The sequence below is a fragment of the Mizuhopecten yessoensis genome, unplaced genomic scaffold (assembly GCF_002113885.1).
Source record: "Mizuhopecten yessoensis strain PY_sf001 unplaced genomic scaffold, ASM211388v2 scaffold11027, whole genome shotgun sequence".
Classification (NCBI taxonomy): domain Eukaryota; kingdom Metazoa; phylum Mollusca; class Bivalvia; order Pectinida; family Pectinidae; genus Mizuhopecten; species Mizuhopecten yessoensis.
The window spans coordinates 179,428-251,516 of record NW_018408842.1 but is presented as its reverse complement, the minus strand read 5'-3'; the positions used below and the strand labels follow the sequence as shown (position 1 = coordinate 251,516).

The following is a 72,089-nucleotide window of genomic DNA, read 5'->3' as shown; positions in this document are numbered from 1 at the left end:
ATACATGAACTCTGTACAAGTTTTGCTGATAAAATTGAGCTTGCTAGAGGATAGATTTTAGATACATGGGCTCTATACAAGAAGGTCTGATACAAGTGAGCTGGCTAGAGGACAGATTAAAGATACATGAACTCTGTACAAGTTTTGCTGATAAAATTGAGCTTGCTAGAGGATAGATTTTAGATACATGGGCTCTATACAAGAAGGTCTGATACAAGTGAGCTGGCTAGGGGACAGATTAAAGATACATGAACTCTGTACAAGTTTTGCTGATAAAATTGAGCTGGCTAGGGGACAGATTTAAGATACATGAGCTCTGTACAAGTTTTGCTGATACAAGTGAGAAAACTAGTGGACAGATTTAAGATACATGAGCTCTGTACAAGTTTTGCTGATACAAGTGAGAAGACTAGGGGACAGATTTAAGGTACATAGGGTCTGTACAAGTTTTGCTGATAAAATTGAGCTGGCTAGGGGACAGATTTAAGATACACGATTTCTGTTCAAGTATTAATGATACAATTGAGCTGGCTACGGGACAGATTTAAGATACATGATTTCTGTTCAAGTATTAATGATACAATTGAGCTGGCTAGGGGACAGATATAAGATACATGAGCTCCGTACAAGTTTTGCTGATAAAAGTGAGTTTGATATGGAACATATTTAAGATACAAGAGCTCTGTACAAGTACTACTGATATAAGTGAGCTGGCTAGGGGACAGATTTCAGAAACATGAGCTCTGTACAATTACTACTGATAAAAGTGAGCTGGCTAGGGGACATATTTCAGAAACATAGGTGATTACATGTAGTACAAGAAATGTTGTTGTAAACCAATAAGCATGGTTAAAGAAGCCATCAAGACATCAATCTGAACTTAACATGCTTAGTAAAATGTCCGATAAATATATATTTGCCTACAGTCTGATATATCGCTTCAATTGATCATATTGAGTCAAAAATGTTAGAGAATTTGCATGCAGTACACGCTTTGCTTAAAGGGGAACAACTCGTATTTAATTAAAAAATGTGTATCAAGTCGACAAAAGCAGGTTTTTTTGTGTAAATTTGTCTTGAAAAATACATACTTGAAATAAATATGTAATTCAGATAAAATTAAAAAGAAAAGAAAAAAACACGTAAGTTTCAAGTCAATCTTTCCACGGAAATTGACTGTAGTAGTGTTATACATTGCTATATTTTTGTGACTAAGTGCCATGTTTATAATTGTTCAGAAACCTTATTTGTAAAAGAGTTGATATATTCAGTGCCCTGTCACGGTGGATGCGCTACCAATGTTCAGCGCCACGTGGACGACGAGACCTGCGACTGTAACCCAGGATGCGTCGGGAATCCAAAATATAGCACCCGGACGTTATCGTAAGTCAATGAAAAGTAGTATATAAATAGTATGAGTGACATCAAGTATCCGATCTATAATCGTAACATATATTGACTATAAAGAAATGGTGTGAGCTTAAACAGTTATGTTCACTTTTCTTCAATATGACCAACAAAGTGCATTTTTTCATTCCCTTCAATATCAAATAATTCTTAACCTTAAACTACAGTTTGCATTGTTTCTTTACTTTCAAGTCAAACAGTATTGTTGTCACGAAACGCATGTTGTATTTTCATTTTGAACAGTATTACCGTTGACGAGAATTAAGCTTTATGCTGACGGATTGCAATCTTCAACGAATAGACCTCAGGGAAAATAACAAATTTCTTTGGATTTTATCGCATTATTCATGTATACTGTGTAGAATGAATACATGCATGCTTCACTAAATCTACATGTATTTCAAATTAATTATTTGGGTCAACCGTGCTTCCAGATAATACTACATACTTACATTGACTTATGGTTCATGGTTCATGGTGGTCGACGTCTTCGTAAGCATAGTATTGCTTCTGTTGACTCTTCTTCATAGATGTTCACATATTTACAGGTTGTGCAGAGGACGCGTATATACTTTTATGCCTACTCCACATAAAACTCAACACATATATAGAATTGAATAAGGCCATCATAAGATGACAATTTATTATAATGACATCATGACACAAACTATGAAAATGATGTTTACTGTCAATTTACATCCTTAGGTGGGGATTCGATAGAATTACGCCAACACATATATATATAAATCACAAAACAAACAATATTAAAAAGGTAGCATGTAAGGGTGGGTTTTTCAATAAGGCAAATTTGGTATAAATCTATAAAAATATGCTGCCACAAAATGGCGCAGTTGAAAATTTCTTAAAGATGAAGAAAGAGGCCTACAGCCAATCAGATTGTAGCGTGGGATGTTAGCCAATCAAAAACCTCAAAACGATGGAGGCACCAAGAAGGGGGGAGCGGCACCCTAAGGGGGGCGATGTTCGTAGCAACCTTTTAACAATACTTGTCAAACAGTCTAATGGAGGGTTTATGTGTCGCGACATAATATCAGCTACGTATATAACTTGCATTTATGCCTACTCCACATAAAACTCAACACATATATAGAATTGAATAAGGCCATCATAAGATGACAATTTATTATAATGACATCATGACACAAACTATGAAAATGATGTTTACTGTCAATTTACATCCTTACATATTAGTAGCGCGATGGTAAAAACTTGATTGGATGGTTGACCCAATGTTTATTGAGTCTAGATTTAAAAACATTTAAGGTTGGGGAATCTACCACAATTGTAGGGAGTTGATTCCAATTATTTACAATTCTATTTTTAAAAGCATGTCCCCTAATGTTGGTCTTGCACCGATTTTTTTTTCATTTTTTTTTAGTTTCCCCTCGTATTGAAGTTGTCGAAGGCAGGGATGATTTGTTTGTTGGTGATATCTGTGGTGTTTATCAGCTTATAGATTTCTACCATGTCAGATCTTAGTCTTCTATATTCAATTGATGGTAGGCCTAGCCGACGGATACGCTCAGGGTAAGAGAGATCTTTAAGGGATGGAACTAGTTTGGTTGAACAATCTCTAAGGAGAGTTGGTCTTTTTTTTTAGTATAGGTGACCATGTGGTGACATTCATTTCAAGGTATGGACGTACCAAGGATTTATAGAGGTTGAGAAACATTTCTTTGTTTTTAAACAGCAGTGTGTGATAGTAGGTGCGGGTCAAATTCCTTCTGTAGCCAAAAGTGGTTTTGTTGGAGACCCACATTTGGTTGTACATGTAAGTCTATGTTAAGTTCTACAGAAAACGAGTGCCACAATCCGCCGTGATAAGGATCCCTATCCTACTGCATTGCGTGTTTACCTAAAGTAACATACCCTTAACTTCTGCTTGGATATAACTGTTATACAGTTGGACCAAGGCACTTCTGATGAACAAGTAGCCCAATCGGTTAGAGCGATATGGCATATTATTCTGTAATCCAGAGTTCGAATCTTGGTCTAACCCCGCTGTTGTTGTTATTTTTACATTCTTAACACTATTTTTATTTGTTGCTCATTTCATCTTTATGATCTTAATATGAAGTAATGGATTGTTATCAAAAAGAATGTATTTGTAAATGAAAGCTTAATTTGAGGAGAGTAGGACGTGAAGAAATGGGTCTCATCCTTAGAAACAGCAGAATACATCTGTATTACTACAGAAATGCAATACAATGTACACATCATAGAAGTTATCTATTGTGAACAAAAAAGAAATGAAAAATAGCAATCAAATGATAATCAAGGACAGTAGAATAAAACAAATAATTATAATCATTAAACTAGAGCATACATGTATTTTCAAACCTTTAGCAAGGAGGTTAAGCAATATAGTGATGATCTACGCGTTTATTTGTTTAATGCTTTTGTACATTGAAAAGAACGAAAGATAGACATTAGAGCAGTGTGTTCTATTATCAGCTACATGATTATGTAAAACAAAGAAAATCGATCTGTCCGATTCTATTGTTTAAAAAAAGTACTTTGAATTATTGCATGACTAATACATATATGTATTTGTGAAACAGAACCATGTGACGGGAAGTGTTCTGTCACGGCCTATCGTGATTACCATGACAACCCGTGTACATGTAAGCCTGGTTTAGTGGGCGATCCTCTGTCGGGAAGTGTTCTTTCACGGCCTCTTGTGATTACCATGATATCACGTGTACATGTAAGCCTGGTTTAGTGGGCAATCCTTTGTCAGGAAGTGTTCTGTCGCGGCCTATCGTGATTACCATGACAACACGTGTACATGTAAGCTTGGTTTAGTGGGCGATCCTCTGTCGGGAAGTGTTCTGCCACGGCCTATCGTGATTACCATGACAACACCTGTACATGTAAGCCTGGTTTAGTGGGCGATCCTCTGTCGGGAAGTGTTCTGCCACGGCCTATCGTGATTACCATGACAACACCAGTACATGTAAGCCTGGTTTAGTGGGCGATCCTCTGTCGGGAAGTGTTCTTTCACGGCCTATCGTGATTACCATGACAACACATTTACATGTAAGCCTGGTTTTGTGGGCGATCCTCTGTCGGGAAGTGTTCTGTCGCGGCCTATCGTGATTACCATGACAACACGTGTACATGTAAACCTGGTTTAGTGGCGATCCTCTGTCGGGATTTGAGCGTAAGTTGATATAACAAGGTCATCCGTTTTTTATTCACAGATATAACACCCGTTTCCAAATACATACTGTAAACTATTTTGTACAACTACATATGTAATACATGTATGAAATTGTCGAAAAACCTTTGTAGTTTTCTGAAATGAGTTATTGACTTTTTGCAGTATCCAGGCTAACGACATAATACAGTTCTGTCTATTACTTATTGTTTGTTGTTCATGTATTATCTATATCGTGCTGAGTGTTCAATAAAGTTCTGTTCTGTATACCACATCAACAAATAATGGGTGATCGAGTAAGGTCACAATCAGCCCCCGGTAATTAACGAAAATATACACTTGAAATGTAATTATATTACTGTGTTCACAACAGTGTACATTCCTAAACTTAACAACATTATTCTATATAATTTTACTCTGATATGTATTTTCCTAAGATGAAAATATATCTGTGAAAGTCACACGACTCGTTTTACCATTATGACCGATGTTGAACATTGCGAAACATAAAAATAGGACATCCGTACAAAAGTAAATATACAATGTATGATTGATAACTATTTACTTAAAGTCTATTATTTGTGACTTTTAATAGCCACGTCTCTCTTTGTTTGTGTGTTTATAGAATGATGTGATGTTTATCTGGAAAAAAATGACACTGACGTTGTTTTATGGCAAGCTCAAAGAGAAATTAGAAAAAGAACATTATTGAACTAAATATAAATAAAAATATCTTAGAAAGTATTTTAACTGCATGGTGTGAATACCATTTTCCTGCCATTTTTCATTGCAGGTATTGGATTGTTTGACTAATAAAAAAAAAACACGCTCAACAATAAAATATTTCGTTTGATGTTGAAAAATACATGTAGCAAAGCATAATATTATCATTTAAAGCTATTATCAAAACAACTATTTCCCTCGCGGCAAAGATTAGGGGATTTCCTTACAGGCCATACTTCTCTACAACAACTTAAAACAAATCATCAATTCTTATAGTGTTAATAATACAAAATAAATAACCAGCATATGTAGATACTATGGGGCAAGACAATTTAATATAATAATTTGTCAGCTACGAAATCATGCTAGCAACCGAAATAGTGAATTGTATATGGATCTTCTAAATGACACACCAGCAAGTAGATGTGGACATGAAAATAAAAATGTATTTCATTTTATATTTAAATGCCCACTTATTACATTAGGGTGCAATTAGTACAAATATTTCTCAATATTTGGTATAACTGATACCATGCTCATTATCTAAAAACTATGAAAAATTCTGAATGTTAACAAAATGTGTATTTTATTGGAAACTTATCCTATAAATCCAGTGGGTGGATGGCCAATGTGTTATTCCCTGGTCTGTTAGGCCTATGCCCCTTGGATTTCATGTAGGAGGGGTTTCAACAAATATACTTGATTTATTCATTTGTTAATACCCAAATAGAAAATGATTGAATATTGAATAGTCAAAAAAACACATTTCACATGCTTAATTGGAGCTTTCTCCCCTACACTGTTTATTTGGATTGTAATGACAGGGTGCATGTCTTGTTTGTAAACAAGTTTGAAAATTACTTAAATAAGCCTAGCCTGATATTCAATCCAATTGACATTCATTGAGAAACTGGTCTAAATGAGTTTTTGAGGAAGTGATCATGTATATATGGGGTATGGCGTATTGGATTGTGAATCTCTATAACATATACAAATATGTAGGGTTTCTGATGTTCAGCAATCACAGACTTTTATAAATAACGTCACAATTTACAACTTTTTCGCAAAAAAATAACAAAAAATAGAAATTGAATCAAAACAGTACGGTATTTCTACCTATAAATAAACACTGGTATATTACAATCAACACAGTATGATCGAACTACTATAGTATCAATACAATTATCAACACGGTACGAGTACGTTACATATAAATATACACTGGCATACCATACATGTACATGCACCATCTTACTTTCTTCTTCTAACACCACTGTTCTGACTTCAAGCCATGAACCAGCAGAATGTATGACTTCTGCTGTATCGAAGAACTGGTATGTGGAAAAAAATCACATTCTAAATTTTATATAAACGTGATTCTTTTCAAATAAGATCTTATTATATACAAAAAACCGCAAGAGAATACCGAAATGTTAACAAAACCATACTTCAAACTCCAAATCAAACAAAGGTACGTATTGAAACTTGGTGTGTAAGACTGAGACCGTTGCAATTCGGCTGTGCTGGGCCGTCAGGTCAATCAGGGTTAGAAGATAACACCCAGAGGTCGCCTGTTAACCCGTACGTGGGTTTTTTAATTAATATGACCAGACCTTCCGAAGATCATATTTCCTCAGACTTCTTGAACCATTTTTCATTCACTGTAGATGAACCTCTTGTTATATTATATAATTTGCAGAAAAAAAAATATCTAGTTCTTCATCTTCATCTGTGTAACTGTTTGATAGCATGTTTTAGGTCTCTGTGTATTAAATTGTTTAGGCTGACACAGTTTTAAAGTTCCTTATTCTATATTTAGCACACGATCGCAATACATGTGCGCATGTGCACTTTGTATTAGCTGTTTAGCCCGTCTTGAACTGTACATGTGTTTGAGTACGGATGCATGCAAATTAACCTGAACTAGTCTGGTAAGTGCATGACGTTCTTTGTTGATAATGTCTAAAGGTAAATAGCAATACTATATTGGTTTAATTTTATTCGTTAAACTTTGATCTTATCGACATTGGTCTGTCATCCGGTGTGAATGGAAATGACATCTAAAATTGACCAAAACATATATTTATCTGTTCTATCTTTCCTGGTCTACACAATATCTCACAAGTATGAATTATTCATCATATTCTCCTCAATGAACGGATGTTTCGATACGATATTATAGGTATACTCAAAAATTCACAAATTCATTATATAATCATTGTTAAACCGAAAGTAGAAGTACCTATAGGGTTTTACACTTGTAACACGACTGGTACCCGTGCCACTGTGAAGTGACCCTGATTTATACAAAGGCCAAAATTCTCGACTAAAATATATTTACAGTGTTAATTAAGCTTTTCTTTATTATATTTTGTTCAATCTGATATCAAATTGGCTCTGTAAATGTCAACAAACCCCCTAAAAGATGCTGCATAGTCACACTAAATGTCGGACCCCTGATAAGTCATATTCAAATACCTAAATTAAAACTCGGTACTTATATATACTTTGGCTATTACAAAAGTATTAAAGATATGGAAAAGGCAGAAAAGCATTAAGGCCGACGTCAAATAGTTAACCGGGCTTTTGACATGTCAATCTCCTATGCGATCCAGCTGAGTGCTAAGAAATGACCCTTAATTTAAAGTTTGTTTATTTCTCTTCTATTAGCTGTTGAGCGGAACTTAACCTCAAATCAAGATAGTTGTTGCCATGCGAAACCACTTTAATCACAGTAGAATCCCCCTAGTAATATGTTTTTTTGCAGATCATAAATAAGAAAACAAAGGCTAAGTAACCTTGATCGAAACATGAACTTAAGAAGATGTGCCATTTAATAGCATTCTGTGATGTAATGAATGCGCTAGACAGGTTATAAACATTTAAACTCGTATATTTTTTTTTTATATCAACGCTATTTTTAAGAAAGGACACTTTATATAAAGTTTATGTAGTTTTTGTGGTCATAGATCTCTGGGTTTACATATGATTACCAGTAAAATGTGTTATCCGGAACCTTTACTATTGTTTGTACATTCTCATAGACACAATCATCTACTTTTGTTACCGGTATGCCTCTCCACACATAGTTAAAGACAACCTAAGCTCCGCATGACCTAGGCATATACATGGACTTTAAATGATATATCATTTTGTAGCATTACGTTGGGTCTCAAAAGAGATATTGACATGTTGTAAGTCCGGTCAGCTATTTTTATGAAGACATCAGCCTTAATGCTTTATTATTTAACCTGGTTGTGTGTCCTTTTAATAGCTAATGTACAAGTTCAGTATATTCAATTGACATATATATATATATATATATATATGGGCAAAGAAGTAATTCCAACAGTGTGGACAAGTTTAGGTTGCTACCGGTATATATATACATTTCAATTTTTGATAAGGGTATTTGAAAATGACTTACCAGGGGGTGAAATTGTGGGTGTCTTTAACATCTTGTAGAGGGCTTTTTGAACCTTTAACATAGATTGTAGCATTTCGCCATCGTGACGCAACTTATCTGAGAATATGAATAGGTCAGCATGTGTTGCTAAACCTAGAAAAGTGTTTCTTTTTTTAGGGGGAGGGGGGCTTGTGTAATACTTTTTTTTCCAGATTTTACTCGATGTAGTACATGTATGCTTCAGGGAAAATTAATATGAACCCGAATGATGGGACTCCGATTCAAATTTGCATTTTTTGTCATTTAGCCCGCTAAACCTCTGTCGTTTCAATGCAATATATTCACGATATAAAAAGCTCCCATTTACTCTGTAGGTTGGTATCAGTGAATAGGCCTTTAGGGGTAGTTTCATTGTTTCAGACGATTATTTTGATATAATTGTGGCAAAGAAATCAATTTTAATAAATTACTGATATTCCGGTCGTAAACAACTCAAACTTGTTCATATTATGTCTGTAAATATATATATGAAAACTGCTGATGCGTGCTTCACATAAACAGTTTACCGACTATTTAGTGTCGGTATAATACCTTAACATAGGGTAGAAGGCTTGGATTATATGTCGTTAGTATCTACACATGGGTCAGCTGTAAGACAAGGATCTTTTATTCTACTCCAATACTCTATGTTAAATGGAACGTACAGTACCAGAGTGGAATAAACAAAAATCTGCGTTTAAATTAGATTGTCAAGTTATAATTATCGTCTAAGTATGAGTTATCTCTTTACAGTTTATACCTAAACAGCTATATGGCTTACACTGCCGAGGAAGCCGAGCTCAGGGTCCGCCAACTTCATTCTGAAATGTGTAAAGCCTTACATGGATACATTCATCCCTCACTGCAAGATAGCTGGGAAGTTTTCAAATTTCAGTTATCAATATATCTTACACCAAGGTTTGTGCAGCAGGCTAGCAGGAGCATCTTAACGGCAATGCAGGTAAATTATACTTGTTTTGATAAACCGCTGGATTGAATTACTGTGTTGCACAAAATGTATTTCTGGTTAGTATTGTTGTGACGCCATCAATTAACACTATACCTAGAAAGAGCTAATTCGGGTCAATATTTGTATTATCATCATTAGTATGTTTTGCTGTTTGTCGTTATTTACTCGATTTCTCGTTCTATTTTTTGTTGAACAATATTAGGTTCTGGAAGAAAAACATATAATCAGGGTTGGGGAATACAGCGCATTGCGAGACATGGTCAAAGACATTCACATCGAGGCTGCACGCATCATTGACAATTTCACCAGGCAGATTTCTGAAGTGAGAGCCAACGTAACAGTTCCCCCTCCCCACGAGATACACACTTCCCATCCTATACAGGAGCAAGGAGTGCCAGGTTTGTTGAGGTTTAAGTAGATTAACAGAGGTTTATTGTGTCTCTATAGAACATCAGTAGAGGTTTATTGTGTATCTATAGATCATCAGTAGAGGTATATTGTGTCTCTATAGATCATCAGTAGAGGTTAATTGTGTCTCTATAATCATCAGTACAGGTTAATTGTGTATCTATAGATCATCAGTAGAGGTTAATTGTGTATCTATAGATTATCAGTAGAGGTTTATTGTGTCTCTATAGATCATCAGTAGAGGTTAATTGTGTATCTATAGATTATCAGTAGAGGTTTATTGTGTCTCTATAGATCATCAGTAGAGGTTTATTGTGTCTCTATAGATCATCAGTAGAGGTTAATTGTGTATCTATAGATTATCAGTAGAGGTTTATTGTGTCTCTATAGATCATCAGTAGAGGTTTATTGTGTCTCTATAGATCATCAGTAGAGGTTAATTGTGTATCTATAGATTATCAGTAGAGGTTTATTGTGTCTCTATAGATCATCAGTAGAGGTTTATTGTGTCTCTATAGATTATCAGTAGAGGTTTATTGTGTATCTATAGATCATCAGTAGAGGTTAATTGTGTATCTATAGATTATCAGTAGAGGTTTATTGTGTCTCTATAGATCATCAGTAGAGGTTTATTGTGTCTCTATAGATTATCAGTAGAGGTTTATTGTGTATCTATAGATCATCAGTAGAGGTTAATTGTGTATCTATAGATTATCAGTAGAGGTTTATTGTGTCTCTATAGATCATCAGTAGAGGTTTATTGTGTCTCTATAGATTATCAGTAGAGGTTTATTGTGTATCTATAGATCATCAGTAGAGGTTAATTGTGTATCTATAGATTATCAGTAGAGGTTTATTGTGTCTCTATAGATCATCAGTAGAGGTTTATTGTGTCTCTATAGATTATCAGTAGAGGTTTATTGTGTATCTATAGATCATCAGTAGAGGTTAATTGTGTATCTATAGATTATCAGTAGAGGTTTATTGTGTATCTATAGATCATCAGTAGAGGTTTATTGTGTCTCTATAGATTATCAGTAGAGGTTTATTGTGTATCTATAGATCATCAGTAGAGGTTAATTGTGTATCTATAGATTATCAGTAGAGGTTTATTGTGTATCTATAGATCATCAGTAGAGGTTTATTGTGTCTCTATAGATTATCAGTAGAGGTTTATTGTGTATCTATAGATCATCAGTAGAGGTTAATTGTGTATCTATAGATTATCAGTAGAGGTTTATTGTGTATCTATAGATCATCAGTAGAGGTTAATTGTGTATCTATAGATTATCAGTAGAGGTTTATTGTGTCTCTATAGATCATCAGTAGAGGTTAATTGTGTATCTATAGATTATCAGTAGATGTTTACTGTGTCTCTTTAGATCATCAGTAGAGGTTTACTGTGTATCTATAGATCATCAGTAGAGGTTTACTGTGTATCTATAGATCATCAGTAGAGGTTTACTGTGTCTCTTTAGATCATCAGTAGAGGTTTACTGTGTATCTATAGATCATCAGTAGAGGTTTATTGTATCTCTATAGATTATCAGTAGACGTTTACTGTGTAATCATATTTAATTAATAGTTTTTTTAGTGAAGATAAAATTGAAAATGACTAGCTTGCTGCACATCTACAGTGAATGAATTGACATAAAATGAATATAGGGATGATTGTAATGTATTAGTCATTTTGGGTTATCATTTAATTATCAATTTAGTTTATCAGTTGGTCAGAAGAACGGAGAATAGTTATCAGTACGACGGGGATTAGTAAACAGTGGGCGGGGATTACTAGCAGGACAGGGGTTAGTTGTCAATAGGACAGGGGTTAGTTGTCAATAGGACAGGGGTTAGTTGTCAATAGGACAGGGGTTAGTTGTCAATAGGACATGGGTTAGTTGTCAATAGGACAGGGTAAGTTGTCAATAGGACAGGGGTTAGTTGTCAATAGGACAGGGGGTAGTTGTCAATAGGACGAGGGGTTAGGTGTCAATAGGACGAGGGGTTAGTTGTCAATAGGACGAGGGGTTAGTTGTCAATAGGATATGGGATTAGTTTTGAACAGGACAGGGGTTAGTTGTCAATAGGACGGGGGATTAGTTATCATTAGGATATGGGATTAGTTTTGAACAGGACAGGGGATAAGCTACAGTATCAGTTGGACGGGAGTAGGTTATCCGTCTGAACGGGGGTTCGTTATCTGTTAAGTAGGACCGGGATTAGGTGTCAGAGATTCAGAGATTTTCAGAGATTTTTATTATCACTCAGACACACTATTGTGCGCAACAAAAAGTACAATATAACAATGATATGGTTGACCGTAAAGCATTCATCTTACTATGCAAGCGAACAATAATATAGTGGAAATTATTACACTCCTCATACAATGATAAACACACTATTACACTGTTCATACGAACTATCATACCTTGTTATAATAGACAATATAACGCACTGCGCATACAATGACACTCATCATACAGTGATATACAGTATTACACTCATTTTACAATACTGTTACGATGGTATAATACATAGCATTTCATCTACCCATACCGTGCGTTCACACAGTGGTATAGCAGGCACTGGTGTATCCATCTTACAGTACAATCCTACAATAATATTATTACAGTGTCACACATATATTACTCGCACTACATGATACATGTATTATAGATAGTATTCCACACCATACAGTGCAATCATACCATGGCATAATAGTCACTATCATACTCATCATACCATATACTATTACAAAGGTATAAAAGACAGTGTTACAATCCTATCATGCAATACTGTAATAGACAGATACAAATACCTTCAATCAGGGATATAACAAACAAACCATGATAAACAAGCTATAACCACACTCATTATACAATGCAATTATGTTAGGTTTGTCAGTAATATCTATATGTATACAAAAGTTTACAGTTTGATGTGTGAAATTCACATATTATTTTTTAATTGTCTTTCTAGTTATTGTATGAACAGCGATAGATTTGATAATAATCTAACATTGCATATTGATATTAACCCTTTCATTTTATGAACAGATGGATTAGAGGTAATAAATAGGTATATATTTTCTGCGGATTTGACTTACATAAGCATTTGAACATATAAACAAATAATGATACTCGCTTTCAACTCCAGTAAAACAAAGCGGCCAGATTCTGTATTCACGTGGTGTTCAACATGATCGGGGATCAATTTTGAATAGTTTTGAATAGTTTTGAATAGAACGTCATTTTTTATCAGTAGGACAGGCAGTTGCTTTTCTGTGATACCAGGGAGTTACATACCAATGTAACACAACTCTATTTGTTTTGTAGGGTATCTAGTGCACCAATACTAAGCTGTGAAAGGCAAACAGTAAACATAGAATTCGGTATTGAAAATGTACAGCCTATCTAGAATTATGGACAGTATACAGAGTACCTTGAATTGATATGATGAACGTATTGTTTTATATATTTACATTTTACTCGAAGGGCAAGTCCAGCAAACACAAGCTACTCACCCAGTGGAACCACAAGGAATGCCTGATCCAATCCCAATCTTTGGAGGAGGAGGTACGTTATGTCTACTCAATGGAGGAAATACAGGTATACTTTACCAGACAGAGATTTATCTGTACGTTATATCTACTCAATAGAGGAAATACAGGTATACTTTACCAGACAGAGATTTATCTGTACGTTATATCTACTCAATAGAGGAAATACAGGTATACTTTACCAGACAGAGATTTATCTGTACGTTATATCTACTCAATAGAGGAAATACAGGTATACTTTACCAGACAGAGATTTATCTGTACGTTATATCTACTCAATAGAGGAAATACAGGTATACTTTACCAGACAGAGATTTATCTGTACGTTATATCTACTCAATAGAGGAAATACAGGTATACTTTACCAGACAGAGATTTATCTGTACGTTATATCTACTCAATAGAGGAAATACAGGTATACTTTACCAGACAGAGATTTATCTGTACGTTATATCTACTCAATAGAGGAAATACAGGTATACTTTACCAGACAGAGATTTATCTGTACGTTATATCTACTCAATAGAGGAAATACAGGTATACTTTACCAGACAGAGATTTATCTGTACGTTTTATCCATCAATAGAGGAAATACAGGTATACTTTACCAGACAGAGATTTATCTTTATGTTTCTGAAATCTTGAAGCAGAGATAAAAAGTCAACCAGGGTAGACAAAAAGATTAATCGTTCTGCGTGTCACGTATTTCAGAGAAAATCTTCAGTTGAGCGGCCAATTCAATGCTTTGTAACTAGTTATCAGCAGAGAAGGTAATTAGTTATCAGCAGAGAAGGGAATTAGTTATCAGCAGAGAAGGGAATTAGTTATCAGCAGAGAAGGGAATTAGTTATAAGTAGACACGGTAATTAGTTATGAGTAGAGAAGGTCACTAGTTTACAGTCGAGAAGGGAATATGTTATCAGTAGAAAGGATAATTAGTTATGAGTAGAGAAAGTAATAAGTTATCAGTCGAGAAGGTAATTAGTTATCAGTAGAGCAGCAATAACTAATGAGAAGAGAATGTAATACGTTATCAGTTGAGAAGGCAATTAGTTATCGGAAGAGAAGATACTTTGTTATCAGTAGAGCAGGAAAATAGTTATGAGTAGAGAGGGAATTAGTTATGAGGAAAGAAGGTAATTAATTATCAGTTGAGTAAGTAATAGTTATCAGTAGAGATGGAAATTAATTATAAGTAGAAAAGAAAATTATTTATGAGAAGAGTAAGTAATTAAGTATCAGTAAAACAGGGAATAAGTTAGCAGTAGAGAGTGTTTTTAGTTATGAGTAGAGAAGGTAATTAGTTATCAGTAGGGAAGGTGCTTATATAATTAGTTATAGTAGAGAAGGTAATTCAATACCAGTAGAGAAGGAATTAGGTATCAGTAGATAAGGTTATTAATATTATGAGGAAAGAAGGGAATTAGTTTTGAGTAGAGAAGCTATTATTCATGGGTAGGAAAGGTAATTAGTTATCAGTAGAGAATGGAATTAGTTATCAATAGAGAAGGTAATAAGGTATTATTAGGGAAGGTAATTAGTTATCAGTACAGAGGGGAATAAGTTATCAGTAGACGGTAAAAAGTTATCAGTAGAGTATGGAATTAGTTATCAGTAGAGAATGGAATTAGTTATCAGTAGAGAAGGGAATTAGTTATTAGTAGGGAAGGTAATAAGTTATCAGTACAGAAGGGAATAAGTTATCAGTAGACGGTAAAAAGCTATCAGTAGAGAAGCGCATTAGTTATCAGTAGAAAGGGGGATTAGTTATCAGTAGAGAAGGTTATAAGTTATCAGTAGATAAGGTAATTAATTATTAATAAGTAAAGAAGGAATTTAGTTATTAGTGGAGAAGGGTAATTGTTATCAGTAGAGATTGGAATTAGTTATCAGTAGAGAAGGGAATTAGTTATCAGTAGATAAGGGAATTAGTTATCAGTAGAGAAGGGAATTAGTTACAGTAGATAAGGGAATTAGTTATCAGTAGAGAAGGGAATTAGTTATAAGCAGATAAGGTAATTAGTTATCAGTAGAGAAGGTAATTAGTTATCAGTAAGTAAGGGAATGAGTTTATGAGTAGCGCACGTAAATAGTTTTGATAAGAGAAGGGAATCGGTCATCAGACCGGAATTGTAACTACATGTATCAGAAGCATGGGAATTTATATCGATTTGATATTCAATCGGAGGATCTCCCATCTTCTGTACGTATGTATTTTATTGTAAATTATCATTGCAGCATATTTTGATTACCAGCCTGAAACAGATCGTCGTTTATTCCAGGAAGGTAATAACAATTAGTAGATTCCTTTTATCCTAAATTAGTTGCCGTAAGGTATAAGGCAAGTAGCCTTGATATTTTAACGCTCAGTTAACATTGAACATTGGATGTTACCTACCAGGACAATTACTTGAGCTTTCTCGTGGTACTCCGGTTCACTTTCATGTTATAACCCCCTTACACACTGCCTTCCGGACCAAGAAGAGTATTTAGAATAGGTTTGTAGAGCGCTTGTTGTAAAAGTTTTAAGGTTAAGATACAATCTAATCAGAATAAAACCTTTTTTGTTTAGGTACAACTACCCCCTTAATAAATAACATGACAAACACAATTTCAACTCCTTGCCCTGCCCTTGTTCTCGTGGGACTATTTTATGTTATCCGAGTACATCTGTTGAGTAGATATGTTTTTATCACGTTTCAGTTGATGGCTTTATTGATGTACCGGAACCAGTGTACCAAAGAGATGGAGCTGTTCCGCCTTTTATTCAAGGTATCTTATATGCATATCATGTTCCTGAACACATTTTCGCGTTTTGCTTCATTTCTTAATTTTGTTAAGATTTTGTGTGTGGGTTGGTCATAACATATACAATGTACCCGATTTATTTCATTGCACACATAATTTATATTCTAAATTTATTTAATATCATTATATTGATATGTTATACATTTTCGATATAAAGAACTATGTAGATATGCTATATTTAATGTATAGATATGAATTAGATATTTTATATATCGAATTATGTATTATATATTTTATGTTTGAAATTATCGATAGGAAAAATATATATTATATACATATACTCACGCCGATATGTATAACACGTTCTGTATCAAGAACTATGTTGATTTAGAATGCATGTTATGTATATAAGTTTATGTTAATGTGTAATATATTTTCTTTATACACATTTTTAATATAAAGAATAATTTTGATATGTTATTGATATTCTATATGTAGAACTCTAGTGACATTTATAGGATATTTTGTATATAACTTTGTTGATATGTTATATATATTCTGTATAATATTTGTTCAATTTCTTTTTATTATTAAATTAAGTTAAAGATTAATAGCTTTACTATTGAAGACACTGATGGTAGGTTTAAGGACGCCACTTGCAGCCAAAGTGACATCGATACTTATGAACAAAGAAACATTCAGAAGAGACGGGAGGACACTTACAAAACAGTTCATAAAAAGTTATTTTAGAGGAAGCCACTGACAGATTTAGTGTTAATGTCACTTTCGCGGATGGTAACTGTAGTACTGTTACCTTGTACTTCAAAAAGACATCGAAACATTTGACTGTTGATAATGACATAGACAATAGTGATTAGGTAAATATACTGACAGAACCATATATTTAAAAAGGTAGGCATGTGGAAAGCCAAACTCAAAGGAACAAAAACAAAAAATAACAAAAAAGTAGGCATGTGGAGAGCCAAACTCAAAGGAACAAAAACAAAAATTAACAAAAAGGTAGGCATGTGGAAAGCCAAACTCAAAGGAACAATAACAAAAAATAACAAAAAAGTAGGCATGTGGAAAGCCAAACTCATAGGAACAAAAACAAAAAATAACAACAAACACACACACACTCACACACAATAAAACAGCAGACAACAAACAAACAGACTTTAAAATTGATAATCCCCAAATAAGAAATGTTTAGGGGTCTTATTGGTTCCACAACACATACGCACTTGATCGTCATAAGATGCGTTATTATCAGAATTTCTCTTCAGCATTGGGGACATAAACTATGATTCATTATAAGAAATATAATAGTGACTCGGTACATTATCTTACAGGTACAATTTAATATTTTAATATGGAGACATCCTTTAATTTTAGTTCCTGGTGCAGACGCTGAACCAGAAGGACAAATTCAAGAATTACGCAGGGGTCAAGGTAAAAATCTACCAATAAGTGAACTTCAAAGTTTCTATTGGAACTGTAGACAACCTCAAAAAGCAAACAGCACTTTGTATACTAATTCAAAAATTAACATTATATAAGAAGTGAAATTTTATATCAAATACACTGTAATTGAATAAGGTATGTTGCATTGTAATGTGACGTTCAAATATAAGTACATAATTTTTTATAAGAAACAAATCACTGTTAGGTACAAAATGATACTTCGTTTAATTATGTAATTATTTCGGAAGTAAGTTAGTGAGTAACTTTCGTTGTTGATTCAGAGTTATTACATAAAAGTTAGATTGTACCTGCTTTAAGATATTTTTACCAGATTTCAATGGTCTTTACATGAAAAAATAAAGTTTTGCCCTTCTTGTGTAGTTTGCTATTCCTTTTGTTAGTGTTATTTGATTAATTTTGCACTAATTGCTCGATTTAATAGCTGAGGTTGTTAACCAGTTGGACACGGATGATGCTAACAGGGTGGAGCAGTTTTCTCCGAACATAGCACAATGTAAGTGTATATTATATATGATTTATCTGATGTCATTTATAACTCCTATGTATTACAAAGAATTAAGTCTTACACAATAATTTTCATTCAAAACTGATATTTAAAACAAATGTTAATTATTTATCAATATTCATTTTTTTTATTGTACTTTTTTTCATGAACAATCAATATTTAACAGATTTAATGAATTCTATTTTTCGTAACAAACGTTTTATCATTTATTGTGTATCATGTATGACTGATATTAAACAAGGTTAACTGTTTGTTATTATACGATGTACCGTTTTTGACTAACATTACAAAAGGAATGTACATTTTTTTCAAATGAAGCTTCTTTTATATATATTAATTAAATATTGTAAACGTCACAATGCACTACTGTATCAATAACTATTTTAACGATTTCTACCAAACAACCATGTGATAGGCATATTGAGCCAATACTCAGTACTGTAAAAAAAAACACCACAGGACATATCAATTAACATATATACATGTATACATAGTTTATAACTATACGAAATAATGATTTCTGTCGTATTTCACATCAGGTATCCATGCTATCAATTATGCTGTTTTATAGACTATGTGTTATTATATATAACAGTGATTGATCACGCTTCCTTCAAATGTGTACATTTTGTATGTACAGTTTATATAATTTCAACTCAGAATTACCATTTTAATCAAACTTAATGATAAAAATTACGGTCATTTTGTGATGACATTATAAAAACAATAAACACTAATTTCAGGTATGGAAGCTCTACAAGGAAGTATTGGTGACGAGATACAACACGTGGACCTGAACCGACAGTCTATCCTTGCTAATTTACTGGATTTGTATAATGACGAGACGATTGTTACCAAACGCTTGTATGTAAGGTTTGTAGGGGAAATCGGAATGGACACAGGTGGTCTAACAAAGGATGCGTTCTCGACCTTTTGGGACAGAGCCTTCAGAGAATATTTCAGGGGAGAGAACTCCCTTGTTCCATATTTAGGGGCCAGTAAATTTGCAGAGGCCCAGCGTGTGTACCCGATTCTAGGAAGGATTCTCAGTCACAGCGTGGCTCTAACTGGTACATTTCCTGTCCGACTCTCAAGGTATTTACATCTATTTTAAATATCTGCTCATTTAAACATCTTTATGTAAATCTGTATTATTATTCATTTATAGATGTAGGAAACGTAAAAAAAAAACCACAGGATGTAAAATTTAGGCTGCAATAAATGTTTATAACTTGTTTGGCTACGAGTTTTCGTGTGTAATAATTTTATACAAACACCTATCAATATTAAACCATTCAATAATAAATAGATTTATTTATTTTAATAAATATATTTTCACACCTTAACTTTGTTGAAATCTGAATCCGCATCCGTCATTAGCTACTATGTAGAGCAATTCCTGTATAAAGCAAACATCGTTTTAAAAGGAAAATGCACCGTTCTAGTTATTCCAGGTGCATAAGATATGTTTTGCGTTGAACACATAATGAATCATGTTGTTGTTTTTCAGATGCATGCTGTACACAATGATTCACAGTGCTGTTGTTGAAGATGAAGAGTCAATTTTGAAGGACGTTCTTTTGTTTCTCACTCCAAATGAGAGAATGTTAACCAGGAAAGGGCTGGCTGATTTCGATAACCTTACACAAGGAAATGTCAGCTCATTGCTGGATATGTTCACCAGGTATTCACTCACAGGTCAACCTAAAAAGGAAAACTTTCGACAGAATATTTTGAACTTAGGCAAAACACAGCTCTGTGGAACTTGCATGATGTTTACAACTTGGATGAAGTCCGGCATTCCACCTTCTCATTTAGAACTCTTTTGGAATCGACTGAACATAGAAGAATTAAATCGTATATACAGAGTGCTCGAACCAACACCGCAGAGAGTGATTGACCGTATTGAGACTGATGTAGAACACTTGCGTGAAGAGGAAGATCGTGTCTTTTATTTCTTGAAAGACTTTATTTCCGTCCTGTGTCCTGAGGACCTATCGCACTTCTTGGTATTCCTCACAGGTTCAGACGCCCTTCCACAGGATAGCCCTATAAAGGTGCTTTTCAGCCGTGTGGAGGGTCTGGCCATGCATCCTGTGGCGCACACCTGTAGCAACACGCTGGAGCTTCCAGTGGGTTACACATCATCCCAAGAACTCCGTCGCGACTTCATGACCATTCTTAACAACCCTGAATCCTACAGCATGACTATCTTGTAAGCTATTTGTTTATGTAGATTCGTGACAGGAACTGTAACATGGGATACAGAGTAAAAACTCTTGAAATATTTTGTTGATGGGTAACTATGAAATAAATATGTGTTTTTGCGATAGAGATGTATCATCAAAATTTAAGAAAAAACAGTGTACAAGCAAGTGTGGAAAAGACACACAGAGAGACAGGCATTTCGTCCACTAAATCTGACAGCGTGTGTCAGTCTCACACACTGCTTGCTGCTATTTGTCAGTTTAATTTGTAAGACTGACATATGCTGTCAGAATTATTGTATATGCGTATCAATATATGATTCATTTGACAAAGGATTTTAAAAGTTACCTGTGATTTTAGCAAAATTTTAATAATGTATTGAATATAATAATACAATATTCTAACTGATTAAAAAATACACGATGTTTAACGATGACATGAAAAAGCATACAAATTACAGTTGCAGACGCTCCACTCAATTTAATATTTACTTTTCCTGTGCACCATTGTAGAAGGCATATTTGGTCTTTGCAATTCTAAATACATTTACATTATTACAAAGGACTGAGATGAATTGTATACTAAAGCAATGTATGGTAAAGACTACTTACAAATATACAATTACTTAACATACGCAACATACTGTTTACACTAGAACTATATGTCTGAGGTAATATTTACATTTTCATACTGAAACAAATCATGCTTAAATTATGCTAGATAAATAATATGAAGATAGTTGAATTGGTATTCCTACATGAACAATGATTATATTAACTCATCAATGGAATAGTGTGTTACTTCGCAATGTCAATGTACGATGAAAAGGGTGTGTTATTGAATCGTGAAGCATGTCAATATACAGTAGTGAATCAGTTACGTGTACCTGATAGAGTATACTGTGAACAAAATGTGAAAATATTTAACTAACCTGGTCTTGCATTAGTTGTGTACACATGCAACCGATATCTGCATTTAAAGATTTATCAAAGGACTGGAAAGAATTTAGTAAAGACTTGCTATTTCCATATCACTGACTACCGGATATACAATCTGTATTTGCTTACGAGCACGTGTACGTATGTAACTAATTTAATCAACTAACCAGGTGATTAACGCTCACCTCATGTCATTTCTTGTTAAGCTTCTTTTGTATATTTCACCTTTTACAGACATCTCATATAATACCATGTCGGGTTCAGTGTACTCCGTTTGATATCAGCTGTGGCCTAGTGGGATATATATGTACCTGACCTCCGTACATACCTGCATGGACTTTAAACAAGAGGCCCATAGGCCTTAGGGGTCACCCGAGTTTTGATATATTTATACAAAGAGTTGATTTTTGTTTTTAAAACATGAACAGAAATATTATTCAAAGTCATCAAAAAACAATAAAACCACCTTATTCAATATCTAGCATACAGATTTAAGACTGAAAAGTATTTGAAACTAGCACCTCTGATTCTAAACAAGGAAAATGAAGAAATCTTAGCACACTGACTCCTTTGGGCCCCGCCCTACATTCCTTAGGAGTAGGGCTGACTCAAAATGTTTAAAGTATCAAACTGTCAACTCAGGGTTATAATTCCAATCAAGTTATCAACATGTAATATCCAAAGCATCATTTGCCAATATGAACCATAATACATTTTGCCACCCCCAACAAATGTTGGTCCAAAATGTGATTTCCCTATATAAACTATAGTAAAGTTTACCCCCTCCCCAGGGGGAAACGTGAGACCCCAGGGTCATGAAATTCACAATTTTGGTAAAGCACTTTAAAACCCTTCCATTTATAAAGAGTATTTGATTCTACCATTTCTGGGTCTTGAGAAAAAGATTTTTGTAATTTCTGTAAATTCAATCGTTTTTTACCCCACCCTTCAGCCCCTGGAGGTCAGTCAGGGCTGATATGTGCATACCATCAAACTGCTATCCAATACTGATAATGCTAACCCAAATTGAATTACTTCCAATGGAAATTAAACAAATGTTGGTCCAAAATGTGATTTCCCTATTTAACTATAGTAAAGTTTACCCCCTCCCCAAGTGGGAAACGTGAGACCCTAGGGTCATGAAATTCACAATTTAGATAAAGTACTTGAAGACCCTTCCATCTATGAAGAGTATTTGATTCTAACATATCTGGATCTTGAGAAGATTTTTTTTTAAATTTCAGTCAATTTGACCCTTTTTGGCCCCACCCCTCAGGCCCCTGGGAGCTGGGGACCATATAATTCACAATTCCAACCTTTGGCCATAAAAGGTTTCTGCGAAATTTCATTGAAATTGGTTCAGGGGTTTTGGAGAAGAAGTCGAAAATGTAAATTGTTTACGGACGCACGATGCACGATGGACGACGGACGACGCCGGACAAAAGGCGATCGCATTAAGTCTCTTGAGACTTTGTCTCAGGTGACCTAGAAAGTCGTTTGATCTTACTATATTCTAAACTCTAATACCATATTAATAGAAATAAAAATACGTTTTTATTGCTGGTTATCTCACCGTAAGTTTGATGTTACTTTGTACTTTCGGGAAATAAAAACACTAAATTGTCGTAATGGATCTCACTGGTAACAACAGACTACGAGTTTTATACACTTCGATTTTTCATGACCTGTAAATACTGACTCAATTTCTGTATAATTTTTTCTATTGTACTCAGACATATATTTATTGTCAATACAAATGCAATACTAAAGATACACGTACATTATCCCTTCAATAGAAATGAGAGACTTGTTCATTGACGTCGTCTCAGTTGGTTTTTACAATACCCGCGTCGAAGAAACGCAATGGGAATGTTAGTACACTCAGCGAGGACCATCTATGGCCAATACACGCATATACACGTCACGGTCAGCCTTACCTATACGTAGTATGTATAACATATCTGACGTTTACAAGTAATAAACAACATTGTTCAAACATTGAATACAATCAATAGCGTACACAAGGCAAAAACAACATGTTGCAATAATAAGCCTACAGTCTTATAAGAAACAGCTACTTCACAACATACAACGTTCTTGTTTTTGGCAAATTTGTTTAAAATAACAGCTCAGTTACTAAGTAAGCAGAGAGTGTTTTAATTATCGTACGTAGCCTGCAAGGTAAATATTTAGTGTTGGAAAAGGAGTGGATGTGGCGCCTGACGTCATATGAAACACAACCAGAGATTATTAGCAATCGGCAAAAGTCTAGAAGAAGCTCGTGTTAAATAATATTATTTAGGTCAAGTTGACGTGGAAGAACTTCCGGACTGACAAGGAATCGGACGAAGTTCCAACGATGCCTTTGCCAGCACAGTTGTGAACGATCATGTATTGCTATAAGTCACCTAGCGAAAACTTATTTTCTTGTTAACAATCACTGCCTCTGAAGTAAACTGCGTGAATGCGGAAACGTGTAAAATGATCAATCGTGCGTGTGTCCTCATTTGTCAAAGTTCATTCAGATAACACGAGTCACACATAATATAGTTACATCGCAGTTGTGCTAGAACAAATCTTAATCTTACATTAACTCTTTGTTATTGCTACTTGATTCATATTGACTAAATGATAGTTTATATAATTATAATTCGATAACCGCTTTATCACAACCTAGTTCGTAGATCGTCTCAAAGTGGTTCACATATTATTATCCATGATTATAGGGCCTTTGCAACCAGCCAAACTCTTTCTCAACTCCCTGGGTAGCATACAGCCGAAGCTGCCATTTCGGCGCTCACAGCTAGCATTCAACAATTTTAGCACTGCCCAACCACGTACTCATTTACAGCTGAGTAGACTGGAAAAAGCGAAGTAAAGTATCTTGTTCAAAGATACAACACGGCGCCGTGACGTGACTCTAACCCGCAACCCTTAGGTCACAAACCCGGCGTCCTACCTCTAGACTACCGTGCCTCGTAACGGTAAATAAATCTGAATCTGCATCAGATTGAAGATTGTTTGTTAATTTATATATATCGTTTCTCTAGTTTGAGGTGTTCAAACTTTGTATTATAAGTATCCGAAACATGTACCTAGTAAAGTCACAAAGCGTTACATTGACATATATATTAACAATACTTGAGTCATCTCTTGATCCAAGCTCTAAATATTGCGTCATACCAAAGCCAGAATGATAAATATCCAGCTAGTATACGGGTACACGACTGTACAGTTGTAGTCAACTGAAAAATAAGCAAAAAAAACAAATAATTAATTAATGCCATTTATTTGCAATCATACATACATACATTATTTGTATACCTGTAACAAGCTGTACATGACATTGTGTATAAGTTTGATGGTAATGTAATAAATATAAAGATCAAGAGATCGAGACGAGCAAAGACACATAACGGGCAAGTGAATCTGTCCACACATATCTAAAGTGGTATATATGCATATTTCTATTTTCGAATGTTTATTAAAGAAAAGTTCAATTAACAAACAAGCTTCTAACAAAAACCTGGGTTAAATTGTGGTGTTCGAGACGAGTCAACGTCGGGACTCATAACGCTAATGTGAATCTGTCCACAAATATCTAAAGTGTTATATACTGTATATGCATATATCTATTTTCGAATGTTTATTAAAGAAAAGTTCAATTAACAAACAAGCTTCTTACAAAAACCTGGGTTAAATTGTGGTGTTCGCCTTCAAAATAACTCATGCCAATGTTGAAATATCTCCAGAGTTATTATTTTTTGTAGATATCCAGGACTACATTAAAGATTGTCATAGTGTGATAGAAGGATGAGTCAGATTTGAAACGTTGCAACACGTTTAATACGTGCATTGTTAGTGTATGAGGTAAACTTTAATATCAGGTCACGCACGATTGACCTGCTAACATTTACGATACGGGAGACAGTATCGAGTCCATTGAAGTTTATGTTGAAAACCAGGAAGAGTACTGATAATTACAAATCAATTACAAGTGAATGTGTTTATTATTAACTGTGTCATTACTCAACACATCAAGGTCGATGACCTGGAGTTTGACCAAACAGAGGTTGGATCGACCGACCGATACAATCTACGGAGTTAGAAGAGTGCATGCAAACTGATCTTAAGTAATAGGAAAGTTTTACTTCATACGCAAACAATGTACTAATTAGCCGTGTTGCAACGTTGCAAAACCGACTGGTCCCTTTGTCAAGCTATGACAAGCTTATTTTTGATTTCAGCTCACGCTCCATTCACTATGTAAAAATAAGCAATATAGGATACTGTTGCAAGTGGAGTTTTTTTAAGCTGAAAGCGAAAAGATTAGAAAAATGCTTATTTACAAATCAATTACGATTACGAGTAAAGTGTGTTTATTAATAACTTTACCACTAATATTAGGGTTATGGCAGGTACAATTAAAACATGTAACCTGTTTATCGTTATTATATGCTTGGACATTTCTCGCAATCACATTGGCAGGATCCTATACACGTGACCAGTCCTTTAAATCATATAAACTAGTAATCCGGTGAATATCGATTTTCTAAAGATAATTTTGATGGACATTTTTCGCAAAAATACTAAAATATTAAGATGATGTTAAAACAAAAATAAAGGCCACCGAACACGCAGTGCATGTCCTCCATGCTTATCTGAAGAAAAAGAACCTTGACGATGTTTTCGAAAACTACGATTCCGAATTGTTGGATTCAACTCTTGTTAAACTTTACATGGAGGCTCGCTGCAGTGAAGTGATCTATACAAAAAATTATTGTTGAAGCATATTTGTACACAAAGTCCATAATTTAATATTAATATCATTAAAGATAAAGACTCTCTAAGCATTGCCTGCATTTTGCAACAGGCTTGAGAAGACAAATCATCATCCACTAAACTATGGTTAGCTGATTTGGACCCATGGTTACTGATTATATGTTTAAAAGTAGTATCGTAAATTGTACCTAAGTTATCCTTTACATATTTACTATTACATATTATCTAATTAACGGGTATTGCTAAATATTAACCGTTACAAAAGACTTCTTTCAGATTGCATTACTGGAACCAGTTGTCGAAACTTCTGTATCGCTAGACATTCTCGCTTCTCAAAGCTATCGTGGTACACTTATACTTAATATATTGTATCAAACGAAATACCATTTTAACGAACAATTCATCTGGCTTGAAATTAACAATACTTGACAGGCACATTGTCGTTCTCATATAATGCGGCCTGATAATTAAAACAAGGATTTGCGATATATTTTGAGCTTGAGTCAACGACAGACCGGTGCCGGTATAATAATTGGTTTCTTGTTCGGTTAACAGATTGTAACCAAAGACCATTACCAAATTGACAAGTTTCAACATTTTTATACAGTTTTTTGAATTGTGTCTTGCGAATAAGGGAGAAATGACGATATCTTAGATCGTTCAGATATTTGTATAGAAATTCGTGTTATTTAGTATCTAAACTTTGGGACAGTCGTTGGACTATATAGAAGAGGTATGAAAACGTTCCTAAATCCATGTATGTTATAGTTCATTCTAATTGAAGCACACTAAAGCGGTAAATTTTGGGAACAATATTATGAAAAAAGGGGCATGGAATATTTCTTTTGGGGGAAAAGTGAAGAAATTCGTGTTATTTATTATCTAAACTATAAGGCGACGACGTAATCAATCGTTCCTATATCCATGTATGTTATAGCTCATTCTTATTAATGTACACTAAAAGTATTTATTTTGGGGACAATATTATGAAAAAAGGGGCTTGGAATCCTTTTTGGGGAAAAGTAAGGAAATTCGTGTTATTTATTGTCTAAACTTTGGGACAGTCGTTGGACTATATATATGGCGACGAGGTAAGAAATCGTTCCTATATCCATGTATGTTATAGTTCATTCTAGTTTATGTACACTCAAAAAAATGTGGTTTTTTTTAAACTTCAGAAATTCGTGTTACTGCACGTAACCGGAATTAATCGTTATGAACATCCGATAGGTGAGCATATATACTGAATAACAAAACATGAAATATGAGCCTATTTTGTATCTCACACTTTTAAAAAAGCATTGGGACAGAATTATGATTTTTGCACATTCGTGTACGTAAATGGTTTAAACCCATGCGTCATTTTGGAATAGACAAATTTGATGAATTTGTGTAAAGATGATGTGGCCAAGAGACATCTGAACTGCGCTTTTAAATTATTTGAGGAAGGACGTAACAGAAAGGGATTGTTTACGTGCATCGTAACTAACGGATATTTTGAATATTTGGACGGCATCCGAAGATTTGCAACCGATAGATACCAAAATATAAAGTAAGATTTCGTTTAATATCCCTATCTATTTACAATATGATTAAGTACTTGTCATTGTGTAGACTAGAAACGAAGAACTAAAGCAGGTACATGTGAACATGTGAACATTAAAAAAAAAGTGAAAAAATGGAATTTGTAAATTGAAATGTTAGAAGAAGAAAAATAGAATAATAATTTTTTTTTTAAAAAGTTAAATGTTTGAAAAGAAAAACAAAGCAGGTCAAAATTTGAAAAATTAAACAATAATTGTTTTAAGTTAGTAAAAAGTTTTAAAAAGATGAGAAGTAAAACATACATGTAAAACCATAAATGTATATGAACCGATTTTATGTCATTATGTACATTGTCAATGATAACACCTGAGCATGCAATTTATCCTGAAATAAAGTTTTCATTAAAAGGGAAGCATGGATGTATTTAGAAGTTACTATGTATGTTTTCAGTACTGAATGTAACGCCAAATATCATTTAAAACGGGTATCGTAAGTAATACCTCACAAATAATTACTAACATTCACTGCATGTTAAGTTTATTGTTTTAGTCAATGAGTCGTGAACAGGTGGAGGATTTAACAACTTTCGGCGCCGATCAACAGACGTCGACAACATTAAATTCGCAGATTTTAAAAACTCGTTTATAAACTTTTTTGATCTTTTGCTGAAACCGGATTCCGTCGTCCTGAGTTTGTTACTAAAATCTTTAAAGTGTCCAACATGTTAAATACCTTGTAACGAGGGCCGTCGCTACAACAAACCAGAAGTATATACATTGCGGTATACCGGAAATGCGTCCCACGAATTTAGAAGTCGAAAATTGTCATTATTTGAAAATCCCAAACTTGGCGTACGCGACGTTCTTGAATTTATTAGGGAATCTCTGGACAGTCAAACTCTACACGATTGTGCTTCACTTTCCGGTAAAAGCTATAAAACGTCTTCTGTAGATTGGGCAAGTTTCATTTGAGAATAATTCAAAACGAATACTTTAAGTGTGCATTGATAAGAATGAACTGTAACATACATTGAGTTTGGAACGATTTTTTTTTACCTCGTCGCCATATATATAGTCCAACGACTATCCCAAATTTTAGATAAGAGATAACACGAATTTCTTCACACACTTCTGAACGATCTAGGGTATCGTCATTTCTCCCTTATTCACACGATACGATTGAAAAAAAAGTGTATAAAAATGTTGAAACTGGTCAGATTATGGAGGTTGACACAAACCCAACAGAAGGTGCATGGAAGCACACAGAAGGTCATTTCAAAGGGACGGGACTACTAAAATAAATTTGAGGAACCACACACACTTCCAATGACAACTAGTTTGAGGCGTTTTTTCGTTTGTTAAAAAGTATATTCACACTGGAACCCTTACTCAACTTCACCTATACCACCCCGCTCTTCAACACTTAGTTAATGTCATCTCAAAAGAATGGCAATACTCCCATCATTAGAAGTAACGCTGACAGCGTGGCCGACGATGAAATCGGAATTAGTGAAATTGCAACGGGTAACACTGGGGAACAGACATCTACTTCTAAATGTACGTTTGAAAGAGCATCCGCCCATGGAACAACACGCATTGCTCCAACTGCGCCAAGCACCAATAGTGAAGCTCCTACGTACACTTGATGTATGCAAAAAAAAGCCACCCCACGAATTTTGTTCCTGCGGTAGAATCAGAGAAGAAAATCGTGACAAAGTACCCCACAACAAGAACAAAACATCTACACCTAGATACAAAACAAGAAGTAATCGTTTAGTAAAGAAAACAGCGCATAATTACTTCTTTTTTGGAGTGGTCTTCATCCGATGACGATTTTGTGAAATAGTGACATATGTTCAATTGTTAACTGGGATTGTGTATCTTTGCTTTTGAAATCCTCATCATGGACAAAACCATACGAAATACTGTGCTACGTTTAATCACTGACAACTATATGTTTTTGTTGTTTGTTTTCAATGAAAGATGAGAAATATGTCCATCTTTATAATGTAGTTTCGAAGTATTCATTATGAAAAAAAATAATAAGAACGCTGCAGTAACTGAAAAGGATGAAATAGATATGACCTCATTGTTGAGTTTCATTGAAATATGAACATTATGAAATAAGATAACGTACTTATTGATGGTGTCCGTATGTTATGTTTAAAACGTCCGCATATGTGCACTGATGTAATACCTCCGTTATCCAGCAGACGACATACCGTTTGGAGCGGGGGTCATGCTCTTATATAATGGATGAAACCATTATACAAAAGGGTATTGCAAGGTACTATACACTATCGTATTTTATTGATTAAATTGTGATGTTGTAAAAATAATTTTATCATACTCACACGAATTAAAACAAACTTTTATATTTTGAAAATATTCCAACCTCAATATTGCAAACAAGAAAGAATTATGTTTTCAAATGTGCCACAACCTGTGTACCCTTACGATTCATTCCGTTATACTGGAGAAACCATATTGACCCGACGGTAATGCAGAATTTTCGTATTTCATAATATCCTTTTCACATTTACATATAATGAAGATTTGTTTCTAATAATACATATTAAAATTTCAAAAATTAAAATAAGGGACTTTGTTGACAAAATCCTTAATCACATTGAACATTATACCGATAGAATGTGTGTATAACATGCTTACCCTTTAGTTATGGTTTTAACCTAGACTTGGAGCCGTGTACTGCACAGGGTGCAAAAACATCAATTTGTTACATTACAGGATCTGAGTCCGTGGTTATATAATTAATAAAAGCTGACAATGGACTTTTGGACAGTACATAGACTAATGACTACTCCAATTAGTGTTCCAATGTATGTAAATGCATCGTCTGAACCACAGGGGTTCGTTCCTTTTGGCCAACAACGGAGTGGAATGAAAAAAAATCTTAGGGGTTCCGAATTATAACTCACACCACCCATTTCAGTGTTTTTTGTCTTCTCGTGCGGACCGTCCCAATTGTTGGATATTGCCGTTGCTATTCCATAGGTAGCTGTTCTACGGACGCAGACAGCGTCAGGTGCTACATGATGTACGCCATGCCTGACTGCTTAGTGCTCATAGTTATTATATAGGAGATAAACTGACACTACTTGTGGCGAACATATGAGATAAACTGACACTACTTGTGACACACGTGACAATGTAACATGTATAGTAGGAAGGTCAAGGACAACGCTTAGACCACTTAACCCCTAATATATACCCCACGTTAGATTACAACTATGCATAACAACACAGATAAGATATACTGTTACATGTACATGTATATCACACAGTCTTTTTACAACAGTCAGTAGTAACATATGTGTTAAAAGGTGACTTCAACAACAACAGTATGGCGGAGCACCCGAACATACTTCTAAAGAAAACCTTTGTAGCCATAGCCGGGGCCAGCAGAGGACTGGGGAGATCTATAGCACTGCAATTGAGTGCCAAGCTTCCCTCTAACTCCGTCATAGTTCTCATGGCCAGGAATAGTCGAGCTTTGGGGAGTGTCAAATTTGAAGTGATGTCTGTTGCGCCAAATATCAAAGTTTTGGTGCGGTATTATGACCAGGGAAACTTAGAAAACACGGATTATTTCAAAGACATATTTAATGAACTGTTATTGGAAAATGAGATATCGGAAGATGACTTTGAGCAATACATGATCGTTCACAACTGTGCTACTATCGGTGATGTAACAAAGAGATCATTGGAACTTTCCGACTCTACGTCAGTTCGGAAGTACTTCGACATTAACCTCACCGGGATGATCCTCCTGAACACGAGCTTCTTTCAGACTTTCATGGATTCTACAAAGTCTCGTGTCGTCGTCAATATGACGTCGGCAGCTACCTCAATTCCCATTGCATCATTGCATCTTTACTGTGCAGGTAATGACCACTTAAATGACATAGCATAATTCATTAATCTAATGCCATCAGTTCAATTATTTGATCAATAGTTTCATTTAATTGATTAAAACTTTGACCATTAAGTATTCATAACTCCGTATGCGGCGTTCACACAGTGCCGAGTATGGCTCCCGTTTGAGATCAGACAGCGCTACGTCACGAAAAGCGAAAAAGTCGGATTACTATCCTCAATGATCTGGAATAACCGATCATTGTCTGAACGCAGTCGTATACGCTCGTTACAGAGTCCTACTGATCGGGAAAGGTCCAGAGAGGTCGGCCAAGCACTCTCGACAGTAAGGTGCGTTCCGAAAACATTCGGGAAAAACAATCATGATGATGTCGTGATAGAATCTGCTGTATCGGATCAAAATCCTAACAATGTTCTGTGTGGTCTGGACGGTGTCTGGACGGTGTCCTGTGGATGGAGACGCTGTTGTGATGAACAGGCATGATTTGGAGAAACGTTTCATTGCCGTTTCTTGCCGATTGAGTCCAGATTGCGTCCAGATCTTGCCGAACGCGTCGGTTCACTGTCCGGTCACTGTTTGATCTCTGTCGGATCACGTTCGGGAGAATCGAGACGCTGTCGAGGCAGATTCGGTCGGTTTTTTTACTATGCAGAAGATACAAATTGGATCAGATTCGGATTGAGAACGGGAGAATCAAGACGAATTCGGCTTGAAACGACTGAATCGGGACGCTTCCTGTACAATATCTGATTGTTGTCGTGATTAAATAAATGTTTTTACAAATTGGTGTCTCGCCACGAATCACAGGATCATGATCAGACTTTTGACAAATTTTAATCGGGAATGGTCCTTGTATCAAGGTCAGCAGTAAAAATCCTGAATGTATGACTGTGGCCTCATATGATGTATTTAATAACTTTAGCAGTTATTATTGTCTCGTTAATATTATTTCGTATTAACCGACAACACCGTTATGCGATGGCGTTTCACTTATAATGAATTATTTAATAATGATAGCAACTTTTAGTTTGATACAATTTGTTGCCGGCAGGTTTGGAGTAAGGGAATCATACAGGCCCTTTTTTGTTGACACAGAAATTAAATAATTGACTTACATTGTACTAAATAAAATATTATTATGTGTAGTTGTTGCTTGGGTTGAAGGTTGTAGATTTTTTCGTAATTTTTGCTTAGATCCTTATAACGTAATTGATAGTTATTTATGTTATGTACCTTGTTGTTAACGTTAACTTTTAGGTAAGGCAATGTTGTTCCCGTTGAAGGTAGTATTTTTATTATTGTAACGTTATTGACTATTACTTTTTTTTTAACTTTGCTGTTCATATTTAATTACGATGTATGCAAAATGTACTCCTACCTATAGGTAAGGCTGCCCGTGATATGTACATCCGTGTATTGGCCGTAGAGGAACCGTCTATGAGGATACTGACGTTCGCACCGGGCTCCGCCGACACCGAAATGGCAAAAGAAGTTGAAAGATTTTCTATGAATAAGTATTTTGTTGGAAAAATAAAAGGTACGTGTGCTCATTGTAATACTGGGTCATATGCTAAGAAATAATTAGTTTTCTTTTGGAGATTATTTTAAGTCGTTACAATAGCAGTACCAAGATAAACATGTTTGTGTTAGATACAGGTTAATAACTCTGGTACCGTATGAATCAACTAGTCATTGATTCGACAATGTTTTATACGTAATTACAACATGTAGTTAGGAACCTAAATTTGATCTTGCGACTTCATCTTATATTGCATTTTTTATGTTAATGCACTCTACTTTTGTTCATTTTCCACAAATGTTCTAGTTATTGCAAATTTAATATTAAACTTAAACACACAAGATCAGTAATCTTGAATTGACAATACATAATAAAGTGTTTCAATAAATGAATACAATGTGTGCACACTGTAAAGCAACTGAGTAAATGTTGATGGTCAGTCAATATGTTTAGTGGGTACACGTGAAATCAAATTAAATAAGGATACTTGTCTTTCAGAATTAAGAGCAAATGGAAAGACGAAACATCCAGATACCCCAATCTTTAAGCTTGTCCAGATACTGGAGGAAAACACGTTTGAAAATGCTGTTTACGTAGAAAGTGACAAAATACTTTAGAAGTCTGCAGAATGTGAAAAATCGCATGAGAATAGCCAATTCAAAAATGTTAACTCCACTGCATCATTTTTTTTTCACACTTGTTTGATGTCAAAAGATAGAGGAAATAAACTATCTCTTATTTATGACTTTAATTTAGAGTGTTGATTTTTACTTCTGAAATGAAACATAATTCGTTTTATTGAATGAAAAAAAAAGGAAGGGTGTGAAGTCAAAAGATGGAGGAAATATAGCATTTTTTAATGTGATTTTTGTTTTTTAAAATTCGACAACACCCCAGTTTTATTGAATTCAATATGTATACATAGTTATAATGTAAGCATCAGAAAAGTTAATCATTTACATTATACTGTATACAAGATTAGATGTATCTTGATAAACTGAGTAGAAATTATAAGGATAGATAGACATCAATCGAACAATGGCATAGTTGGTGTTTAATGTACTGTGACGCAATAAGTCGATAAAATGCTTAAAATTGAAGTCATAGAATGCCATTGCTGTTATAAGTATAATGGGAGGAAACGATTTAAAATTCCAATAACTTTTATTAATGTCAAGTATAATATGTGATAATAACAATAAATGTGCTGATAGGCACGTCAAAAATAATATTTATAATATTTAATTCCTTTCAATTTCTTAATTTATATCTTTGACACAGATTAATCCTGCACGTACGAAAAACGAGCGTAGTTTAGTTTGGTGACTTTTTTTACGACATGGGTATCATGGAAAGGATTTTTTCAGCCTACCTCTTCCTGTGATGTAAATGGTATGGAGCCCGTATCACCCACCTAGTTTACATATATTTTACAAATTTTAGGGCGACACTCCAACAGAGTGCTCAAGATGCTCCATTAATAAATTAGCAAAATGGATGATACTGAGTTCAGTATCGAAATTCCCTATTATCGATGGGATACCTAAATATTTAATGGAAAGGGAACGCTTCTATTTGTTTTGCACGAATATACATGTATCTATATTGCTACATTTTAGAAAGTATAGGTAGCAGTATTCTATATACATGTTTATTATATAATACAGGTTATTTCCGTGCAATCTAAACGGTCAATTCACATGATATAGCACACGTACAATAAACATGCAAATGAGTCTTGTCATCGTGGAAATCAGGTCATATTCCTATGCACTACAACTTCTACATTTGTAAACAAAATGGCTGACTTTATTACTGGAGAGGAGATTATGTTTGCATTGCTAGCTGCTGAAGGGCACTGTGAACTAATAAAATTAATAAACGTGTTTCATAAATTCGATTTTATATGAACACAAGTGTTAAATTCGCGCACAAATTCTAGAGCTGCATGCTCAAATTCCATTTCAATTTCTTCGACACACACACAATCAATGATGACCACTTATAACCAGCCGTCTTCATCAGTGTTCTGGTTCTATGGCGGATTCCGCAGCTCAGTAACAGGAGGACACATCGATGTCCATATTCATTAAGAACCCTCTCTATTAATAAACGCGATCGGCTTATAGACAATGACAATCCGTCGCTGTACACTTTTTAAACATGCCGACTTCGATGTGTATTGTGATGACCTTTACTTTGACAGTGCACGAGCCTTGTGCCAAATATGTGACGTCACTGACATTTTCGTAATCGCCAATCCGTTGAATGGTTTAAGAATACAAACCATTGTTGATGTTGTTATGATAATTATTAAAGCATTGATTGATGAAAGGAAACCGAAATGGTTGTTTGTTAATTTAAAAGGTTATCAGGGAGAAGTTTCTGGAACTTTATTTAAGGCGCAGCGAGCTCCAAACATAATGCCTGTAATGCGTCCTTTCGTCAGCTGTCGCTATATAGAGGAGGGGTATTGAGAATAAGTATGTAGGGATGTTTCTCGAATTATATAATACATAGCATCTAACACTCGTGTTCATGTACTATTGAATTTATTAAACTTGTTTATTAATTCAATATTTCATGAACACTCGTGTCAGTTCCTTTATAAACATATTTAACAGAATAGATTAACCTGAATCCGGTTCGAACAATTTTGGGTTTTATGATTAATTATGTGAAATACAATAACTGCATTCATTTTATATCAATAATAAATTGAAACTTATGAATTATATTGTCAACAGTAATACATTGTAGTTTGTAGTGTATTTTACGACATTTTTTGTAATTATTTACATTGTGGAGATGAATACTGTGATGACATATATAACTATAAATAAAACAGAAAATCGGACATCGATAAGTCTAATTCCCCCTAATACAACAGAAAATGATAATACAAGTTTGAACTTGCGTAAGATTATTATATTTAGTTTGTGAATGTTTTCCTGAGATCCGACAATTATAACATCGGGAGGTTTTAATTTATCTTCAGATATCATGAATTCAAAATTAGTTGGTACATCGCCAGGTGTCACACTGTTATCATTTAACCTGCTTTTTGACCTATTTTAACACACCTTGTGGGATGCAGGTCCTTAGCGCAATCTCTAGATACAATGTAACCTTTAGGGGCATTAAAGTCAAAGGTACAACCTATCAACACACGCACGGGAAGACGTCGATATTTTAACAGATAAAACGCTCTTTATCAAGGCTTGATTATGCATAGACAAGCACAAGGGTTTAGAAAACAGATCTATTGTTAAAATAATAATATTTTGCAAATGTAAAGGTTGAATTCAATCAGATATATAAATGGGCTTAATAGACTTTTGTTAATTCATTTTCAAGTTCTTCTAAAATATATCTTTTTTGACGACGGATCCTTGTTCTGAATCATCAAATAGAAGAAATGATATACAATGTTTCAGTTTACCTAATAGAGGTTTATAGTACGAGAGGACGGTTTGTGCTGGAAAGGTTTCCTTTTTTACCCAAATTAGCATCAACACAGTTGCTATTCTATCTACGTATTATATATATTTATATATTGATTGTTTATATAAGTACATCTTCATATAACATTCATGATAACAAAAAACGAACAATAAATCTAGATTAGCTCTGAACATATCAAAAACGTAGGACGGGATCGAAAACAGCTGTAACCATCTATTCAACAATTATGAAGGGAGATAAATGTATGCTAAACTATGATAGATAACGGCACATATATGACGAACTTTGACTACCTAGTGCAGTCGTGTTATATCAGTCACTGGTAACATAATTATACGTTAGGTGGTAACTTCAATAGCAGAATGGCGGAACACCCGAACATATTTCTAAAGAAAACCTTTGTAGCCATTACCGGCGCCAGCAGAGGACTGGGGAAATCAATTGCACTTCAGTTTGGGGCCAAGTTTCCCCCTAACTCCGCCATGGTTCTCATGGATGTTTTGCCTATGGACAGTGTCAAGTCAGAAGTGTTGTCTGTGGCACCGACTATCAACGTTTTGGTGCGGCATTTTGACCAGGGAATCTTGGAAGACAAATATTATTTCAAAGGCATATTTACAAGACTTTTACAAGAAAACACTTTTTCTCAAAATGACTTTGAGCAATATATGGTCATACACAATTGTGCTACTCTTTGTGATGTGTCAAAAAGATCGCTGGAACTTTCCGATTCCACGTCAGTTCGGAAGTACTTCGACATCAACCTGACCGGGATGATCCTTCTTAACTCGAGTTTCTTCCAGACTTTCTCCGATTCTACAAAATCTCGGGTCATCGTCAATATGACGTCAGCACACACCTCAACTCCCACGGCATCAGTTCATCTTTACTGTGCAGGTTAGTTACGACATTCAAATCACTTTAAAAACCATATCATATTTCACTCAGTTATTGTTATAATTAAGTTAATCAATTAATATTTGCATAGCATTTGACTTTATCATTGATATATTGGTTAAGGTACATGTATCACGTTTAATATTTTTGATACATTTTTCAAACATGGATTTCTCCGACTTATATTCCAAATCGTCGACTTTATATAATGTATAACAGAGTTCTTTCTGGTTGCATGCAGTTTGATTAGGAAGGACTTGTGTTGAGAAAAATGGTCTTCGATCTCAACCTTTAGCATCGTACCCGTTACATGAATGTTTCCATGGAATTTCAATTACTAACTTAATCAGTAAAATGGTACAATGTTGTGACGTCATTGTTCCCGTTTAAGGTAGTATTTTTATTATTGTAACGTTATTGACAAATACTTTTTTCCACTTTGTTGTTTGATATTTAATTACGATGGATGCAACATTTATTTATTCCTACCTAAAGGTAAGGCTGCCCGTGACATGTATATGCGTGTACTGGCCGAAGAGGAGCCCTCTCTGAGGATACTGACGTTCGCACCAGGTTCTGCCGACACCGAAATGCCAAAACAAGCTGAACGATTGTCTTTTAATAAGTCTATTGTAGACAGGATAAAAAGTAAGTGTTTCATAGTATTACCAATGCAGAGAAAGATTTGGGAATTCTTTGGAGTTCATTTCCTGTTTTTAACAATGTCAGTAGTAAGACGTTCATTTAAATGATATGTAGTATTTTACTCTCATGCGGTTCAATAACTGTTGTCTCGCATGATTCAACTGATTTAATGATTCATTGTGTTAAGCGTAATTTTATTTACTTCTATATTTGAATATATGGTTTGCCATTTGTATACTTTTTGAGTAAAGTTTCATCGGCTTAAAGGTTCATAGTGTGTTAGATGAATGCGTAGCCTACAGTTAAAACTGAGGTCAATTAATATTTATAAGGCCACTTACTTATTTTCAGAAACTCGTGCTAATGGAAAGATGACGCTTCCAGATACCCCAGTCGCTAAGCTTGTCCAAATTCTGGAGGAAAACAAATTTGAAAATGCCGTTTACGTAGAGAGTGACAAAATATTTTAAATCTGCGTGTTGAAGAAAACATCGACTGAAAACATACAAAAATGCCAAACATATCTCATTATACGGACATTTAGGGTATATTTTAACATCAATTTTGTTTAAGCATCACATTTTGTTATCTTTGTTACAGATACTAGTGAGTAGAAGACTATGGACTTATTTATTACAACACAAGCAAGAATCTGTTATGCAATATCCAAGGTACATTCACATAAAAATAAATGCGATATGTTTTATGTGAGGAAACAGTAAAACAACAGTTATAAACCTCAAATAGTCATGGATGTCATCGATTCATCGATTTTTAATTTGAATTTCAATATGTGTATTATTTTTTGGTTATTGATTTTATTCTCAACCAAAACGTATGATATGTTCAGTATTGCATTTGATCTTTGCGAAATGTACCAAAGACCAGACGCTAGTGTACCAACGACCAGACGCTAGTGTACCAACGACCAGACGCTAGTGTACCAACGACCAGACGCTAGTGTACCAAAGACCAGACGATAGTGTACCAACGACTAGACGCCTGTGTACCAACTGACTAGAAGCTTATGTTCTAGCTAACCAGAAACCAGTAAAACCAGTTGACCATAAGCTACTTTTAGAACAGACCAGAGGCAAGTGTACCAACTGGCCAGAGTTGTGTGCAAGCAACTCAGTGGTTGATGTACCAACTAAACAGACAAATGTGTACCAACTGATCAGAGGCTAGTGAACCAACAGACAGGCTACAGTTGTGTGACCGCACAACGCACCGAAAAGAGCTTTAACACACCGTTCGCATATCGTCCACACATGGTGCGCACAACTGTACGATTTAACAATTGCACTAATCGTCGTTATCGTTTGCACATCGTGCACACATCGTTCACATACCGTGCGCACATCAATCACACACCGCGCATCGTGGAACATTGTGCGATGCCACAACTGTAGTTTACCAGCTACCAAGAGGCCTGTGTACCAACTGCTCAGATATAAGTGTGCTAACTTCAAAACCGCTAGTAATCTTATATCTTTTGTGTTTTGTAAGAGTCGCCTTTTTGTGTTAGTTTAAATTTTAATTGCGTGTTAAAGTGTTAAAATTTACTCTCTTTTTGGAATACATTTTGATTTTTTTTACTTGTCATGTAAGTACAACATGGTGTGCAACAATTGCACTACTCGTTCAGATTGTTATCCAATTTACTCTCTTTTTGGAATACTTTTTGAATATATCTTTTTTTCTTGTCATGATAGCACAACATTTTCAGATTACTTCACTTTTTGTATAAAAAAAGAAAATGTGCTGCTTAAATTCAATTTTTGTATATTATGAATATGACTAAGTTCATGAGTATGTTTCAGACAATTAACACGCTGTCAATCCAATGTAACACTGTACATCGCATTGGAGTATCTGTATCAAACATACGATGCATGCATGGCTTCACGAATCAAATTATATTCCACTCGTAATATTGCTACTGTATATAAAGAACAATTGTCCTGCAAACATAAGAACTGTTTTATTTATTCAAGATCCCGACAAAATGAATCCCTTAAGAAAAGGCATTAGGTTCAATTCAAAACCACCAGAATATTTCAGAAAAAGAAGAAATGATACCATTATAAATCTGTGCGAGAGTATCAATGATGTTATTGACATATAAAGCCGGCTTACATATTATCAATGTTTACACCGATACTTCATTTACGTGAGCATCTTGTTGAATGTTATAACTGAAAGGAGAAAAGTCGGAAAGAATTAGTCATTTCACAACCATAATTTACACTGTGTATAATTAGAGTAAATTGGACTGAACTGGACGCAGCAATCACAGGTAGCAACGATAATATGAGACATACAGCAAATAATGATCGACTATAAAACTTTGCCAAAGTAATGTCAGTTCATCTTACAGATATACAGTAAACGATAAGATACAATACAATGTATTGTATTACAATGACGAGTGCATACACCAAAATTACATTATATACATTTTAAGGTTGTTTCACTATTTCTTTTTTCAGGATTTTCCATCATCAAATGGCTTATACGTAACACTGATTTATATTTACTTGTAAAATATAAGTTGCGTCAGAGATAATTTAGAATAATATCCATCTTATATTATGAATTCGTCGATATATACTGGCCCACAAAGAAACGGTAGATTATTGTATTGATAATATGTCATTAATCTATCAAACATTTTGTAAATTAACACTGTCGAACTCGATAGAAATATGTTGTATCAATACATTGACCTCAATTTCATTAAAAATGCTCTATAAAATGACGTCACGTGTGTTTATCCAGAGTAGGTACAAATCACAGAATTAACATCGCGTGGAAAAACATCCATTGTGTCGACCACAGCCTGACAACGACGTCGCATGGATACAAATCCATTGTGTCGACCACAGCCTGACAACGACGTCGCATGGATAAAAATCAATTGTGTCGACCACAGCCTGACAACGACGTCGCATGGAATAACATCCCTTGTGTCGACCACAGCCTGACAACGACGTCGTATGGAATAACATCCATTGTGTCGACCACAACCTGACAACGACGTCGCATGGAATAACATCTCTTGTGGTGACCACAGCCTGACAACGACGTCGCATGGAATAACATCCCTTGTGTCGACCACAGCCTGACAACGACGTCGCATGGAAGCGATGAGTCGATTCAAAAAGGCATCGATATTTTCCGTCACTCTTCCTGTAAGGCCGTTCTAAACTGGTCTAACGTTTGAGGATGCTGACGTCGATTCCTCGTTATTCAGCCTCTTCAATGATTCTTTAATGATTAACGCTATTAAGCCATGGCAAGCCAATACCCAGGGACAATTTTACAAAGCTATGACGTCGTTATATTTCAGATGTTATACATATTTTAAATAATATTATTGGGGCCAGTATAAATGTGACAATATTTTTTTTTCTTATAGATAACACTTTCCTTTCTTTTATCAGACTAAGTTTGTCCTGAAAAGATTTCCCTTCAATTCGCATCGACACAGTAAACATACAGAATGCGTATTCTACGTTGTCTGATAATTCACTTTTCTAACGGAGATGGCTTTTTTTGTATTCATTATACTCACAACCTTAGTGATTGATAGATAACACATTACGAGCAATAAGTATCTGTCAAGTGATATTGATTAGAGAGGATTATCATTTTTTTTCAATAAATGTCTCTGTTTTTATGTATGTTTGATTACCAAGTCCGTCCATAGCGCGCCGATCGTCCATGTTTATATTTCGTACTCCAAATAATGAAACTACCGCGTCCGCGTGTTGTATTTTATGCTGTGATGTTATGTCTACAGGTGTATTGTGGTATTTGGACTCTACGTATGTTGATACGTTTGTATACCATATAGTAGTTCATTGATCACGTTTTCATTGCTTCGTTCTGGGTTGTCAGTTTTGGCAAGTTTTTTAGGGCTAATAACTCACGTCAGTACTTTTTTAGGACTCATAGGTGACGGACGGAGAGATGTAATGTAAGTGTTTCTTTGTCTTTGTGTAATATCCAATGTTATGTATTATGTGTTTTATAAGAGTGACAAATCTATTTGGATCTAATCTAAGTATAGATGATTTATGATTTGTTTAATAAGAAATCATATATGATTAGAGTATTTTTTTATATTAAAACGTAATAATGAAGGTCAGGTAATTTGATATTTTGTAAGAGGCGTTAATACGTGTGCTCATTTGCCCAAGGTTCGATAAATGTGTTTAGATGGCTTTTATTTAAACTACAGTGTATCGCATATGCTTTAAGAAGGCATCGTACATATAGGTTTTAGCCAAGGCCTGGTGCCACACTCAGGTATGTTATAGCGTTTTTTATGTAAAAAGTATAAATAACATTGGTTTGTGAAGACTGCTATCTGTGAATTTAATATATTGTCCAGTCATTTTGTGTGGAGTCAAAGCTTGAGTTTGATTGTATTTCGTAAAAGTTGTAACTGTGAATTGTATCGCAGTTGATACTAGATTTGTAAGGGTAAAGGTTATGTAATCGTGTAAGAGTTATTTCCCTTACATTTGTAAACGTTAAATGGGATTATGTATGTCTGTTTTATATCTATGACTGTAACTTGTACTTTGTACTTGTTGCAGGGTTCTTTTGGTTTTACAAAGCTTTCCATACACTCGATGAATAAACTGACAGTTAACAAAACACAAAGGAGTTTTAATTTTACAACGAAACCACCTCTACTACACAACCACCACATTCTGACCCTGCGTGTGTTGATAACCTCACAGATCATATATATTGTAATACGATACAACATTACTATGTTCGGGACATATTTCCATACAACTCGCATCGACACAGTACATATACAACATGCGTATTCTACTTTTATATAATCACTTTTCTAACGAGAATGGTTTTAATTCATCATATACACTTCCTTCGTGATTGATGAATAGCGAATTACGAACCATAAATATATGTTACGTGATATTGATAAGAGAGGATTCTCAATTTTCAATGACACAGCCAACACATCCTGACCCTGCATGGGTTACTCACCTTGATAACATCACGGATAATATGTACTGTTATGCGATACAACCTTACTATGTCAGTCACTAACAGCTTACAGGTAAGGCGGTGACTTGTTCAGCAGTATGGCGGATCACACGAACATATTTCTTAAGAAAACCTTTGTAGCCATAACCGGGGCCAGCAGAGGACTGGGGAGATCTATAGCACTACAGTTTAGTGTCAACCTTCCCGCAAACTCCGTAATAGTTCTCATGGCCAGGAATAGTCAAGCTTTGGAGAGTGTCAAGTTTGAAGTGATGTCTGTTGCGCCCAATATCAAAGTTTTGGTGAGAAATTATGACCAAGGAAACTTAGAAAACACAGACTATTTTAAAGACATATTTAATGAACTTTTATTGCAAAATGACATATCGCGAGATGACTTTGAGCAATACATTATCGTTCATAACTGTGCTACTATCGGTGATGTAACAAAGAGATCATTGGAACTTTCCGACTCCACGTTAGTCCGGAAGTACTACGATATCAACCTGACCGGGATGATCCTACTTAACACGAGCTTCTTTCAGACTTTCTCCGATTCCACAAAATCTCGTGTCGTCGTCAATATGACGTCAACATCTACTTACGATCCCTTGGCATCATTTCATCTGTACAGTGCAGGTAACCTACCATCTTTAAGGTACCCTAAATAATATGACATATTTTAAACCAATTAATGTCATCAGTTTAGCATTGGTTAAAGGATCACTTTATTCATTTCATTCGAATTGACAAATTGAATAAAAAGGTTAAGTGATCATAATTCCTTAGCTAATGCACATCTTAACTTTAGCAGTTATTTGTCTTGCTTATATGATTTGGCATTAATTGACAACATACATATGTGATGAAGTTTCGGTTGGATACAATTTGTTTCACGCTAGTTTGGCAAGAAAGAATTTAAATGTTAACGTTGATTATTCTTACATACACTTTATGTTGCATTTGGAATGTAATAATTAACTAAATAGATAAATAAAATGTAAGTATTTTGTGAAGTTGTTTTTCCGGTTCCAGGTTGTAGATTTTTATTGCAAGACCTTTATAACGTTATTGACAGTTGTTAATGTTTATTTCTTTGTTTCTGTTACTTGTTAACGTTTCATATTTGTCCCTGTTGTTAGGTAAGGCTGCCCGTGACATGTATATGCGTGTATTGGCCGTAGAAGAGCCGTCTCTGAGGATACTGACGTTCGCTCCAGGTGCCTCAGACACAGACATGGCAAAAGAAGTTGAGAGATTGTGTATGAATAAGCCTTTTCTTGAAAGATTAAAAGGTACGTGTGCTCAAAGTAATACTGGTCCATATGTAAAGCAATGTAAACAATACCAGTACTAAGAAATACATTTCTGTGATATATAGTATTTGGATCCTGATGCGATTTTTGATTCGGCAATGTAATTACGTAATTACACCTTGTAGTTTGGAACCAATATATGAACTTGCTACTTCAACTTTTAATGCATATAATATATTACGACAGTCTATTTTTGGTCCATTTTCTAGATGTTCAAGTTTTGTTTTGTGTCAAATGGGTTGAATACATTTTTTCATTAACACTTCAAACTGAAATACATCAGATCACTTAACCTGCATTGACAATAAATAATAACGTGTTTCTATATCTGAATACATTGTGTGCATGTGTATAGTCATTGAGTAAATGTTGATTGTCAATTAAGGTGTATTGTGAGTTAAATATAACTCTAAACTAATAGTTTCATGTGAAATTAACTAGATAAGGCTACTTCTATTTTAGGATTAAGAGCTGATGGAAAGTTGACACGTCCAGATACACCAATCTCTAAACTTGTCCAGATACTGGAGGAAAACACGTTTGAAAATGCTGCCTACGTAGGATTTGTTAATTGTTAATTGTGCTTGTTGAGTCTGAGAATAGCCGATTCAAAAATGGTAACATCACTGGATTATGTATACAGTTAGGGAAGTATGTGCACTCCGGAATTATGTAAACATTATAATTTAAAATATCAAATATTCATCTAAATGAAAATTCTAGTGGTATAATAGTTTCCATGCTTGTATGAATTCAAAAGATGGAAGAAATAAAGCAATACATATTGATGACTTTATTTTGTAGTGTGATTTTTTTTCTAAAATTCAATAACACTGAATTAAATATATATATATTTAGATCTAATGCAATCACCGGAACGGTTTATCATTTACAGTATACTGTAACAACAAGATAAGATATTTCTAAACAATTTTTTTCAGGTTGGTAAGTATGGAATATGAAGGTTAGAATGGATTATGAAGGTATTGGTCTATAGAGAAAAGACCCAGACGGACTAATACCTGAACTTTAAATCTCACCATCATTTGCACCAGACGTGAGGCGTCATACGCACATTGCCCAACAGATGTGATACAATAGTCACAGAACAACAGGACAAAATACAAGATCACATATCACATCGCTAGGTCAATAACAACCTGTGCATATTCAGAACGGGCCCTAAATCGGGCACAAAAACAGTGTCAAAATAAGGGAAAGAACAAGAAAAGGTCAATCAAGGTTAAGAACAAAACCAAACGTCAGGTGGTCATCCGGCATACAGTAGCCGTAAGCATGACGCCCCACAAAACGCTTTGTATTGTCCTAGTTCACACTTAGGATAAAAAACCTAATATAAACGTCGCCGAATGCGTATACAAAATTGGATGCAAAAAATGCGACGTATCGTATATTGGAGAGACTGGAAGGCGATTCGGGGTCCGCCTTGGTGAACACCGGAAAGCTACGGAAACCCAAGAAGGAAAGAAATTCACCCGATCAGAAAGGAAGCAGTCGGAGTCCCAGATAAATAAATCGGCAAACACATACCATGCCACGCAGATAAATCATGTGAATGCCGGGAATACACGTAGCTCTAGAGAACAATCTGTTCAAACGGCAGATAAAGGAAGTCATGTTGATACGCCGCAGTGAGTCAGTGCTAAATCGAGATGAGGGAACTCATAGACTCTCGCACAACTATGACCAAGTATAAAACAAAGTGTAGCTTAATCGAGTCATTTCGTTACATATACTGAACAAAAAAAGAAACGCACAATTAAATTATGCAATCAAAAGCCTATGATATTTTGGGAAATTTGTACAAAATTTTATATCAATATGAAAGGACAAGTCTACTCTTTACAATACTGTAGAAGAAAAGTCTGTGTGACGTCACTCGTGTAAGCAGTAGTTACTCAAAGTGGGATACCCGCGAAAAACAAAACGACACTTAAGTACCTGGTGTGGGCACCTTTTGCACGAATCCCTGCACGGATTCTCCTATGTATTGAATTCATGAGAACATTTATTCGCCTTAAGGGAATGTTGTTCCATTCTTGTGTTAATGCTGCGATCAACTGGGCACGGTTAGTTGGGGGGGTTTGACGTTTCCTAATACGCATGTCCAGCTAATCCCACAGATGCTCAATGGGAGACATGTCGGGGCTATATGGGGGCCATTCCAGAGGCTGAACGTTGTTTGCCGTGAGAAAATCACGACAGACTCTGGCAACATGCGGTCGAGCATGGTCTTGCTGGAAAATTAAGTTATGACGTCGAGAAGTGAAAGGACAAGTGGTTGGAGGATCTGGTCTCTGTATCAAACGGCATTGAGGTTTTGATCCAGGACCACTAAGGGGAATTTTACTCCATGGGAGATGCTTCCCCAAACCATTACAGAAGCCCCACCGAATCTATCGCGTTCAACCACGCAGCTCGGCGAAACGCTCACCGCGTCTGCGATATAGCCTTTTTCTTCCGTCTGAACGATACAGACAGACGCCTCCATCGATGCATCCCAAACCTATTCGGGCCATGTCTGCGCATCCAGTCAAGACGCACTTGCCGTCTCCGTGGTGTCAGAGGTGGCCCTACATAAGGTCGGCGCGCAATGATTTTCTCGGCACACAAGCAATTTCTGGCAGTTTGAGGACTAATGGGTCTGCCATGAGTACCTAAGGTATGCGACGCAGTCTCTACAGCAGTCTTGAATCTGTTGCGCAAGTGCGATAATCGAATCGCCCTGTCTTGTCGTGCGGTCGTTACACGCGGACGACCCCTCCTGGGACGATCGGAAACTAACCCAGTAGCACGGAAACGTGTACAGAAACGGTTAATTGTACACGGGCCAACACCAAATTGCCGTGCGAAAGTAGTTTGGCTATGACCACCCATCAACATCGCAAATGGTCTACCCCTCTGAATTTGCCTTAAGCGTGGCATCTCCGACAATGGCGAAATCAAAATGCCAACGTGGAAAATTAATGTGGCTGAACTTAGAGTATCCGTTGAGATTATTTGTTTGAAAAACGCCAGCTTGGCTTGATCACGCCGCGTGATTTGGACTAAAGAAGCTCACAGAGTCACACAATGACAACGTCACGCTTGGCTGATTTAAGGGTAGATTGTTGAGAAGGGAGATCGTTCTTGATGTAATACCTGACCAAATATTCCATTATTTCCTTACAGCTAAGGTGTACTGCAGGGGGGAACTTCGCGCGTTTCTTTTTTTGTTCAGTATATATAACAGTGTATGTACAAACGCTTACAGCGTTTCTTAACGTTAAGTAAACTCCACTAAGTCATATTCCTTTAACTCCTTAAAACGTACATGGCGAATTTCCCAGATCGTTTTCATTGCGATTCCTAACCAATTCAACTGAAGCGCAACATCCCTACTGGTACGTTTACGAGCTCTGACTTAGCTCTAATTTTAAAAAAGACAGACTATATACGGTTAGAGTCAGAGAAGTTGAGGTAGATAAGCTATATATAGTTTAACCAAACAGATATTAAAACGGTAGACAGTGAGACGATGCGTTTCGCTACAAAAACAGTCGACTGAGTCACATACACATGTAATTTAACCTGTGAATACAAACTGTAGTTCTGACTGTATCAGTGTAGAATTAAGCTTTGTCTGGGGTGTTTGCTTTGATTCATGCGAGATGTAGCTTTTAACAGATATTGCTCCCCAAACTGTCAAATATCGAAGTATATAAATAATAAATAAATGAATCATCATAAAGGTATTTTGGAGACAAATGAACCGGCATTTAAATGAATTATTTGCCATTCTAAATTGTGGATGCAATTATCATATCACTATCAAATGAAACAGTAAGCATTAACACTGAAGTATCAATGTCGTTAGCTAAACAATAGCATACAAAGGACGTATTAATTATGTTTTCATCGAAATTAAGCGGCCCCGAACACGAGCAAATCATATCCAGTGGATGTTCAACCTCTGCTTAACCTAAATATTTAATACAGTAACAGACAATGAAAGATTTCCAGTAGGTTTTCGTATAAGTAAAGACTAAGCATGTGTTGAATACGAACAGGAATTGAGAACTTATTTTGCGAGCATTCGAAAACGTGTGTTTCCTTGGTCAAACAAAGTGTGTAAACACTTTATATGACCGGTGTCTTGACTCTAAACCGACGAAAACAATTCATTAAGCTACTGTGTGCCGAATCAGTAAAGTCAAAAATCATGGATACAAAGGAAACAGACGTATCCATACCAAACTTATAAACCTTATTCCGAATTTCATTTTAGGTTAAAATTCAATATCAACATTTTCTATTTGTCAATGGGATACCTTAATTGTAATGAAAAAGGAAAAGCTTCTTTTGTTTTCAACGAATATGCGTGTACATATATTGCTACATTTTAGGAAGTATATATATACATTAAACAGTAGGGTATTTTCTGTCTGAATTAGTAACAGAATTAACCTGAATCCGGTTCGAACAATTCGGATTTTTTTTATACTTAACTATAAACAAACAATAATTCTACTAATGTCATTTTAATTATTAATCGAAACTTACGAAACATATTAACAACAGTAATGATTTGTGGTTTATTAAATGAGACATTTTTTCGTAATCATTTTATATTGAAAAGGTGAATATTGTGCTAATATACCTATAAGTAAAACAGAGAATCGTAATTGCACATCGACATTTCTAATTTTCTCTAGGAAAAAAATATATTAATAAAAGCTTGAACTTGTGAAAGGTGACTGTTTTTACTTATGAACTTTACCTGAAATCCGAGAATACTTACATATGGAGGTTTTAATGTATTATTTTCAGATATCACGAACTCAAACATTTGAATTAGTTGGTACATCGACAGGTGTCACGCTATTATAATTTGAAACTGCTTTTTGACCTATTTTAACAAACCTTGTGGGAAGTAGGTCCTTAGCGCACTCTCTTGATACAATGTAACATTTTGAGGCATTTAAGTCAAAGGTACGACATATCAACACAAGCACGGGAAGACGTCGGTATTTTAACAGATAAAACGCTCTCTATCAAGGCTTGATTATGCATAGACAAACATAAGGGTGCAGCAAACAGATCTACTTTTAAAATGATATTTTTTTGCAAATGTAAAGTTTGAAATCAATCAAATGTATAAAGGTGCTTAATAGACCTTTGTCAATTCATTATCAAGTTCTTCTAAAATATTTCTAATTTGACGACGAATCCTAGTTGAATCATCAAAAAGAAGAAATGATATACAATGTTTCAGTTTACATAATAGAGGTATAAAGTACTAGAGGGCAGTTTGTGCTGGAAAGGTTTCCTCTTTAATACATATTAGCATCAACACAGTTGCTATTCTACCTACATGTTCTATATATTGATATGTTTTCATTGTTTATATAAGTACATCTTCATATCACATACCTGATAGCAAACAACGAACAATATACCTAGATTAACTCTGAACGCGTCCAAAAAGTAGGACGGGATCGAAAACAGCTGTGACCACCTGTTCAACAACTATGAAGGGAGATAGATGTATGCTAAACCATGATAGATAACGGCACATATAAGACGAACTTTGAATACCTAGCACAGTCGTGTTATATCAGTCACTGGTAACATAATTATACGTTAGGTGGTAAATTCAACAGCAGAATGGCGGAACACCCGAACATATTTCTAAAGAAAACCTTTGTAGCCATTACCGGCGCCAGCAGAGGACTGGGGAGATCAATTGCACTTCAGTTTGGGGCCAAGTTTCCCAACAACTCTGTCATGGTTCTCATGGATGTTTTGCCTTTGGACAGTGTCAAGTCAGAATTGTTGTCTGGGTCTCGGAATATGGACGTTTTGGTGAGGCATTTTGACCAGGGAAACTTGGAAGACAAATATTATTTCAAAGGCATATTTACAAAACTTTTACAAGAATACAATTTTTCACAAAATAACTTTGAGCAATATATGATCGTTCACAACTGTGCTACCCTTTGTGATGTGTCAAAGAAATCGCTCGAACTTTCCGATTCCACGTCAGTCCGGAAGTACTTCGACATCAACCTGACCGGGATGATTCTTCTTAACTCGAGTTTCTTCCAGACTTTCTCCGATTCTACAAAGTCTCGTGTCATCGTCAATATGACGTCAGCAGTTACCTCCACTCCCATGGCATCAGTTCACCTTTACTGCGCAGGTTAGTTACGACATTCAAATCACTTTAAAACCCATGTCATATTTCACTCAGCTTTTGCTATAATTAAGTTAGGCAATTAATATTTTCATGACATTTGCCTTCACCATTGACATATTGGTTATTTTGATACATTGATAAAATTTAGATTTCACTGATTTATTTTCTAATAACTCGACTTTATAGAACAAATGTATTTCTGGTTAAATGCAGTTTGATTAGGAAGGATTAGTGTTGAAAAAAATGGTCTTGGATCTCAATATCAATTTCAATAACTAACTTAATCAGTAAAATGGTACAATATTTTGAAGTTGTTTTTATAATTGAAGGTGGTAATTTCATTATTGTACATTTTTTTAATACATTGTTTACGTTATTGACGATGACATTGTTTTTACCGTTGTTGTTCGATATTTAATTACAATGTATGTATACTTTGTTTATTCCTACCTTTAGCTAAAGCTGCCCGTGACATTTATATGCGTGTTCTTGCCGTAGAGGAACCCTCTCTGAGGATACTGACGTTCGCACCAGGCATCTCCGACACTGACATGACAAAACAAGCTGAACAATTGTGTTTTAATAAGACTAATGTAGATATGATAAAAAGTAAGTGTTTCATAGTACTACCCATGCAGAGAAAGGTTTGGGAATTCTTTGGAGTTTGTTTCCCGTTGTAAACAATGTCAGTATTTAGACGTTCACTTATTTAAGTGATCTGTAGTATTTTACTCTAATGCGGTTAAATAACTAGTCTCGCATGATTTAAGAGATTTAATGATTCGTTGTGTTATTCGTACATTATACCCAGTATCTTATCATTAATCTCCGAACTCACTTTGTGCATTGATAACAAAGGTTTATTTCCTTCTATCTTAAAACGATTGTGTATGCCATTTGTAAACCCTTTGAGTCAAGGTTCGTCGGCTTAAAGGTTCATAGTATGTTAGATAAACGCGTAGCCGACAGTGAAAATTAATATTTATAAGGCCACTTACTTATTTTCAGAAACTCGGGCTAATGGAAAGATGACGCTTCCAGATACCCCAGTCGGAAAGCTTGTCCAGATACTGGAAGAAAACAAATTTGAAAATGCCGTTTACGTAGAGAGTGACGACATATCTGAAACAATAAATAGATATATGTAAAGTTATTACATAATACGAACTTCTAGGGTTGTTTTACATCAACTCTCTGATATCTTTATTATAGATACTAGCGGGTTGAGGATTATGGATTCACGTATTACAACACAAGTAAGATATCACGCAATAGACAATGTATATTGTTAAGTAGAACTCATATATTGTAACAAATATACATCAATTACCCTTTGCCTGGTAAAGTTACACAATTTTGCATAGACAAATGTTTAATCTTTTATTACGTTTTTATTATTCAATTTTTATATTCTGCATGTAGGTAGAGGGTTTTTAAATATATATTTAAATCTGCATCAGCTCTATCAGTTACTATTGAGGCATCCTAACTCTTAAGTTCAGTGTTAAAACCTGGTATAGAAGTCATGATACAGCAGTGTAACATAAATGAGACACTTTAATGCAACAGGTATGCAAGGTAAATTGTTTAGAAGAATTTCTGTCTTTTCATCTATGGATATTATGATCTTTTACTTAGTACAGTCACATAACTTTACGTCAACAAGTCTAAAACCGATCCTAGAATCATCTCTTTATCCAGACTATAACACGTGTGTTTAACCGATGCCAGACTTGTTAACTTCCTAACAGTATTCGGATACATGTCTCAGCAGCTGTAGTCAATAGGAGTGTAATAACAGGATATGTGATATGAGGTGAGGGTTATAAGACCACAGGCAAATAACGTTAAAGCTGCTAACTTAAATATTTGCATTTTAAAACACACGCCACAAATCTGGGTAAATATGTTCATTGTCTGCAGGTTTGATGATATATTGAGAAAGCCTAAAGCTCCAGCAGTCAACCAACGTTAGTTGCAATGTCCAAAAACTTAATTTGTGCTACACCTATATTTGTTTCTTGAAACATTTGATACTGAAACTTTCATTTAACAAACAAATCTCTAGTATTTCTAAGTTCATTGCAATCAGGATGAAAAGACCATATCTAACGCATTCTTTCGTTGAAACATCCGGATTAAACAAAATCTGTTTGCCTCGTATTTTTCAAGTCTTCAAAAATATCCAGAACTAATTTGGTAAGGTTGTGTTACGATCAACTACCAGTGTTGAAATGGTATAACAATACATATTCCATAAAGGTAGCATGTATACCCTCTGTGACTTCATTTCTTTCATATTGTAACAAAGTTATACCCCGTCTTTATTTCCTAGCTGACGTAAGCTTCCAGCCCACCAGAATTTTGTTTCACAATTCATGTGTAATTTACTGGGGTTCATCGAGTCCTCCCAGCCACACAGTTGAGATAGTATAGGAGCCATTAACCCTAGACTGACCACTCTCTGTTAAAAATAGGGATCTCTACGTCATGAGTAGGGGGGGTGGGCAGAGTAGCCACTCAATAGTGAAGAAACCCCCTCCTTTCATCCGGGACCCTGGCCGATGGAGCCCAATTTGATTGGTCAATTAGTCAATAGGTGTTAATGAGGGTCGTATAAAAAGGGGTGCGCGGCTCCCTAGGGCTTGTTGAGATAAGGAATTTCGCACGAGATAGATTGGATTATACACATCATTACCTATTATAGATAGCGGCTTGTTAAACGAAGATGACTCAAGCAGGACTATCAGGCAGTTGGGTAAATACATAATATGTCTTGCCATTTGTTTAGATAAGTGTTTATTACTGTAATATTACCTTATATAAGTGTTTCATAATTTCGGGGGATTTTCCTACCTTGAAGATTTATATCTTTCTTCGTTATCTTGGGTCTTAACTAACTGTGTATAGTTACTAATTTCCCAACTTTATTAATCAACTAAATTATTTGTTTAGACCTTATTAACTCCTTATCTCATCCTCAGGCATGGAGGGGGTGATTTTTAGCTGTAGTGTCAGTGGTCACAGGAGTGACGGCAGCGATCATAAAATCACCACTTAGTCATGCCTGATTACTAGAACGACAACCTGTAGAGATTCATCCCATAAAAGTGTTAGGCAGAAACCACTTAGAATTACCACCAGATTTGGTTTAACGTGTAAATGTGAAGTGTCAGTCTGGAATAGGGTAATTCTTATAACTTGCGTGGAGAATAGAGAAGTGTCAACAGTGCCTCTGGATGTGTTTTGTGTATTCCACTGGATTATCGTGTAACCCTGGAACTGGATACCGTTTATAAAGAACTTGTGTTACTGTGCAGTTATATTGTGTTATATGCATAAGGGATTTATGTGCTCACTGTGCAGTATATTGTGTTAGATTCATAAGGGATTTACGTGACTACTGTGCAGTATATTGTGTTAAATGCATAGGGCATTTATGTGATCACTGTGCAGTTATATTGTGTTATATGCATAAGGGATTTACGTGATCACTGTGCAGTGATATTGTGTTAGATTCATAAGGGATTTACGTGACTACTGTGCAGTGTATTGTGTTAAATGCATAGGGCATTTATGTGATCACTGTGCAGTCATATTGTGTTATATGCATAAGGGATTTACATGATCACTGTGCAGTGATATTGTGTTAGATTCATAAGGGATTTATGTGCCTACTGTGCAGTATATTGTGTTAGATTCATAAGGGATTTATGTGCCTACTGTGCAGTATATTGTGTTAGATTCCTAAGGGCTTTATGTGACTACTGTGCCGTATATTGTGTAAGATTCATAAGGGATTTATGTGACTACTGTGCAGTATATTGTGTAAGATTCATAAGGGATTTATGTGACTACTGTGCAGTATATTGTGTTAGATTCATAAGGGATTTACGGGACTACTGTGCAGTATATTGTGTTAGATTCATAAGGGATTTATGTGACTACTGTGTAGTTATATTGTGTTATGTGCATAAGGGATTTATGGGATTACTATGCTGTTCTAGTGTGTTATATTCACAAGGGATGTATGTGATCACTTTGCAGTATATTGTGTTTCAGTCATAAGGCGTTTATGTAATCACTGTGTATTAGTATTAAGTTGTATTCATACAGGATTGACAAGGTTATTGCACAGTGTTAGTTATGAGGGATTTAGGAAGTGACTGGATTTATATTGTGTTGCATTCATAAGGAATATATGTGGTGAATGTGCAGTGGTATTGGGAGGTCAGTACAACCAAAGTGTTGACGGTATAATGAGTTGTGTAGTTTAATTAGTTACTAGTGATCAAGTATTTTGTGCTATTGGTGAAGGGATTATTATTATTCTGTCGTTGTTGGAATATTACCCGACCAGGAGATAGGGATTTATCGTCATATTATGTCATTGCGTTGCCTTACCAAATTTCCGCTATTAGTACTCCTAGAGGAATTTTACTTCGAGCTTACTTTCAACGTTAAGTTTTCCCCTCATATTTTGGATAGTCAGCCTATAATCAAATTCAATCATATTTCATTAGCAATTATAAGAGTACGTGTTGTTATAGTGTTTACACTCGACCAGTGGATTAGATTTCAGCAAAGGGAGTAACCATTGGTTATCACAGACTGGGGTGGCACACGTTCTCTCCCAGGCACTGTCGGGGGGAGCTGATTAACCGCCAGCTGCGCGGAGGCCCCAACGGAGAGGACACATCTCGAGGATCGTACGTCTTAACCATTACGGAACCCACCTTTGTGGAGACTACGAACTTGGATATCACCTTTTGTCAATACCTTCGATTACGGAAACTAGGGATCAGGATCAAGACCAAGACTTCATATTTTATGTAAATAGTCGGCACACAATAAATGTACATATTTGTATTTAATGAATCATGGTTTTCATTTAAGTAAGTTACCGGAATCGCTTACAAATCTGGGCTCGTAACACATTTTTCGAACCTCGAGACCAGTAAGGCCTTGATAACACTTTAGTGACGGCCTGTCAAATCGAGCCTTTGGCTCATTGTACTAGTCTCATATATTAACACATGTATATTTGAGGCTGGGTCAATAGCCATTTTACAAGACAGGTATAGTTTAGTTAATTAGTCGTCACGCACATATGGTGGCAGCGGTACTACTTCTCACATTACAGAGTTACAGACTTTGATTGATCAACCACTAATGACCATGGACGGACAACTGACGTATAACGCAGTCTAGACTTCCGTCGATCCCTGAGGTCAAGGGCAGGGCCGTGACCGATAGGGGGGTTACGTCACAATCTCGATAAAGGACGTTTCTAAGATGCATGACTCGTTAAGCATTTCCTGTCTATTGCGATTACAAGAGTGGATACTATACTAAGCATTACTTACGATCACCGACCTACTAAAAGGTAAAGCGCACTTACAAGATGTACCGATATTAACGAGCAGGTAACAGACATCGTCATGCGAAAGATATTTATAGATTATCACACTGAATTTTTAGGGTTTGTCGTGAGAATATTTTTTTCATCACGAGCATGTGGATAAAATCGAGATGCCACGGCAGGTGGCCTCGAGATTTTATCTACATTGTACGTGCGAGCGTTGAGAAAATTGTTCGAACGACAAACACTGAAAATACTGTATGATAAACTTTTAATCATCTATCTACTTCTACCTTATATATTTCTTCATTTAAAAAACTCAACTGAACACCATGTTTTAAAAAAATAGAAGTTTTGCGCGAAGGAATACAATGAACCTTTAAACTACGTAGAAAATAATACTTTTAAAACAATCCTATCGTCATTAGCTTGTCCATATGCACATTACACCATTATGGTGTTTTTCTTCTCACAATATTTTCCTTAACTCTGTATTGATATGTTTATGACGAACTATTTTCATACGCGGATCACTTTTGTGTGGACACTATTTACGGTTTCGGACGTCATCTGGCGCGAACAGACGTTCTTTTTTGAGAAATTACGTTCCCAAGGGCTAGGGAATGGGAAAACCGTTCTCAGGTTCTTCTCAAGTTGTTCCCAAATCGTTCTTAACTTCTTCTTATACTGACAACAAATGATAATAAATGTATCGTGTTACCGTTAGGTGGTATAAAGTACATTGTAGATGATACATGTAATAACTAATCTGGGGCGCCTAGGCTGCATTGACATTGATACTGTCCAAGATTGATAAGAACTGCATAACCATCTCCCTGTTGTAGATACCTTTATTGGATAGGGCAACCTGAGATTCTCAAGAGTGAAAGCCCATTACATGTACCTAAAGGCCAGAATCCCAAATGATAACTTGCTAGATATATGACGGCCTTTCAGGAAAAAATGAAAATTCTTATTTGGATAATGGTAAACTGTTGTTTCCTTTACTTACAATAATATGCAATAACATTACATGAACACAATGGATTCTGATGAAATCTTAATTACATTATACAATGAATTGTATACATGAAGTATTATGATGAATACAAAGTATCAGATTACAAAACTGATCAATGGGAGACATTAGTTATTTTTCCCCGATTTTTCAGATTTTGAAGAAAATATCCGTTTAAAATTGTAGATAGAAGAATTATTAAATTGAGATGCCTTTCCCAATTGAATGGTCTCAACTCAACTGGGTTGACCAACTAGTAGGGTGCTTGTAAACGCCGTTTTATGATGAAGATATACATTGAAGTTTGAACTTCCTTGTTGTATCATATTTTGCCAAACGACAGTGATAACTTTTATGATATTATTTCTCTTAAGGTAGCTATTGAAATGATTATACATTGTGTTGATGAATAGTGTGCTGATATCTATTTATAGGCTGTGTATTATACAAAAGCATCGATATTCCTATTTTCCATTGTGAAGAAACATCAAACCTTGTCCAAGTGAATACAATTTTTATGAACTTCCTTACTGGCACGCATGCATTGGTACATGCTATTTACCGCAATATTTCAAGCTGTTATCATTCGAAACTACCTTTTGACCTATTTTTAACACACCTTGTGGGATGTGGGTTTTAAGCACACACTTAAGTACCGATACTATAAAGTATATACATGCAATTACAGTCTGATACATCATACATAATACCACTGAATCAATAATGAATTTCAAAGATTTATTTAAGACAAATTCTATACTAGAATAACGACTTTTTCATAAGATGGAAAAAAGAATAAACATTTTCAATATATATCAGTAATCAATAACATTTAAGAATGAATGCAAAGCTTCATGTATATAAACACATTTATATTACATTTGTCACATTGTTTCACAGACAAACATTGATCTTGTATAGATAAGTGTTAAATTTATCCAGGGTCACGACAAACTAAATTTCTGAAGAAAAACAACGGCAAAATCCATTGATAGAAGTGAATATATAAAACAAATATAATAAATATATATCATTAACAGTGTCCTACTGAATTTAAAGGAGTTAGATATAGTCGATCTTTTTAATTCAGTGACATACATGTACCCTATAGGCTTGAGGTATAATAGAGCTTAGATAGAATGAACAGACAATTTTTACAAATCCATGTGGTACATTACACTTTATGAGGTACACAGTATATGTTATGATTGTAAAAAACCGTATTGTCAAAAATTGCAGGTAACGACAATATCACCATTTCATTACAACATTCGAGCGTTCAGCCTATTATGATTTACCATAAGTCTGAATTATAAAACATTTTATGCTACGGATATCATTCGGGATAAAAAAAAAATGGAACTTTGTCAACTTTGAATTTAATCCGAAATATAAAAGTGATGAATAAACATGTGTCTCTTAATTATCTCTGGAAATGGTTGTAATACCTAACATTCTTTAACACATTCAAGTTGACCAAAACTATTAAAATGCACAAAATAAACTGCGTTGTTGTCCTTATAATAGGACAGGATCGAACACAGCTTTGCTGTGATCACCTAATCATTACCTTTATATCACACAGGAACTAACAACTACCCAGGGAGATACATGTACGATAAACCATGATAACGGCACATACAAGACGGACCTTTACTACCTAATTCAGTCGTATTATAACAGTAACTAGTTACATACACGTTAGGTGGCTACTTCAACAGCAGAATGGCGGAACCCCATAATATATTTTTAAAGAAAACCTTTGTAGCCATTACAGGTGCCTGCAGAGGACTGGGGAGATCAATTGCACTTCAGTTTGGGGCCAAGTTTCCCCCTAACTCCGTCATGGTACTCATGGATATTTTGCCTTTGGAAAGTGTCAAGTCAGAAGTGTTGTCTGTGGCTCCGAATATCGACGTTTTGGTGAGGCATTTTGACCAGGGAAACTCAGAGGACAAAAATTATTTCAAAGGCATTTTTTCAAGACTTTTACAAGACAACAACTTTTCACAAAATGACTTTGAGCAATATATGATCGTTCACGACTGTGCTACTATGGGTGATTTATCAAAGAGGTCGCTGGAACTTTCCGACTCCACGTTTGTGCGGAAGTACTTCGACATCAACGTGACCGGAATGATCTTACTTAACACTAGTTTCTTCCAGACTTTCTCAGATTCTTCAAAATCTCGTGTCGTTGTCAATATGTCGTCAGCACATACCTCAGTTCCTTTGGCATCATATCATCTTTACTGTGCAGGTTAGTACAACTTTTTTAAAACATTCTAAATGCCTCGCCATATTTCATGTAAATACACGTCTGTGATTCTTACTAATTGTCAATAAATCAAAATATACAATTAGAGCAAACCAAGTTTCCGGTTGGATTGAATTATAGGACACCTTTGATGAAGTTTCATTTGACCAATCGCAATTACCAGTGGTCGTCCTATCGTTAACAAATCATATTAGTGAGTTCTAAAAAACCGATGAACTGATATAAGTAAAAACAAATCAGGAAAGTACCATGGTCAAAGGCAAACCAGACATTATATTATATGAACCATACCCCGGGTTGTGAATCAAATCTTTTTCAGAAATGGTATGGTCCTAAGATGCTTTGTCAAAGACGTGGATTTCGTTACCCCCGGGTCATCAATTCTCCTCTTGGGAGGGGATACATTTGGATATACTTTTGATATGGAAAAAACACTTTGAAGTATAATGTGAGATTTATTTCGATTTTGCTTGGACTGATAATCATATACTTGCATTTTAATGGAATGAGCATCAATACCTAACGCACCTCCAGGACTTAAGGGCACGGCCGAAAAGGGTAAAAAATGCTAAAGTTGCCACGGTTTCCCTCTCCAGTTTCATAAATGATAGCAGAAATAACCATCGTGTTATTGTACATGTAGTTTGAGGGTATGAACATATTCTCTTTCCGCGCCCTGAGGGACTAGTGGCAAAAGGGCCAAACTGGCTAAAATTCCAACAATCTTCATCTTTAGACACAGACATAATAGAATCTTATCTTTAAAATCTATCACACTGCATCATACAGCTGTTTCATCATTCAAAGATTCCACGGCGATGCTATTATATTATGATTTTGATAAATGTCGGTCACTTCCTAGCATCATTTTATCGGGGAATCAAAAAGCCACTGTTTGATAATGTGCATGCTTTTATGTTATTTGTTACATCAAAACAGATAATTAACTTTTTTACAACTCATGCGACTGTAACAACCAATGAGTCTCTTTTTAAAACTTGTGATGATAAATGAAATTTATGAATCTTAATGACCTTGATAACGAATTATAAGTAATGATTTATCATTATAATATGTATTAAATATATCATAATATCTGTTAAAAAAAACATTATTATAAAATAGTATGATATATATTAATTGCATTATTAAAATATATTACGTGAGGTCGTTTCAGTTTTTGACAGTAGTTATATCATCGTAAAATGTTGATTGGGCCTACTTTATATTATGTAAATGTCCATTGTACAGTATACACTTTTTGAGCTAAGATGTTTGGGCATTTGTTAACGTTCAACTTTTATCTACATACTTCGTATAGGTAAGGCTGCCCGTGACATGTATATGCGTGTACTGGCCGTGGAGGAACCGTCTCTAAGGATACTGATTTTCTCACCGGGTTGCTCCGACACCGACATGGCAAAACAAGTTGAGAAAACGTGTATGGATAAGTCTGTTGTTGAAATGTTACAAAGTACGTGTGTTCATGCTATTACCAATGCTAACAAATGTTTAAGTAGTCTTTGAAAGATGTGTTAAGTAGTAACAAAATCGTTTCTGTATTATATAATATTTAACCCTGATGCGGTGCAATGACTGTTGTCTAGTATGAATCAGCTGATGCAATGATTCCGGTTTGTCATATTAACTAACCAATTTTTTTAACATGCTACTTCATATTTTATTGCATTTGTGATGTGGCGACAGACTATTTTTATTCAGTTGCTACAGATTTCATTAAATAGTTTTATGTTAAATTTGTTAAATATAAATTCACAGTAACACTTAATATCACACTTAAATAAAGTATAAAGTAGATTACTGTCGTGTATTGACAATATATAATGACCGGTTTCTATATCTGAATACAATGCGAGCAATTTGTATAGGCGTTGAGTAAATATTCATATATGTTCCATAAAAATGCAAGGTGTGTTAGATAAAACTTTTAAACTTTAGTTACGAATACAATTATCTAAAATAAAAAATGGTATATTTTATATTTTCAGAATTTAGAGCTGATGGAACAATGACGTCTCCAGATGTTCCAATATCTACGCTTGTTCAGATTCTGGAAGAAAACACATTTGAAAACGCTGTTTATGTAGAGAGTGTCAAATTATTTTAATTCTGGGTATTGTAAAGACATTGCTTGAAAAAGCCAATTCGAAAAAAATGACAAGTTAAATATATAACATGGACAGTTAGGGAAAAATCGAACTAAGCAGTAACGCAAACATATTCTTTTTCTATTTCACAATATGAACAGATAAAGACAGACGGTGCCCCCACAAAAGATAAACATTTTACAAACTACAGTATGGCTGTATCAGAATCAAAATCGACCAAATCTGAAATATGTCTGATAGCTAATTGTTTCGCCTTTCCCTGTAATCCTTAAATTATACACCATTGAACATTGGGTTTTGTTCATGCTTAACATAAGAGGTGTACTGCTTAGTTTTCTAATTGATGATGAGTGTTTATTATAAACCGTGCATCTACCCAAGAGCTAAGCAATGCCATCAAGTTTAACGCATGTAAAATGTCCCATAGCATTATTCATATCGATCAAAGTCATTTCTAAGTTAAAGTCTCTCTTAGCATGACTTCCGTAACAGGCTTGAAAATACCTAAATCGTCACACACACCAGTATGGATGGCCGTTTCGGACCCAATACGGTACATCTACACAACATGAAATGGAAATTGATTTCATCTTGAAGACGTTGTATTGCATATGAGGTACCCCATTAGATAGTAAATGTTCAATGCGTATTTGTGAAGATATTTCGTTCACAATTTTCTTCTTCATACTGCAATACACAAACCAATTGGCAAAATGTCTAACTATTTATTTTGGTACGGTGATGCGTAAACTATTCTCAAAAATGTAATGTCCTGTAAACGAACATTCATTTGACTTTGAATTTGAATTATTGTAATTATAATAGTGTGGTGAGACATAAGTTAACGCACAAAATACAGCAATATCGACGAGCAAGTAGTAGACTTATAATGGACAGGTACATCAAAGTACACAATTTATCAGACGACAGGCAGACTGTTTACCCACCCATTGACCTTGACAGATGCACTCCTCTATACGTAGATAAGAAATTCAGTTTAAACAAGGCACATATAACACCGATTAGAGATAAACCTACCCATGTGACATATTTTTATATTACATAGCTCAACAAAATGTCTCAAACAAAGGCAGTACCGATGTTATTACACTAATGTTAATCATTTCTTATTTCTGTATGTAATGAAATATCTTGATTAACATGACTGCTATTATCGTGCTACCATACCCCCTATGGTCATTGCTCAATTTAGCGTACCTTATAATCATATCAACACGGTAGATACTAATGACATCCTGATTATATTGACAAGACGATTTTATTTTGACCCAACACCCCAACAATTCGGGAAAATGTCGGTATTTGGTGTTGGCATTCAGTTTCATCAATGTATACATTTGCTATGTTATAACGAACGAATCAGGAAATCACGTTGCTCAGATTGAAGACTGCGTTTTCTGTGGGAACCTGCGTTTTCTCTACAAAAAAACACTAATACCTCTTAACATTCGTTTAGGAGAATTCAACATTTCAACTACCCAATGATAGTAATGAAATAAACCATTAACAAATTACTTCAAATTACCTTTATATTGACAATTCGGTACTATATGTCTTAATTCGACTACAAGGAAAACACAAACGTGTAACTGTTTCTAGAGTCTAGAATCTATAGATAGTAAAATAAATTAAGTAAATAGTTTAATTATCACATCATCAGATGATTAATATAGAGTTAAAGAGAAAAAAGTTTAACCTGTTAATGATAAATATAGTACATGTTTATATTTAGTATTGTACATTAGATTAACTCTATATGAGACAGTCCTTACCTGATAAAACTGCTGTGTTGTCTTATTTACGAATCATTTTTTAATAGTATCAAATAAATGTACAGTTTTCTGAAGCAATTCAGTCCTATTGTTGTCGTGTAATACAGTGATTTAGGTCATTAATATAAACGTTTGGAGCTCCAAAAAGCAGCATGGCAGAACATCGGCATCTTTTTCTGAAGGAAACCTTCGAAGTCCTCATAGGTGCGAGTAGAGGACTAGGGAAGTCTATGGCAGTACAGTTCGGGGCCAAGTTTACTCGTCACTCCCTCATGGTACTCATGGAGATTTTGGCGTTGGAAAAGGTCGGATCTGTAGTGTTTTCTCTGTCTCCGAAAATAAACATTCTGATGCGAACGCCGGTTATTCAAAGACATATTTACTTAACTTTTGCAAACTCGTTACTTAATCCTTGATTTCAATTTAATTTTTAAGTAACATTTTAAGTAAATAGGACCAAATTCATTCTGGTTTTTTTCAGAACTTTGAACTGATGGTAACTAGATACCCCAACCGCTATGCTTGCCGAAATACTGGAGGAAAACTTGTCACTGATAAGACTTTAGGCTTTATACATTTGAAGTGGCATGCATTTTGTTAAAATGTATGCATCGGTGTTCTAGACTCAGGTGATCAAACTCGGCACATGCGTCACTAATACACGCACATGAAACTTGATATACCATCACCGGTGTCAAGTAAAATGTCATGTAATGGCATACATTACCTGCTACCTAGCACAGACACAAAACATAACATGGAAAAGCTTATAATCAATCAATACAAGATAGCTGTAAGTCAACGTCGGACTGACAAATATCTTACCAAATATTCAGTTACATGACTAAACTAAGCAAAAGACAAGAGAATATGTAAGGGCCACCGTAGTATATGGAAAAGCATTTATCTATTAACATTCTTTGTTTTAACATTGTGCAAATAAGGGAACACCTATCTGTTTTTATACTTACATACCTGCTAAATGTTATTAAATGCCCATTGTTAGTTGTATATGAAAGAACTCCATGGCTTTAGAAATCAAGAACAGAATGTTGCAGAATGCAATGTGAACTCCTGAACTAATAGAAAAATAAGAAAAACTTAATTTTTCAAGTGTTTAATACTTTCAAAATCATGTAATCTTTATAAAGCTAACATAATCTATTCCTTTGCAATATTGATACATCAGGTCATCAGCTGGAATTTGTTTTTAATTTCATACCCCCTCCATTTTTTAGTTGTGATATGTATGCAGAAATGCTATGTCGTTTTACCGGAGAAACGGTGTAATAATACATATTATGTAAACATCGAATGGGCTGAGGGTTTACTGCTCAAAATGTATTATAATTCGGCAAAACAATTGTGTTGATAGATATTCCCTAGTAAATATTCGCTGGTGAAGCATTCCATGGTATAACGTATCAAATGATATGTCGTACAAACGAAACAGCTCAATTTGCCTTGAAATAATATCAAATATATATTGTTAGGTGTTCATCAACAAAAGTAATGCAATTGTGCTTTTTTACATCCCTCCACTCACTCCTTGTTAATGAAAGTTCAATATTCGATCATTGGTTATGTTTTGTTTGTTTTTACAAATTGAATACAGTGTTTATCAAACGGTTTCTTCAGGCTTTCCGTCAGGTCTTCGAGTGCTACATTGTATCCAATTGACCATTTTTACGTTTACGCCTCCTTTGAGGAGTAAACAAAAGCATCAAATTAACATGACTGCACCCTGGACTAAACAACGATACTGCATAGTCCATACAATCATTTTATCTATATGGAGCAGCAGTGCTTAGCAGTCTCGTCTGATGCTCCTCTCCCTGTCTACGGTATGGATTCTTTTCATCAAATAGATGTATATCAACAGAGACTTCACTTAATACCATAAAAACATTGGAGGCTTTTCAATTCACTGAATGAAAGCTTCCCATACAATAATTTTGTTAGGCAGAGAACTGGAGTAAGTCTTGTCAGTATTAAGTACTAGTATACTGCTGGTCTAACATTTTGAATTGCGTGACACAATCCAGTACGTCACTTAATGAGATCAAGTCCCACCATCTGTTGTTATTCCAATTTACGTGTTGAACCGGATATGTGTACATGAACCGGAAGTAATCAGTTGGTTACAAAGAATTCATGTTATTGTTAAATAGTGTTACAAAATAGATATATACTGTAAATGAAATATATATGATATGGGATAGTAAAGTGGTAAAATTGCAACGTCTATACAATCCGTATGTGTTTGTATGATATAACTGAATGAGTAGATAGCGAATCCCTATACTTCAGTAAACAAGATGCTGGTATACAGTCCAGATTTCAGCATATTGAAATGTAAACAATCACCGATGCTGATTACAGCATGCTGATATGTTATATTAATTATGATTCTATACCAGGTAAGGCCAGTTACTGTTGGTAAATTGTACCTGTTAGTTAGACTAATTACTGCCACATATGTCTGCATGGATTGGGGACTGACAAATCAAGTATGGTTGTCCTAAAAGTACATCCCCAATCCATCAGCACATGAACCGTATGCAGTAACAAATGGCGCCTAGATTCTAAAATTGGTAACCGAATCGGTACTGGTTTGTCGCAATCTTTACATGGTTACGTCACCACGACCGACCATTGTTCAAGCGGTGTTTGCAACTGCATAGTTTGTCCTACTTTGGTTTAGAGTATAAACTCAAGAGCGGAAAACTGCCTTGCGCACTGTGGGAACCATAAGGAACACTTCCAGTTTACACACTAATGAACCATTAGACAGCCACTTAAACAAGCATGTTCCACAATACGATAACCAACAGCCACATGGGATAGAGTGTGACAGGAGACAACTTAGTTTCTTCCAAAAAATAAAATCCAAAGGAAAAGAACCTGGTGCACCCATTCCTTTTGGGTGGTGTCACAATTTCCCATTTTGATGTTTTTTGTTTTAACTGTAACTTTTCATACAAATATCTGCTATAGGAGCTTTGGACTAAGTATTTATAAGGGAATTTAGGTATGTTCTCGTAAAATCTAGTGACATTCTTTTAACCAAGAAACCTTAAACTACAGTAGAACATATCCGCATTTCTGTTCCAGAATGTTGAAATACATTTAAATTGCAAACAAATTAGTTATTTAGGATACATTTACATGCTATGTGTACCTTGCATGGATATGGCAATCAGATAAGGTTGAGAATGTATAATTACGCTACAAAAATAGGTGCCCATTGCGATCGATATCTTCCTTCCGACGTCGTGAAATTATTTCATTTCATTGAGGAATACATGGAGTCAACGTTTAGGAGAACGAGACAACCTTTCAGCCTTTATATCTGCATAAACTATCTGTTAAGTAAAATTCATTCCATTAGGTCCATGACCATAATGTAGATGTAAACTTGTATGTAAAGTGAATATCGTAAGCATGTTTCATTAAACAATAGAAATGTACATGTATATACAACCATACCTACACGTATGTCTTTATACAAACATACATATTCATCGTATACTTGTCAGGGAAATGGATATGTTTGCCATTACGATACTTCAAGCTGTATATAGGCCATATCTCGGACCGACCAATATCCTCCCGGGCCAACTACGTGGGATCTGGTTAATTCAATGACACGTCTTAGAAGAGTGAAGTATAATATATCATGTCAGATCGGTTTATGGATAAACATGACTTTGTTTAAATACGTTAAGCTTATCAAGGTGTACAATACATAAGATGTACGAACTAACGATGAAACAATCTGAATATAGTAGTCGTAAAAGGCGACTCATATGGGTCTTTCCTTCACAATGGGAGAGGTGTGTGTGTTTGTCCATGTCTTCTTTTCATGGGACATCGGAAAATCGAAACACAAAGAGTTGCCGTATCCCACTGTACATATACATGTAGGGTAATAGCCGGCTTATGTGAGGCCCTGTATAATTCTATTTAAGGGTCAATACAGAGAACAACATTGACCTACTGCCTTTATTTCAACTCTTTTGAACTTCTCCTTTGGACTTTGAACACGTGACAGTGTATGATATGACTGTCAATAGCAAAGGTAGGACCACTTCTCTCTGCACTTCATATCTCACGTTGGTTCCCAACTGTCGGGGAGCTTTTATATATATAAAATATAGATATATTACTATAAACGTTGATAAAGGCACATATTAGATATGCTGTTATATATCACAGCCGAATAACATCACATATGTTTGCAGGTGCATAAAATAGCAGATTTGCGGCACAACCAAACATGTTTCTAAAAAAAAACTTTTTAGCCATTACAGGTGCCAGCATATTTATTGGGAGATCTATAGCACTACAGTTTGGGGCTAAGCTTCCCCCTAACTCAATGTTCATTATTCCTTAGGCCTTGCGGCCCATAAGTTGCAACTACAAACATAAATATGTACAATAATATAAACAAGCGGAGAGAGAGAGTCATAACGGAGTGTTTTCATGCTTAGATTAAACAATATCATAATCAACCCTTCAATATATTATTTTTTTCCTTGAATGTCAAATGTACAAATTTTCCCGGTTTATTTTATTCTTTAACATTGTTTACACTTAATAAGTGAACTAGCTTGAATATACTAGGTTTTCGATAAAAAAAAAAAAAATCTTAATATAATTTTGACGTAAATCTGAATCAAATGGACATTTAAGTAAAAAATGGAATTCAACTCAATTTCGGCTTAATTGCAGCATGTACACATTCTGTCTTGTCTCGAAATATTATCATGTCTACCTTTCTCTATGTTAAGATCATGAGATTATAGTCTTATACTTGATACATGTAAACATTTGCTGTACTCTGAATAAACAGGTTTACATGTGGAGCTTTATGATGACCCCATGTTTCACTTGCATTTGCAAAAACACTGTTTATCTATGTAGCAAATACAGAGCATTGTGTTGTACTTCCTTCCTGCCTATTTACTTTCATGACAGGGTATCACTTTCTACTGCTTGTCTCAACAGTCAAGGGAAACTGTTCTCAAATGCTATAGTTCTTCCCTTTCGGTCACCTAGCTCTTTAGAGAACGTTTTGTCTGGGAGATAAAATGTGCCACTATTGGTCTCGCTTTCCCTTCTATCCATTTCCCGAATCTATGCACATTTCCGAATAGTATGTTTTCTCCTAATCCTAATTCGTTATCGCGAAAATTTCATTGATCTACACTGTAAATCTAAAACGGTGTCCTTCAGAGAATCTCGCTTATTTCTTATTGCAATAAACTCACTCGTGACTACCTTAACTTCTTCTTCTTACTTTAACTCATAGTACTCATAGCGAGGATAAAGGAAGCTTTGGACAGTGTCAAGTGTGAGGTGTCGTCTGTGGCTCCGGATATCAACATTGTGGTGCGGCATTATGACCAGGGAAATTTGGAAAATAATCTTTATTTCAAAGACAAAGTAAGTGAAACTAAGAAAAAAAAACGTATCGCAAAATATCTTTGAGCAATTTATGATCGTACACAATTGTGCTACTATCGGTTATGTGACAAAGAGATCGCTTGAACTTTCCGACTCCATGTTAGTTCGGTAGTACTTCAACATCAACCTGACCGGGGTAATCTTACTAAACACGAGCTACTTCTAGACTATCTCCGATTCCTCTTAATCTCGTGTCGTGGTCAATATGACGTCCGCCAATACGTCAACTCTTTTAGCAACACTGCATCTTTACTGTGTAGGTACATTGTACATGTATCTTTATTGAAACTGCTGTATTTATTAATGTTCGCGTTATCCAAAGAATATTATAAAAAGGGATCCTTCGTTCTTAAATCACTTTTTTGAGTATGTCAGTTATTTTGTCTCACTAATATAAGTATTAATTAATATAAATGATAAGTATACGGCGGCGTTCCACTTATGACGAAAATATTTTAAGGATGCCAATCACGTCAGATTCAGTTTTTATAAAAATTGTTGAGAACAGATTTTAAAAAAGGATGTCTAAAGCATGAACCCTTATGAATCTAACTGAACCCTTAATACGTGAAACGGTGATATAGTATGATGTGGTTGTTTACGTTGAAAGTATTTATTTATAATTCTACGATATTATTATATACTTGTTTATATCAAATTTTCTATATGCTTTGTGCTTTATGCTGTTTATGTGGAAAGCGACAGAATATTATAAGAGCTTAGCTCTCGGGCGCCATAGACGCCCGAGCGTAGCTCTTTAATGGTAACACATGCGTGCGTAAACAGAGTTGCTTCCCCTTGATACACATTGCCTTTTTTTCGTCCGGAAGTACACGTCCAGTGGGGAAACCGGAAGTGTATCATCGAAGCAAAGACAATTGTGTTTAAACCCATATATGAACCTCTTCATATAGTGAAACCATACTCATGTTTTATTACTTAAAACAAATCTATCACATAAATTATGATACTAGCAGGTATGAAACTTCGTTCAGAGATCATCATACTATGACGTCACAAGCACGTCACACTCCTTCGGCCTTCATCGGTTATTTCCAGAAGGATAAAAAAATAACTGGAAAATCTTGGAACTGATGTCCGTTGCATTTATCTCTTTGTCGGTGCTTCATGACAAATTAATCAGTTTTTGCCACAGGCACAAAAAGTTTAAATGCGGCTATTTTCTGACGATCCTCTTGTCATCAACCAGGTTCTGTTAATACTTCTACTGGGAGATGTTTTCAAGAAGTGCCGCATTAAACCAATGTTCAGCGTGTACATTTATTTTTCATCGTCTAAAATTCATCAGCTTTTCATTTCCATTTTGTTGAAAATATGAACGAAATAATTAACATTTTTTTAAATCTGGTTATAGTCTTTTCATAATTTATGTAGTATTACCACTCATAAAAGAAACAATGATTAATTCATTTATGTCGAAATCAACAATAATAGTCCAGACAACCAACCCGAGTTCAGTGCCCTTTTTTCAGTAACGTATTACTTTTTTCACAACGCGTGCCGATTTATAACTAGTTACAGACACAAATTACTTAAATTTATTTGGCGTCATTACCTGTCAAAACTCGGTGTCAGTTACAGAATTTGAAATTAGATCCGGTGTTTCAGGGTGTAATAGGAATTGAGACTACATATAGATATAACAACAATCTCAGTTACATCAAAGTATTACAATGTTTTCTTTTTTTAGTTTCACTTTTCTAAATAACATCTCTATACATTTGCTTAGCTTTGTCGTCAAATATGTAATATGGCCTTTTTTCTATAGCAATTACCAAACAGTTTTTCCCCAACTTATCTCAATCATTCTCTTTGTGCACTGACGGAAGTACGCGGAGGATTTAATTCTTAATGTGGGAGGAAGATGGAGTATCTGGAGAAAACCCGCGTGGTCGGGCAGGTGACCGGGATCGAATCCGGCCATCTTGGTGGAGATGAGCGCGATATCCACTGCGCCACCCGACCCATCATATACGTTACGCACAAGAACAAATATCTACTTTAGCTTTGACTGGAAGAAAATGTCGTCATTAATGCAAAAATTATGCTGTGAATACATTTTCACCAATCATCAACGATACAAAAAATCTACATACGGGAAACCGGGGCAAGTTCAGCCACCCCTGATATTTTTGTTTTTGAGCTAACAATTACAACTTTAAGGATCTTAGCAGCTTAGTTGGCTGGGGATTCACACGAAAAAGGTCGAGGAAAGCTCTAATGGAAAATAACAAATTACGTTTGAGAGGGTAGAAAGAAACTCATGATCTCGCTTCTAGTTATGCGAACTTTCTGTAAACGGAATTGCTATCTTTTACGGTCAAACGTATAACACACCGACAGCTTCAAATAATATACATAAGAGCCAAGCCAAACACTCACTACAATATTGTTGTACGGTAAGAATTTATTGAAATACCAATATGGGCCCGGACAGGTTCGGCCAATGATATCGTGGCAAGTTCGGCCAATGTAACACATAAAAAGTCGAAAAGTTGGCGGTAAAATCTGACGTTGTATGTTTTATGACGTTATAATTAAGCTGATTCCAATGGGGCCGAACTTAACCGAATGCCTCTCCGAACTTATCCCATGGCGGGGCTCGTTCGGCCATCCGATCTTCCGACAAGGAAAATTGAATAATGTTAAAAAACGGACGTGCTGCCAAACTTCCCAGAACGGACTTTAATAAAAATGGGCCGAACTTGCCCCGGTCTCCTCATTAGAGCTTATGCCCGAAGGGCAAGTGAGCTTATGTTATAGTGCGGCGTCCGTCGTCCGTCCGTCCGACCGACCGTCCGTCGTCCGTCTGTCCGGCGTCAACTTTTTACTTTAAACAACTTCTTCTCAATTACCAAAAGGCCCAGGGTACTGATATTAGACCTGTAGCATGCTGAGATGAATGGCTACAAAGTTTGTTCAAATAAATGACCTTGACCCACTTTCAAGGTCACAGGGGTCAAATATGTTAAAATCTTCAAACAACTTCTTCTCAATAACCGAAAAGCCCAGGGTACTTATATTGGGCCTGTAGCATGCTGGGATGAAGGTCTACAAAGTTTGTTCAAATGAATGACCTTGACCCACTTTCAAAGTCACTGGAGTCAGATGTCTTAAAATCTTCAAACGACTTCTCCTCAATAACCAAA

The 72,089-nt window shown here is 35.3% G+C and overlaps 6 protein-coding genes across 6 annotated transcripts; all 6 read left to right on the top strand.

Moving 5' to 3' along the window:
* Positions 1 to 7,143: 7,143 nt before the first annotated feature.
* Positions 7,144 to 21,989, top strand: LOC110464724. Its single transcript, XM_021520088.1, has 10 exons — positions 7,144 to 7,242; positions 9,510 to 9,717; positions 9,929 to 10,124; positions 13,629 to 13,709; positions 15,932 to 15,979; positions 16,397 to 16,465; positions 17,837 to 17,893; positions 18,348 to 18,419; positions 19,175 to 19,526; positions 19,942 to 21,989. The coding sequence occupies exons 2-10, from the start codon at positions 9,529 to 9,531 to the stop codon at positions 20,648 to 20,650; spliced, it is 1,773 nt and encodes a 590-aa protein (XP_021375763.1). The 5' UTR covers positions 7,144 to 7,242; positions 9,510 to 9,528; the 3' UTR covers positions 20,651 to 21,989.
* A 9,197-nt stretch (positions 21,990 to 31,186) lies between these two features.
* On the top strand, positions 31,187 to 34,048 carry LOC110464714 (sepiapterin reductase-like). Its single transcript, XM_021520078.1, has 3 exons — positions 31,187 to 31,808; positions 33,186 to 33,338; positions 33,819 to 34,048. Exons 1-3 carry the CDS (start codon positions 31,268 to 31,270, stop codon positions 33,935 to 33,937), a joined length of 813 nt encoding a protein of 270 aa, XP_021375753.1. The 5' UTR covers positions 31,187 to 31,267; the 3' UTR covers positions 33,938 to 34,048.
* Positions 34,049 to 37,147: 3,099 nt separating this feature from the next.
* On the top strand, positions 37,148 to 37,687 carry LOC110464721 (sepiapterin reductase-like). The gene has a single exon (XM_021520086.1). It carries the CDS (start codon positions 37,148 to 37,150, stop codon positions 37,685 to 37,687), a length of 540 nt encoding a protein of 179 aa, XP_021375761.1.
* A 4,552-nt stretch (positions 37,688 to 42,239) lies between these two features.
* On the top strand, positions 42,240 to 45,454 carry LOC110464730 (sepiapterin reductase-like). The gene is made up of 4 exons (XM_021520093.1): positions 42,240 to 42,309; positions 43,422 to 43,994; positions 44,498 to 44,650; positions 45,134 to 45,454. The coding sequence occupies exons 2-4, from the start codon at positions 43,454 to 43,456 to the stop codon at positions 45,247 to 45,249; spliced, it is 810 nt and encodes a 269-aa protein (XP_021375768.1). The 5' UTR covers positions 42,240 to 42,309; positions 43,422 to 43,453; the 3' UTR covers positions 45,250 to 45,454.
* Positions 45,455 to 50,170: 4,716 nt separating this feature from the next.
* On the top strand, positions 50,171 to 54,442 carry LOC110464732 (sepiapterin reductase-like). The gene is made up of 3 exons (XM_021520096.1): positions 50,171 to 50,873; positions 51,327 to 51,479; positions 51,879 to 54,442. The coding sequence occupies exons 1-3, from the start codon at positions 50,339 to 50,341 to the stop codon at positions 52,016 to 52,018; spliced, it is 828 nt and encodes a 275-aa protein (XP_021375771.1). The 5' UTR covers positions 50,171 to 50,338; the 3' UTR covers positions 52,019 to 54,442.
* Positions 54,443 to 58,951: 4,509 nt separating this feature from the next.
* On the top strand, positions 58,952 to 63,519 carry LOC110464726 (sepiapterin reductase-like). Its single transcript, XM_021520090.1, has 3 exons — positions 58,952 to 59,510; positions 60,850 to 61,002; positions 61,538 to 63,519. The coding sequence occupies exons 1-3, from the start codon at positions 58,976 to 58,978 to the stop codon at positions 61,654 to 61,656; spliced, it is 807 nt and encodes a 268-aa protein (XP_021375765.1). The 5' UTR covers positions 58,952 to 58,975; the 3' UTR covers positions 61,657 to 63,519.
* Positions 63,520 to 72,089: the final 8,570 nt, after the last annotated feature.

Excerpts from the sequence above, each read along its gene's own strand:
- LOC110464724 (XM_021520088.1), top strand. The coding sequence starts at position 9,529 with ATGGCTTACACTGCCGAGGAAGCCGAGCTCAGGGTCCGCCAACTTCAT. Across the intron at positions 9,718-9,928 it reads GCATCTTAACGGCAATGCAG|GTTCTGGAAGAAAAACATAT; the intron begins GTAAATTATACT and ends GAACAATATTAG. Across the intron at positions 15,980-16,396 it reads TCGTCGTTTATTCCAGGAAG|TTGATGGCTTTATTGATGTA; the intron begins GTAATAACAATT and ends ATCACGTTTCAG.
- LOC110464714 (XM_021520078.1), top strand. The coding sequence starts at position 31,268 with ATGGCGGAGCACCCGAACATACTTCTAAAGAAAACCTTTGTAGCCATA. Across the intron at positions 31,809-33,185 it reads ATTGCATCTTTACTGTGCAG|GTAAGGCTGCCCGTGATATG; the intron begins GTAATGACCACT and ends TCCTACCTATAG. Across the intron at positions 33,339-33,818 it reads TTTTGTTGGAAAAATAAAAG|AATTAAGAGCAAATGGAAAG; the intron begins GTACGTGTGCTC and ends CTTGTCTTTCAG.
- LOC110464721 (XM_021520086.1), top strand. The coding sequence starts at position 37,148 with ATGGCGGAACACCCGAACATATTTCTAAAGAAAACCTTTGTAGCCATT.
- LOC110464730 (XM_021520093.1), top strand. The coding sequence starts at position 43,454 with ATGGCGGATCACACGAACATATTTCTTAAGAAAACCTTTGTAGCCATA. Across the intron at positions 43,995-44,497 it reads ATTTCATCTGTACAGTGCAG|GTAAGGCTGCCCGTGACATG; the intron begins GTAACCTACCAT and ends CCCTGTTGTTAG. Across the intron at positions 44,651-45,133 it reads TTTTCTTGAAAGATTAAAAG|GATTAAGAGCTGATGGAAAG; the intron begins GTACGTGTGCTC and ends CTTCTATTTTAG.
- LOC110464732 (XM_021520096.1), top strand. The coding sequence starts at position 50,339 with ATGGCGGAACACCCGAACATATTTCTAAAGAAAACCTTTGTAGCCATT. Across the intron at positions 50,874-51,326 it reads AGTTCACCTTTACTGCGCAG|CTAAAGCTGCCCGTGACATT; the intron begins GTTAGTTACGAC and ends TCCTACCTTTAG. Across the intron at positions 51,480-51,878 it reads TAATGTAGATATGATAAAAA|AAACTCGGGCTAATGGAAAG; the intron begins GTAAGTGTTTCA and ends ACTTATTTTCAG.
- LOC110464726 (XM_021520090.1), top strand. The coding sequence starts at position 58,976 with ATGGCGGAACCCCATAATATATTTTTAAAGAAAACCTTTGTAGCCATT. Across the intron at positions 59,511-60,849 it reads ATATCATCTTTACTGTGCAG|GTAAGGCTGCCCGTGACATG; the intron begins GTTAGTACAACT and ends TACTTCGTATAG. Across the intron at positions 61,003-61,537 it reads TGTTGTTGAAATGTTACAAA|AATTTAGAGCTGATGGAACA; the intron begins GTACGTGTGTTC and ends TTATATTTTCAG.